Here is a 72,089-nt window from a genome sequence, read left to right as displayed (position 1 = left end):
CGACATCAACTACCTGAAATTGTTTTTAAAGAGTCAAGTAAGGACACTATGAGACTTAGGGTGCGCTAGAGTAGCACTTGTCTTTGACTAAGAATTACTTGCAACTATGTGTAATAAATAATATATACATATAATATGAATAGAATATCAGGTACTCGTGACTTCATCTGAAAGCAGTGGCCTATCTGAAGGAAGTGACTCGATGATGAAACAAACTGTCACACCCCCAATTTCCACGTGTCACCGGTGGGCCCGGTGTGGGGGTATGGTGACGTAGTTGGCATCATCATAGACAAACAACACAATATAATCATGCACAGCGGAAGCAGAAATAGATTCATTTCAACTTTAAATAAAATGTAATATTAAATATCACGAGTAGTTGAAACGGATCCACAGGCGGATCAAATAAAATAAGATAATTGTTCAACAGTTTTATTGTCGTCCGAGCTTGCGAGACTATTGTGGACGCTCTAGGAGACAGCCAGCCTAGTACGTGTAGTACCTGCACTTAACCTTTTGGGAAAATACGTCAGTTTACACTGGTAAATACAAATTAACTGACTCATTTTGAAAATGATTGAAAATTGATTTAAATGCACATGGCATAAAATATTTTTATAACTTGGGATAATTATGCAATATAATCTTGTGAACGAATTACATGTTACTTGTGCGTTCAGTAGCCCGGATCTTGTCCGGGTTAAAGATCAATAGACACACCACATTAAAGAGTTATACACTGACAGGTGTACGCCTACACCTCGTGCTCTGGTCGTGGCCATCTCGTAAGATGATGCCAAGGATATCCGGGACATGGTCATTAACCCCCCAAAGGCTTAAAGTAAAACAAGACTGTTTAAACGAGCCGATCAAATTATTCAATTGAACACCCAAGGGTGCAAGATTTGTACGCTCGATCAAGCGGTATTCTATATACCGTAACCCAAGCCCGTATAGGGAAAATAAGTTAAAAGTATTTACCTTAGTAAGTATGAATCACAATTGGCAAGTGAGGGTAGCTTTTACTGGGCCTCCTATTCTGGAACAAAGGTTTATAATAACCTATTAGATTCCTAACGGGTCTTTATTTAAGCCTAAGCTTAGACCGGTTAGTTTTAAGGACGATACGGTTCAAGCGCACGATTAAGCGAAGACCGGATAGAATGTGTTTTAGACCCGACAAGTTTGAATACTTGTATAATATGGGTATGCTAAATACATTCTGGATTTTGAGACAAAAATGATAACGTTTGACCCGTTTCGGTCAATTTATGCAAACTAGTTACATAAACCGAACCGAACGCTAAAAGAGCGTTACGGGTAACCACAAGAGTCATATGCAAGTTCCCTGAGATAATATGCTTTAAATATGTTATAATATCAGCAAGTTATGTTCTGTTATGCCCCGAATGAATTTAAACTCAATTTACGCCTCATAAGGGCATTTTGGTCATTTAAAAGATTATAAAAGAGTCAAATTGGAAATCTGAGTTACAGGTCTGATTTATACAGTAAATATACTTAATTTGACATATTATAACATTAGAGTATGACCCATATACAAAACTTATCATTTAAAATCAAACTATGCACCTTAGGGGTATTTTGGTAATTTCACAAGGGCTAAAAATGTCAAAACTGGAAATCTGAGTTCAAAAACTTATACTTACTGTTATTTTATAAAAATATGCTAAATACATCAGTAGGTATAATCCTTATATGTTTAATAGCGGTATAACGCATACTATGCGTTAAAAACGCTTAGAAAGGCGATTTAGAGCCGTTTCCGGGTTTTCAAAAGAAAGCTGAGATTTTTATATTTCCAGAATGCTCAAAATAATTTATTTAACAAATAAAATCAGTAGAAAAAGGTTTGGGGTCAAAAGGATGCATAAAACTCATTTTATGGCTTAAAAGGTCAAAACCGGTATTAACCGAATCAACTTAGAGACCTATGATACGATCAGCCAAAAATTAAATAAAAATCTTAAAAATCCCAAAATATTATATAACATCAGTGGGTAAAAAGTTTTATATCAAAACGTGGCCTTAAATAGGTTATACGCTAAATGCGCCGTTTATTTAACATAAAGCTATAGTTTTACGATATTGGACATAACTCGAAATCTGGACCTCCAACTGATATCAAATTTTCGGTGCAAGTTTATAAATAAGTAATAAAGGTTTCTACTCTTTCATTTTTCCAAAAATCATGTTTTATAACAAAAAGGGCAAAATAGTCAACTTTAAGCATAAATCGGAAACATGCATATGAATCGGTTAAGCATGGAATCAAGTTGTAAAATTCCAGAGAGTTACACATAAATATAAATGGTCAAAAATAAGCTCTAATGCAGATCTCAAACATGCATGCACGGATCCGAATCGAGAGTCAAAGAAAAAGTCGTTTTATAAGACTTTCGGTTCCGATCCGAGTTAATACTAAAGATTGTCGAGTTGATCATGATAAAACATATTCTTACATTCATTATAAAGTTATTTTTGATGATCAAACTGATTGCATGTCATCTACATTACCATTTATGCTATATTTTGTAAAAACAAGTTCTGTTGACTTTGTAAGAACAACTTTGACTCGACAAATAGCATACTTAGAGTGGGAATCAGAGAATACCCTTTTGAGGGTTTGTTTCCCACATAAATACCAACTTGTAGGTACTTTCAATTTGAGAAATGACTGAGCCATTTTCGTTTAATCGAAAAGTCAAACTATAACTATGACGGATTGACTTTTGGCTAATAATCTAAGATAGAACGAATTAGAGAAGGTTATGGATGCTTACAAGAGTCCTAATGAAGCTTAGAGATCACTATGAAGGTGCCTTGTCATCCAGGAAGCTCCTGAGTAGCTCTTGTGAATTTTTGAAAGTTGTGTGTGTTCTTGGTTACTACTCAAGATCCTCAAAAGTGAAGCTTTGATCTGATTTAAATGGTGTTTCAGATGTTGGGAGAGAGTCACAAGTGTCCTTACATGCATGGGAGCTGATTGGAGGGTTTGGGAGGTGGAGAAAGCTGTAAAACACTCACAAAACGGACCCAAATACTACTGATTCGCGAATTCTGATGCTGGGCACTGGTTCGCGGCCCGCTTAAGGCAGCCCAGGCGGGCCGCCTGGGGTCTGCAGGCCCAAAAGTTGTTTCAATGTTGCAGTTTTGGTCCCTGTTCTTTAGTTACGAGGTTTTGGCCGTTTATCTTGACTCGTAAACCCTCAAACTTGGTTTTTAGGAACCTTGGGACATTTACCAACATGGTAAAGTCCTCGGTTAACTTTGCGCTCACCCGAAAAGTCATGAAATTCGACGTTGACGCTTTTAACCCCTCAAGTACGGTTTTGGCCATAACTTTCTCATACGATAAGGAAACTTCATGAAATTTTTACCACATATTCTAGTGAGTATATTCTAGCATCACAAAGCTTCGGGGCTGCTAAAAGATCACTCAGAGGTATAAATTCAACATGTTGACACTTTTAGTCCCTGTAGTTTGTAATTCCTCACCTTCGTGCATTTTCCGCTTCGTATGATCCATGATCTATCCGTGTAGGGTTATAAACACCATGTAGGGTTATTATAGAGTCTATTTATCCATTGTTGACACTTTGGACCCTTACGTTCCATAGTTTTCACTGTTTGTCAACTTTAGTCCCTCTAAAGTATGTTTTCGCATATGCAAAGCCTATGACACGTGTCAATACATTATTGGACGTAAATTTTCGAGGTGTTACATCCTCACCCCCTTAAAAGAAATCTCGACCTCGAGATTTACTGAAACAAATGAGGGTATTTTTCCTTCATCGTGGATTCCACTTCCCATGTGTATTCGGGACCTCTACGGGCATCCCATTTGACCTTAACAATAGGTATGTACTTTCTTCGGAGCTTTTTAACCTGTCAATCCTCAATCGACAACGGTTTTTCCACAAACTTCAAACTCTCATCTATATGTATATCCGTATGCGGTATGACCAGTGATTCGTCAGCGAAACACTTCTTCAGATTACAGATGTGGAACACATTATGAATAGCGCTAAGTTCTTCAGGCAAGTTTAACTTATAAGCGACTGACCCGACACGTTCGACAATCTCGAAAGGTCCTATGTATCTCGGGCTTAGCTTGCCTTTCTTACCAAATCGCATCACCCCCTTCCAGGGCGATACCTTAAGTAACACTTTATCACCTACTTCGAAGTGAGAATCTTTGCGCTTAGGATCCGCATAACTCTTCTGCCTATCCCTGGCAGCTTTCAAACGATCGCGAATCTGAACGATCTTGTCCGTCGTCTCAAAAACAATTTCTGGTCCTGATAGTTAGACATCTCCAACTTCTGCCCAACAAATGGGCGATCTACACTTTCTACCGTATAAGGCCTCAAAAGGCGCAACCTTTATGCTGGAGTGGTAGCCATTGTTGTAAGAGAATTTAATTAGTGGTAGGTTCTTATCCCAACTACCACCCAAATCAATTGCACATGCACGAAGCATGTCTTCCAAAGTTTGAATAGTACGCTCACTCTGACCATCAGTCTGAGGATGATAGGCCGTACTAAAATTCAAACGAGTGCCCAACGATTGTTGGAAACTCTTCCAAAAATGTGACGTATATCTAGTATCTCTGTCAGAGATAATAGATACAGGTATACCATGCAACGCTACAATCTTATCAACGTATAATTGAGCTAACATATCAGAGCTATACGTCTCCTTGATGGGTAGAAAATGAGCTGACTTCGTCAGTCTATCTACTATGACCCATATGGTATCATTTCCCTTTCTCGTCTTTGGCAACTTGGTGATGAAATCCATTGTCACCATTTCCCATTTCCATGTGGGAATTTCAGGTTGTTGAAGCAAACTTGACGGCTTCTGATGCTCAGCTTTGACTTGCGCACAAATCAAACATCTAGCTACATGCTCTGCTACGGACTTTTTCAAACCAATCCACCAGTAGTTTGCTTTTAGATCCTGGTACATCTTATCAGCTCCAGGATGAACGGAATATTTAGAGCTGTGGGCTTCCTGGAGGATAACATCCCGAAGTCCTCCATAAACTGGAACCCATATTCGTCCGTTCAGTCTTAGCATTCCATCTTTGTCGTAGGATAACTGCTCCTCAGTTACTCCTAACTTCTCTTCAGGATAGTTAGCTTCCAACACAGCTTCCTTCTGTGTAGCTAACACCCTTTCGTTCAAATTATTCCTTATCTCAATGCGCTTGGCATTGATTCTGATCGGTTTCACTCTTTCTTTTCTGCTTAAGGCGTCGGCAACTACATTTGCCTTGCCTGGATGGTATCTTATCTCACAGTCGTAATCATTTAAAGTTTCCATCCATCGCCTTTGTCGCATGTTCAATTTCTTCTGATTGAACAAGTGCTGAAGGCTCTTGTGATCCGAATAGATTACACACTTGGTTCCGTATAAGTACTGTCTCCACAGTTTCAATGCAAATACAACGGCACCCAATTCCAAGTCGTGGGTGGTGTAGTTCTTCTCGTGCACCTTTAATTGACGCGAAGTGTAGGCAATGACCTTGCCTCTCTGCATGAGTACACAGCCCATGCCAGTGTGTGACGCATCACAATACACCACGAATTCTTCTATACCATCGGGCAATGTTAGCACTGGTGCATTGCTCAACTTCTTCTTCAAAATGTCAAAGGATTCCTGTTGCTTAGGGCCCCAATCAAACTTAATCTTCTTACGAGTCAACGAAGTTAGGGGCGCAGCAATCCTTGAAAAATTCTCGATGAATCATCTATAGTATCCTGCTAATCCTAGGAAACTGCGAATTTCGGTAGGAGCCTTTGGCTCCTGCCAATTCATAACTGCTTCTACCTTAGCGGGATCTACTTGGATACCACGCTCACTCACCACATGTCCAAGGAATTGGACTTCTCGAAGCCAAAATTCGCACTTTGAAAATTTGGCATAGAGTTTCTCATGATGTAGAAGTTTGAGAATACAATGAAGGTGTTTCTCGTGGTCAGCCTGGTTTTTTGAATAGATAAGGATGTCGTCAATAAAGACGATGACGAATTTATCCAGATAAGGCTTGCAAACGCGATTCATGAGATCCATGAATGCGGCTGGTGCGTTAGTGAGCCCAAAAGGCATCACTAGGAACTCGTAATGTCCATAACGAGTCCTAAACGCTGTCTTGTGTACATCTTCCTCCTTTACCTTCAACTGGTGATAGCCCGACCTCAAGTCGATCTTTGAAAAGTTGCTTGCCCCTTGTAACTGATCGAGCAGATCATCGATCCTGGGCAATGGATATCTATTCTTGATAGTGACTTTGTTAAGCTCATGGTAATCGATGCACAGACGCATCGATCCATCCTTCTTTTTGACAAACAAGATTGGCGCTCCCCAAGGAGACGAGCTAGGTCTAATGAAACCTTTAGCTAACAGATCATCTAACTGCGTCCTTAACTCCTTCATCTCCGTTGGTGCCAACCTATATGGTGCTCTTGCTACAGGCGCTGCACCCGGAATGATGTCAATTCGGAACTCTACTTGCCTATCCGGTGGTAAACCAGGTAGTTCTTCAGGGAACACTTCAGGGTATTCTGAGATGACAGGGATATCTTCAATCTTCGGCTTTGGCTCATCAACAGTAACTTGTGCCATGTAAATGACACAACCTTTCTGCAGACATCTGGATGCCTTGAGCATGGACACCTGCTCAGGCAATCCATGCTGGGTATCTCCTTGGATAGTGAGTGACTCACCAGACGGGGTTTTAACCACTACCTGCTTTCTGTTGCACACAATCTGGGCTTGGTTACGCGATAACCAATCCATGCCTATCACTATATCGAATCCAGCTAGCTTAAAGGGAAGTAAGGATAATGGGAAAGAGTGATTCCTAATGGATATAACACATCCATCTAAAACAGTTGAGGCGGTTTCTATGGTTCCATCGGCTAATTCCACCTCATACTTCACACTTAAGGCTTTAACAGGTAGGTTTAACAACTTACAGAACTTATCATCTACAAATGACTTATCTGCTCCTGAATCAAATAGAACTCTAGCAAAAACATCATTTACAAGAAAAGTACCTGTAATGACGTTGTCATCTTGAACTGCTTCCTTAGCGTCCATCTTGAAGACTCTTGCATTTGTCTTCTTTCCATCATCGGCTTTCTTAGCGTTCTTTGGGCAATTAGGTCGGATGTGCCCTTTCTCATTGCAACCATAACAAGTTGCATCCTTTAGCTTCTTGCATTCCAAGGTTTTATGGTCTGTGGATTTGCAGATTCCACATGGTTTTGCGTGAGACTGGGATTTCGACTCAAATCGACATTTCCCAAAGTGGTTCTTCCTGCAAGTTTTGCATCTGGGCTTTTCTCCTGATTGTTGCCCATCTCTCTTAAATCCCGACCCTTTCCTGTGGTCGTTATTCCCTCGGTGTCTTTTCTTCGATCTTCGTGAGGTGTCGTCCTCACGTTTCCTCTTATTCTCCTCCGAGTTCTTAAGAGCTCTCAACCTGACTACATCCTGGGTGAGAGAGAGAGAGAGATAGATCAGCTACTGATCTGAACGTCGTAGGCCTCGATGCCTTAACGCTTGCCTTAATCTCTGGCGCCAAACCCCCAATAAAACGGGCAATCCTTCTTGGCTCTGGAGTTACCAAGTATGGCACTAATCGAGATAGAGTGTTGAAAGTGGTAAGGTATGCCTGGCAGTCTAGGTTCTTCATCACCAGGGATACGAAATCTGATTCGATCCTTTCAACTTCGTGTTGTGGGCAGAAATTTTCTTTGATCAGGGCTACAAACTGATCCCATGACATACTGTAAAGTGTGGCCTTACTGGCAGCTTGCAAGAGGGATTTCCACCACGCCAGGGCGTCCCCCTTGAATGATTGGGACACGTATTTCACCACATCCCGATCAGCACACCCGCTGATATCTACAACCGTATCCATCTCATCTAACCAGGTCATACAGTCGACCGCTCCTTTCTCCCCAGTAAAATCTCTGGGTTTACATGAGACGAAATATTTATACGTACAGGACTTGCTGTGCGTTTCATGCTTCTGCTTGATCTCCTTTTTCGGAACACTGCTGTGATTAGAGGAGTGATTATCTTCATCATCCTTCTTTAGCTCCTCTTTCTTAGACACGTCTTTCTTAGAGGGCGGCTTGCTATGAGCCTCTGAATGATTCTTGGATTTGGAATGAGGTACAGTTCGGGTCCTACTTCGAGTCCCGCTCGATTCCCTGAATTGCCTTTCAATGGCTTTGGCTACAGCATTTTCCACTAGTGCTTGCAGTTCCGCACCAGTTACATGAATCTTAGTATTATCTGGGTTTTCCTCAGAATGACTGTTTGTTTCTTCCGACTTGGCCATGTAGCTTTAGGAGCTACATAAAAGTAAGGACAAGGTCTATTTAGAAACCTAACAGTATTATCGTTCTTGACGATTTATTAACCATGGTAATAAAAGCCATATTAGTTAATTTATTTAATTTCATTCAGCACTTTTATTAGCAACTTTATCATAGAATGAAATATATATATTGGCACAATAGGCCTAGTCACTTGGACAAACTTCTAAATTTTAAATTTAGAATTTTTTTTATAGGATTAGAATTGTATAATTAAAACAAATAATCCTTTGCTTGGCAGGGAGTCTATAAACCACGGCTGCCTTTTTGTTTTATATGACATTAGTCATAACCCGTAGGCATCAAGTCATAATCAGACATGTATACAATATAATTTTGGACAATTTATTAAAAGGGTGACATGTGTGATTTTACAGATCACGCTAGCCAAGAATGTTAACATGTTTACAGATGTTAACAGAGATTTGAATCTTTTTAACCAGGTTTTACCATATTGGCCAGGCCTTTTAATAAGACATTCAAGCTAGGTTTTACCTTCTTAAGATTCTTATTAAAATGGTAATTTAAAATAATAACTGATATTTTTCATTTATTTGTATATTATGTTCATGCATATAGATAAAATGAAAAACTTAAATTAACCATTTTTAAATAAAATAGACTAGTACAACTTTGCCCTAAACGGGACTTTTACTCAAATAACATGCCCACGCAGGGGCTAAACCAAATAAACAACAAACAAACCCACGCAGGGGTTAAACAGAAACAAACATACCCACGCAGGGGTAGAACAGGAAAGGAAATATGCCCACGCAGAGGCAGAGTACAGAATAAATGTCCTCGCAGGGACATGAGTAAATAAGCTAACAAACAAAGGATTTAATAATCCTTCTTGCCTTTCCCCTTGATCAAATCTACCATCTTCTTAAACATTCCGCGGTTATGTCGGCGATCTTCCCGCATTTCATGTCGCAATTCACGTCGCACATCGTTTATCCCTTGAAGGATTTCTTGAACTTGCGGTGGCGACATCATCGGCGCCTGCGGCGGTGGATGATACTGCGGTGGCTGTGGAGGCTGCGGCTGCTGGTATCCATGCGATAAGTATCCAAAAGTTGATTGTCCCGTAGCCCAGGGACCTCCAAAAGCACCCTCCTGATTTAGAGGGTTGTAGCCCGAAGCTATCCAGTAGGGATCCCCTGTATAGTCATAACCTGGGGGAAAAGTCGGCTCGAAGGGATTATATGCGGCCGCGCTAGCATAAGCGGGGATTGGGTTCCCAAAATCCTGTGGTGGTGGTGGCGCGATTGGCGCAGATGTCACTTCTGAGACGGGATGCGAAGATTCTCCCATCTCTGGCTCCTCATGAAGAGGCGAATATCGGCTGCTACCAGAATGCGGAGGGGTGCCGATGTGAATCCCTCCTCGTGTGGACATCCGGGCGTTCCTTCCCCTTCGCCTCTGAGGCGGAGGAGGCAAAACCGGAGGTGGTGGCGGCGGCGGAGTGACTACGTCGCGCCAGAAACCCTCAGAAGGGTCCTGCTGCTGCTGAGGCTGCTGCTGAAGCTGCTGCTGGGAGTGCAAGGGAGAGTTATGGTAGGACTGGTGCATGGGAGAGTTATGGTAACTAGGGGTATAAACCCAGTCGTGCTGCTTGAATCTCTCCTCATAACTGTCGGGACCATTGTAAGGTGATCCCAAAAACGGTGACCCATCAGAAATCTCGATGGGGTGGTTTGGTGTTCCGGACGGTGGCATGGAAGGATCGGTATCCTCATCGACCTCCATCTCGTTGCCACCCGGGAAGTGGTCTTCAGGTCCAAGTGGGTTATGACCCACTGGTTCTCCCAAGTAATCATCCGGGTTGTACAGGCCCTGATAGACAGGTGCTGGGTAATCGTAAGGTGACTGGTGAAGAGGAATGTAGGATTGGTGGGAGTTGTGGGGCTCATTTTCAGAATGAGGCCCAAAAGAGTGTGGTAGGGAAAGTGAGGTACTCAGTGATGCTGAGTGCCTGGCGGGTTCAGCGAATGATCTCCAAAGATCTCGGGCATCAGTGTTTTGGTGTCCTGAAGGGGTTCGCCTATGCGAAGGCCCTGCTTCATGATCATGCGAGGTTGCGAATGCTCCTCGTCCCCTTCCTCTTACACGTGGCGGCATCTTGAACCTGTCAAAAATCAAACAAGTGGCACAACAAAATATGTAAGACAAAGTTAGAAAATAAAATAAATTTTGAATATTTCCTAAGTTCTTTGTCTAGACTCGAGAATCGAGGAATGTGCAATTGTGTAACTGAGATTAAACACAGAAGGCTAGTGTTTAATTCACTCAGCGTTGGCTCTGATACCAACCTGTCATACCCCCAATTTCCACGTGTCACCGGTGGGTCCGGTGTGGGGGTATGGTGACGTAGTTGGCATCATCATAGACAAACAACACAATATAATAATGCACAGCGGAAGCAGAATAGATTCATTTCAACTTTAAATAAAATGTAATATTAAATATCACGAGTAGTTGAAACGGATCCACAGGCGGATCAAATAAAATAAGATAATTGTTCAACAGTTTTATTGTCGTCCGAGCTTGCGAGACTATTGTGGACGCTCTAGGAGACAGCCAGCCTAGTACGTGTAGTACCTGCACTTAACCTTTTGGGAAAATACGTCAGTTTACACTGGTAAATACAAATTAACTGACTCATTTTGAAAATGATTGAAAATTGATTTAAATGCACATGGCATAAAATATTTTTATAACTTGGGATAATTATGCAATATAATCTTGTGAACGAATTACATGTTACTTGTGCGTTCAGTAGCCCGGATCTTGTCCGGGTTAAAGATCAATAGACACACCACATTAAAGAGTTATACACTGACAGGTGTACGCCTACACCTCGTGCTCTGGTCGTGGCCATCTCGTAAGATGATGCCAAGGATATCCGGGACATGGTCATTAACCCCCCAAAGGCTTAAAGTAAAACAAGACTGTTTAAACGAGCCGATCAAATTATTCAATTGAACACCCAAGGGTGCAAGATTTGTACGCTCGATCAAGCGGTATTCTATATACCGTAACCCAAGCCCGTATAGGGAAAATAAGTTAAAAGTATTTACCTTAGTAAGTATGAATCACAATTGGCAAGTGAGGGTAGCTTTTTCTGGGCCTCCTATTCTGGAACAAAGGTTTATAATAACCTATTAGATTCCTAACGGGTCTTTATTTAAGCCTAAGCTTAGACCGGTTAGTTTTAAGGACGATACGGTTCAAGTGCACGATTAAGCGAAGACCGGATAGAATGTGTTTTAGACCCGACAAGTTTGAATACTTGTATAATATGGGTATGCTAAATACATTCTGGATTTTGAGACAAAAATGATAACGTTTGACCCGTTTCGGTCAATTTATGCAAACTAGTTACATAAACCGAACCGAACGCTAAAAGAGCGTTACGGGTAACCACAAGAGTCATATGCAAGTTCCCTGAGATAATATGCTTTAAATATGTTATAATATCAGCAAGTTATGTTCTGTTATGCCCCGAATGAATTTAAACTCAATTTACGCCTCATAAGGGCATTTTGGTCATTTAAAAGATTATAAAAGAGTCAAATTGGAAATCTGAGTTACAGGTCTGATTTATACAGTAAATATACTTAATTTGACATATTATAACAGTAGAGTATGACCCATATACAAAACTTATCATTTAAAATCAAACTATGCACCTTAGGGGTATTTTGGTAATTTCACAAGGGCTAAAAATGTCAAAACTGGAAATCTGAGTTCAAAAACTTATACTTACTGTTATTTTATAAAAATATGCTAAATACATCAGTAGGTATAATCCTTATATGTTTAATAGGGGTATAACGCATACTATGCGTTAAAAACGCTTAGAAAGGCGATTTAGAGCCGTTTCCGGGTTTTCAAAAGAAAGCTGAGATTTTTATATTTCCAGAATGCTCAAAATAATTTATTTAACAAATAAAATCAGTAGAAAAAGGTTTGGGGTCAAAAGGATGCATAAAACTCATTTTATGGCTTAAAAGGTCAAAACCTGTATTAACCGAATCAACTTAGAGACCTATGATACGATCAGCCAAAAATTAAATAAAAATCTTCAAAAATCCCAAAATATTATATAACATCAGTGGGTAAAAAGTTTTATATCAAAACATGGCCTTAAATAGGTTATACGCTAAATGCGCCGTTTATTTAACATAAAGCTATAGTTTTACGATATTGGACATAACTCGAAATCTGGACCTCCAACTGATATCAAATTTTCGGTGCAAGTTTATAAATCAGTAATAAAGGTTTCTACTCTTTCATTTTTCCAAAAATCACGTTTTATAACAAATAGGGCAAAATAGTCAACTTTAAGCATAAATCGGAAACATGCATATGAATCGGTTAAGCATGGAATCAAGTTGTAAAATTCCAGAGAGTTACACGTAAATATAAATGGTCAAAAATAAGCTCTAATGCAGATCTCAAACATGCATGCACGGATCCGAATCGAGAGTCAAAGAAAAAGTCGTTTTATAAGACTTTCGGTTCCGATCCGAGTTAATACTAAAGATTGTCGAGTTGATCATGATAAACATATTCTTACATTCATTATAAAGTTATTTTTGATGATCAAACTGATTGCATGTCATCTACATTACCATTTATGCTATATTTTGTAAAAACAAGTTCTGTTGACTTTTTAAGAACAACTTTGACTCGACAAATAGCATACTTAGAGTGGGAATCAGAGAATACCCTTTTGAGGGTTTGTTTCCCACATAAATACCAACTTGTAGGTACTTTCAATTTGAGAAATGACTGAGCCATTTTCGTTTAATCGAAAAGTCAAACTATAACTATGACGGATTGACTTTTGGCTAATAATCTAAGATAGAACGAATTAGAGAAGGTTATGGATGCTTACAAGAGTCCTAATGAAGCTTAGAGATCACTATGAAGGTGCCTTGTCGTCCAGGAAGCTCCTGAGTAGCTCTTGTGAATTTTTGAAAGTTGTGTGTGTTCTTGGTTACTACTCAAGATCCTCAAAAGTGAAGCTTTGATCTGATTTAAATGGTGTTTCAGATGTTGGGAGAGAGTCACAAGTGTCCTTACATGCATGGGAGCTGATTGGAGGGTTTGGGAGGTGGAGAAAGCTGTAAAACACTCACAAAACGGACCCAAATACTACTGATTCGCGAATTCTGACGCTGGGCACTGGGTCGCGGCCCGCTTAAGGCAGCCCAGGCGGGCCGCCTGGGGTCTGCAGGCCCAAAAGTTGTTTCAATGTTGCAGTTTTGGTCCCTGTTCTTTAGTTACGAGGTTTTGGCCGTTTATCTTGACTCGTAAACCCTCAAACTTGGTTTTTAGGAACCTTGGGACATTTACCAACATGGTAAAGTCATCGGTTAACTTTGCGCTCACCCGAAGTTACCAACATTTACCAACATGGTAAAGTCCTCGGTTAACTTTTAGTCCCTGTAGTTTGTAATTCCTCACTTTCGTGCATTTTCCGCTTCGTATGATCCATGATCTATCCGTTTAGGGTTATAAACACCATGTAGGGTTATTATAGAGTCTATTTATCCATTGTTGACACTTTGGACCCTTACGTTCCATAGTTTTCACTGTTTGTCAACTTTAGTCCCTCTAAAGTATGTTTTCGCATATGCAAAGCCTATGACACGTGTCAATACATTATTGGACGTAAATTTTCGAGGTGTTACAAAAACTGTGCGGACTGTGTAGGGAATTATGTAATTATGGATGCATACATAATTATGGAATTCAGTGCACAGAAACCACAACAAGTCTTGTCATGTGTCAAACGAGATTTCTTCAGCACAAGAGAAGGTCAGATGTGAAGACCCCCACCCCCTCCCCCAGCCTATTAAATACTCTATTGGAGTAATGATTTAAGGTATAAATACAAGAATCGCCAATGTGAAGAAAGATATTTTGTCCTTTACATATATTAAACTTGTACTATGGGTGATGTAGCCCTTATGCATTTTGTTTACTTCGCAAACAATGATGTAACAAGTTGTCCTGATATGTATAAAGACTCGGTGAATATCTTATGACACATCAATATTTATCTATTTATGCATGCTTGTTGCTGTATGAATTGATTTATATGTTTGGCGGATTGTTTGATGTCACTTATGTGGGTATATGCCTGTGTATATATACTACTATTGTCTCGTATGACGATATCAAACAAATGTCTAACCCTGTTGTGTTGTGTTCTATCAGAACATGGCACCCAGGAGAGCTGTGAACGCTCGTGATCAACCTCCTCCTCCTCCTCCTCCTTCGATGCGGAGGACTGCAGAGGAACTGAACTCCCTGCTGGAAGAAAGGATCTCTGAAGCTATCGCCTAGTACGAGGCGAACCGTACTGAACACAGTGGAGGACCAACCAATACTAGACGTAATGGACATGGAGATTTATCTGGAGGAAACACAGCTCAAGGCTGCACTTTCAAGCAGTTTCTCGACTACAAACCACTGAACTACGACGACACTGGAGGTGCAGTGGCTTTCGTGCGCTGGACGGAGAAGACTCATTCCACTATCCACATGAGCAAGTGTACCGCGGACCAGCAAGTCACTTTTGTTACTAGGTTGTTTGTTGATGAGGCTTTGACTTGGTGGAATTTGCAAGTCCAAACCCTGGGAGATGATGCAGCATATGGTATGACTTGGGACGAGTTGAAAGAAAGAATGAGAGAGAAGTATTGCTCTCGTGCTGAACTCCAAAGGTTGGAGACTAAGTTCTAGCACTTGACCATGGAAGGTGCGCACATTACTGGTTATACCCGAAGGTTCCATGATCTATCAAGAGTGATCCCTTATATAGTGACTCCCGAATTTAAGCGCGTTGAACGCTACATATGGGGATTGGCTGTCAGCCTTACTGAAGATGCTGTCCGTATGAAGAAGTTGTCCCTGAACCCAACTGAGAAGACCGAGATGCATGCTGAGTCGTCTGGTGACGAGAAAAGGAAGCATTCGAGCCTGAATCAAGCGACACGTAACAACAAGGGTTCTAACAATAAGAAGCGCGACCCCAACCCGCCTCAGGAGGCGAATGCTTGTGCAACCATGAATGACGCCCCTGCCAGAGGATACCAGGGCACTCTGCCCAAATGCAATCAGTGCAAGCGTCATCATGAACGAGACTCAGGTTGTAACTCTGGCTGTCAGCCTTACTGAAGATGCTGTCCGTATGAAGAAGTTGTCCCTGAACCCAACTGAGAAGACCGAGACGCATGCTGAGTCGTCTGGTGACGAGAAAAGGAAGCATTCGAGCCTGAATCTAGCGACACGTAACAACAAGGGTTCCAACAATAAGAAGCGCGACCCCAACCCGCCTCAGGAGGCGAATGCTTGTGCAGCCATGAATGACGCCCCTGCCAGAGGATACCAGGGCACTCTGCCCAAATGCAATCAGTGCAAGCGTCATCATGAACGAGTTTGTCGCATTCCAAAATGTGACAAGTGTGGAAAACTGGGTCACCATACCGAGAACTGTTGGGGAAAAAGAAATGGAAGTGGAAATAGGGACGCTTTTAACCCCTCAAGTACGGTTTTGGCCATAACTTTCTCATACGATAACGAAACTTCATGAAATTTTTACCACATATTCTAGTGAGTATATTCTAGCATCACTAAGCTTCGGGGCTGCTAAAAGATCACTCAGAGGTATAAATTCAACATGTTGACACTTTTAGTCCCTGTAGTTTGTAATTCCTCATTTTCGTGCATTTTCCGCTTCGTATGATCCATGATCTATCCGTTTAGGGTTATAAACACCATGTAGGGTTATTATAGAGTCTATTTATCCATTGTTGACACTTTGGACCCTTACGTTCCATAGTTTTCACTGTTTGTCAACTTTAGTCCCTCTAAAGTATGTTTTCGCATATGCAAAGCCTATGACACGTGTCAATACATTATTGGACGTAAATTTTCGAGGTGTTACACAAACTGTGCGGACTGTGCAGGGAATTATGTAATTATGGATGCATACATAATTATGGAATTCAGTGCACAGAAACCACAACAAGTCTTATCATGTGTCAAACGAGATTTCTTCAGCACAAGAGAAGGTCAGATGTGAACACCCCCACCCCCTCCCTCAGCCTATTAAATACTCTATTGGAGTAATGATTTAAGGTATAAATACAAGAATCGCCAATGTGAAGAAAGATATTTTGTCCTTTACAAATATTAAACTTGTACTATGGGTGATGTAGCCCTTATGCATTTTGTTTACTTCGCAAACAGTGATGTAACAAGTTGTCCTGATATGTATAAAGACTCGGTGAATATCTTATGACACATCAATATTTATCTATTTATGCATGCTTGTTGCTGTATAAATTGATTTATATGTTTGGCGGATTGTTTGATGTCACTTATGTGGGTATATGCCTGTGTATATATACTACTGTTGTCTCGTATGACGATATCAAACAAATGTCTAACCCTGTTGTGTTGTGTTCTATCAGAACATGGCACCCAGGAGAGCTGTGAACGCTCGTGATCAACCTCCTCCTCCTCCTCCTTCGATGCGGAGGACTGCTGAGGAACTGAACTCCCTGCTGGAAGAAAGGATCTCTGAAGCTATCGCCTAGTACGAGGCGAACCGTACTGAACACAGTGGAGGACCAACCAATACTAGACGTAATGGACATGGAGATTCATCTGGAGGAAACACAGCTCAAGGCTGCACTTTCAAGCAGTTTCTCGACTACAAACCACTGAACTACGACGACACTGGAGGTGCAGTGGCTTTCGTGCGCTGGACGGAGAAGACTCATTCCACTATCCACATGAGCAAGTGTACCGCGGACCAGCAAGTCACTTTTGTTACTGGGTTGTTTGTTGATGAAGCTTTGACTTGGTGGAATTTGCAAGTCCAAACCCTGAGAGATGATGCAGCATATGGTATGACTTGGGACGAGTTGAAAGAAAGAATGAGAGAGAAGTATTGCTCTCGTGCTGAACTCCAAAGGTTGGAGACTAAGTTCTAGCACTTGACCATGGAAGGTGCGGACATTACTGGTTATACCCGAAGGTTCCATGATCTATCAAGAGTGATCCCTTATATGGTGACTCCCGAATTTAAGCGCGTTGAACGCTACATATGGGGATTGGCTCCAGAGTTTCGCAGCATGGTAACTTCGGCTAAACCCGAAACGATCACTCAGGCTGTAACTCTGGCTGTCAGCCTTACTGAAGATGCTGTCCGTATGAAGAAGTTGTCCCTGAACCCAACTGAGAAGACCGAGACGCATGCTGAGTCGTCTGGTGACGAGAAAAGGAAGCATTCGAGCCTGAATCAAGCGACACGTAACAACAAGGGTTCCAACAATAAGAAGCGCGACCCCAACCCGCCTCAGGAGGCGAATGCTTGTGCAGCCATGAATGACGCCCCTGCCAGAGGATACCAGGGCACTCTGCCCAAATGCAATCAGTGCAAGCGTCATCATGAACGAGTTTGTCGCATTCCAAAATGTGACAAGAGTGGAAAACTGGGTCACCATACCGAGAACTGTTGGGGAAAAAGAAATGGAAGTGGAAATAGGAACAGGAATGGGAACCGTAACGGTGGTGGAAATAGAAATGGTACTGGTAACCGGAATGGTAATGGAGCTGGGCAGAACCAAGGATGCTTTGGTTGTGGAAACAAGGATCATTTCAAGAAAGATTTCCCAAAGGAGAACAACGCTCAGGCCTGAGCATTTGTGATTGGAGCAAGGAATGCACGCGAGGACCCTAATGTGGTCACCTGTACGTTTCTCGTTAACAATCACTTTGCATCCATACTATTTGACACTGGTGCCGATTATAGTTTCATGTCTATGGAATTTAAACGTATGCTTGGAATAGAATCTAGTAGATTAGATAGTCCTTATTCCATAGAACTAGCCGATGTTAAGCTTGTTGAATCGGGCGAAGTTGTTAGGGGTTGTACATTAGAACTTGGTGAGCGAAGCTTTAGTATCGACCTCTTACCTGTTCAGTTGGGTAGCTTCGATGTGGTGGTTGGAATGGACTGGCTGTCCAAGAATAAGGCTGAAGTTGTTTGTCACGAGAAAATCATTCGCATCCCTCTTGCGAATGATGAAACTCTCATCGTGCATGGAGAGAAACGAGACACGCCTCTGCGAATCATAAATTGTATGAAGGCGCAGAAATGCTTGAGGAAAGGATGTGTTGCATTCCTAGCGCACGTTGTAGATAAGAAGGCTGAGGAGCTGAAACTCGAAGATATTCCTGTGGTGAAGGAATTCCCTGATGTTTTTCCCGAAGATTTGCCAAGACTACCTCTGCAAAGACAAGTCGAATTCCATATTGACCTGGTTCCAGGAGCCGCACCTGTAGCCAAGGCACCATATCGACTTGCGCCATCCGAGATGCAAGAATTATCTACACAACTCTAGGAGTTGTTGGATAAAAGATTCATAAGGCCAAGCTTCTCGCCTTGGGGAGCTCCAGTTTTGTTCGTGAAGAAGAAAGATGATACACTGCGTATGTGTATCGATTATAGAGAGTTGAATAAGCTCACTGTCAAGAATCGGTACCCACTACCGAGGATTGACGACTTATTCGATTAGTTTCGAGGATCGAGCTACTATTCCAAGATCGACCTTCGGTCGGGATACCATCAGTTAAGGATCCAAGAAGAGAGCGTACCAAATACTGCATTTAGAACGCGTTATGGGCATTACGAGTTCCTTGTGATGCCATTCGGATTGACGAACGCGCCAGCAGTATTTATGGATCTGATGAACCGCGTTTGCAAACCATATCTCGATAAATTCGTGATTGTATTTATCGATGATATCCTGATTTATTCCCGGACGAAAGAAGAGCATGAGCAACACCTTAGGACCATTCTGGAACTACTGAAGAAAGAGAAACTTTATGCAAAGTTCTCAAAGTGCGAATTCTGGATTCGCGAAGTACAGTTCCTTGGTCATGTTGTGAACGAGAAGGGCATTCATGTCGACCCCACAAAGATAGAAGCGATAAAGAATTGGGAAGCTCCCAAGACGCCGACTGAAGTTCGATAATTTTTGGGCTTAGCAGGTTATTACCGCAGATTTATCGAGAATTTCTCCAAGATAGCTCAACCGCTGACTTCCCTTATGCAGAAGGATAAGAAGTACGATTGGGGTGATAAGCAGGAAGAAGCCTTCTAACTTCTCAAAAACAAGCTATGCGATGCACCGATACTATCCTTACCCGAAGGCACTGAAGACTTTGTGGTATACTGTGACGCTTCGTGTCAAGGATTGGGTTGCGTGCTCATGCAACGCCAAAAGGTCATCGCTTACGCGTCAAGACAGTTGAAAGTTCATGAGAAGAACTACACCACTCACGACCTGGAGCTAGGCGCGGTGGTGTTTGCCTTGAAGATCTGGCGACATTATTTATATGGTACTCGATGTACAATCTTCACAGATCACAAAAGCCTACAGCACATATTCGATCAGAAGGAATTGAATATGCATCAGTGACGGTGGGTCGAGCTGCTAAATGATTATGATTGTGAGATTAAGTACAATCCTGGAAAGGTAAACGTAGTAGCAGACGCGTTAAGTCGAAAGGAAAGGGTTAAGACCTTAAGAGTTTGAGCATTGGAAATGACTATTTGGACAAACCTTACTGCACGCACGCATTCATGACGCACAACAAGAAGCCCTTAAGAGGGAGAATCGTAGAGCTGAATATCTCCGAGGTATGCTGTAACACCTCGAAAATTTGTGTCCAATAAATAAACGACACGTGTCACTTACGACAAAAGTATGGTAAACCCGGATTTAATTAAAAATGTACGGTAGGATTTTTGAACATGTCGACATGTTAATTTAAGCCTCTGAACGACTTCATTCTAAATCCCAAGACCCTAACATGATTAATAAACATCTAATATACCTTAATCCGGTGATTACTAAAAAAAAAATGATGGATGCCAAATTGTAAGTATGGATCCTATGGAAATAATGTACATTAAATCTTCATTCATGAATCTTTACCATTATTCAAACAAATGATACATGATGGAGTAGACATAACTGGTACAAGCATGGGTTAAAGGCATTGTGCTGAAAACTAAACCAGAAATCATGCGTTGCAAGTTGTCCATTCAAATCATGAAAGGTTATTTTTTTTGCCTCTGAAAAGGGCTTACGGACCGCAAGGGTCCTGCCTTACAGTCCGTAAGGTGCGAAAGGGTAAAACATTTTTCTGTCAAAGGCTTACGGACCGCAAGGGTCCTGCCTTAAGGTCCGTAAGAGGTGCCCAGCGAAAGCAGCTTGGCTGTTGGCTGTTACAAACGTTAAACCGACTTACCAAGATATTTTCAGCAACATGGGCGACCCCTAACAGTTAGTAGGCACTAGTAAACATTTGTTAATGATCTGGACACAATCATAGACCTAGTTGTCATGATCTAATTCATCCAAGAATGCTATAAAAGGCCATTCATGTTGTAACTCTTGTCCACACCTCATTTCTTCACTCCTGGAGCTCTCTGGATCACAAGAGCTCTCTCTAAGCATCCCTGGTCATTCACTAATACTTCAGTAAGTGTGCTTGATCTTTCTTGGTTAAGTTTTGCTTAGTTTTAGCTTAAAAGTCAATCCGTCATAATTAACGATTGACTTAACGATAAATCACAAGTGGTCCAGTGGTTTGTCAAATCAAAGGTAGTTATATGTTGGTAACTATGTGGGCATTAAACCCCTAAAAGGGCACCTCTAACTCCCACTCTAACTAGTCCGAATGTCGAGTCAAACTTGCTTAGAAAAAGTCAACAGAATGCTATTTTGCGATTTTATGCATAATCAGTAATGTAGATGGCGTGTAACCTGTTTTAACACTCATATAACATGATAATAAGTATATTAACTAGTCTAAGCTTGTTTAATCCGACCTTTTACTGTTTAGACCCGGTTCGGAACCGAAAGTCGCGAAACATTGACTTTTGCTGTGACTTCAGTTCTGACCTGTTATGGCATGTATTAGATATGCCTTAGGACTCTCTTAGGACCAGGTTACATGATGGTATAACCCTCTGTGACCGGTTTGTTGTCTGCCTGAGTCTTTAGCACATTCCGTTAAATGCTTAAAAATTGACCGTAACGCCCTTTTTACTTTAAAACGAGAATTTTGGACATTTGAAAGGACCATAACCTTAGTTACTGATTTCTAAACATGTCCCTAAAATTTCATGTCAATCCGAGGTCTAGAATAGGAGTTATGCTAAATAGCGCAATTACGGAAACTTTAGTAATTAAATGGAACATTTAGCGTAAAGCCTATCTAAACCCAAATTTCGACACCAAATCTTTTACACACTGACGTAAACAATATTTTGAGATTTTTAATTATTTTTAATTATTTTTAACTTGCTCATAACCTGCGGTTATGGCATCGGTTCGGTAAATACCGAATATACCCTTTTTGGACATAACTTGAGTTCTACAAGGTATTTTGACCCGATTCCAGTTGCTATTGATTTTAAATAATAAATAGAGTATTTTGGACTTTATAAACTGTTTGGAAAACTCAGATTTCTTGTAGAACTCAGAAACCTCTTCTATAATCTTTAAAGTGACCAAAATACCCCTACGGGGCATTTATTGGATTTAAACTCGTTACGGCCATTATGGAAGGTATCCTACAGATACCACAACCTCTTTAGAGCATATTAACTTAGGAAACCTATGTAGGACTCTTACGGTTACCCGTTACGCCTTTTGCGCGCACGGTTCGGTTTATGTAACTAGTTTACATAAACTAGCCGAAACGGGTCAACCTTATCGTTTTCACTTCAAAATCCAGAGTGTGGTTGTTATACCCACATAAAACAAGTCTTCAAACTTGTTGGGTCCAAACAACATTCCATTCCTGGTTTTCGCCTATCACGCAACTACACCGTATATATCCTTTGAAACTGACCGGTCTAAGCTAAGGCTAAATTATAGACCAGTTAGGATTCTAATAGGTTGTTTAAACCTTCGTTCCAGAATAGGAGACCAGTAAAAGAAACTTCCATTTATTTGATTGAGGTTATTACTTGCTCAGGTAAATACTTTTAACTTATTTTTCGTTATACGGGCTCTGGTTACGGTATTTAAAATACCGCTTGGTCGGGCAATTGACCCCAACTCATTAGTAGTTGGGTACTATCAATGTGACCCGTTTAAAAAATTGGTTTTGTTGGCTGTACGCCTTTGGGAGCTTAATGACCATGTCCCGTATATCCTTGGCATCATTCTACAAAATGGCCACGACCCCGACACGCGGGTGTAGGCGTACACCCGCGATGTGTCTATATTAATTAAAGGTATAACCGTTGGTTTTCCCGCCACGGCTTTATGCTTTGTGGCGTGTCTATTAACCTTAAACCCGGCACGACCCGGGCGACCCAACGCATAGTGAACATGTAATTCTTTTACAAGATTTTATTATAAATTATCCCAAGTTATAAAGAGTTTGTGCCATGTGCATTCAAATCAATTTTATTAAACATTTTACAAAAGTGTCGGTTGAATGTATTTACCAGTGTAAACTGACGTATTTTCCCCAAAAAGATTAATGCAAGTTCTACACGTAATAGGCTGGCCACTCCTTAGCATCGTTAGAGTCTCGCAAGCTTGGGATGCCAATATCTGTTGAACAATTATTTTTCTATCTTATTTTGATCCCCTGTGGATTATATTTCGACGATTGTGATACTTGGATATTACATTCAATAGTTGAAATATATTTATCTTTATGCTTCCGCTGTGCATTTATATATTGTGTGGTTTGACTATATTGTTGCCAACTACGTCACGGTAATCCCCCACCGGGCCCACCGGTGATACACGTGGAAATCGGGGTGTGACAGGTTGGTATCAGAGCCAATGTTGAGTGAATTAAACACTATCCTTATGTGTTTAATCTCAATGACACAATTGCACATACTTGAGTCTAGACAAGAACATAGGACAAATTCGAATTGTCATTCTAGTTTGTCTTTTATTGTTCATTGTGATTTAAAGATCTGTTAAGCAGGAATTATGCCACCAGCAATTAGAAGAGGAGTAAGAGGCAAAGGGCGGATCACTACTCATAATGATCACGAGGCCGGACCTTCGAACATGCGAGCTCCTTCCAGCACGAGGAGTGAAGAACCTCAGAGACGTAGAAGAAACCTCTTTGAGCCAGCAAGACGGTCTACCTCACACAGTTCGACACCTTCATACCGTCACTCTTTTGGACCAAATTCGGAGAATGAGCCCAGTAACCCTCAACCTTCGTTTATAGCTCTCCAGCGATCTGCTTCGCACCGTTCCTATGGCGATCCTACTCCTTTCTTTCAAGGCCGATTTAACCCGGCTGATTATGTCCAAGAACCAATAGGTTATAACCCTTTAGGACCAGAGGATCACTTTTCCGAAGACAACGTGATGGATATGGACGAGGATACAGATCCCGTCGAGCCTGCAAGGGGTACTCCCAATCACCCTATCGAGATCTCTGATGGGTCATCCTTCCATGGAACGCCCTACCAAGGTCCTGACAGTTTTCAGGCGAGGTTTAACCAGTGCGAGTGGTACTTTACACCCTCTCACCATTCTTCACCTCACCAGCAACAACAGCAACAGGATCCTTCCGAGGATTCGCGTTTCGTGGCAGTTACGCCACCGCCTCCACCGCCACCAGTTCAACCAGCACCTCCTGATCCGCCAAGGCGTAGGAGATCAGGCGCGCGGATGTCTACCCGAGGAGGGGAATTCCACTTTAGCACCCCTCGCCACTCGAGTGCAAGTCACTTTCCGCCAATGCCTGAAGAACCACAATTGGGTGAACCTTCGAACCACCCTGCAGAGGTGAATTCTGCACCAGTTGCACCACCTCCGCCACCATTTGGGTATGATAACCCTATACCTGCGTACGCTGGTTCCACCGCGTACAACCCGTTTGAGCAGCCGACTCACACGCACTACAACTATAATTATGATGCCGACCCATACGTGGTAGCGGCCAGCTACAACGCCCTCCATCCCGACAGACCTTATGGGGATCCTTGGGGATTAGGATACGCAGCTCATGGGTATCCAACACCTCCTAGACCTCCGGTTCAGCAACCGTCGCAGCAGCCACGTTTTTCTCCACCAGAGCAAGAAGAAATCCTCCACCGTCTAAACCGAGTGGAACGAGACTTTGAGCAAGAACGTAAAAGTAATCGCGGATTCCTCAAAGGCCTAGCAAACTTACTAAAAGGGAGGAAGAAACGAGATCATTAGTCTCCTTATGTACTATAGTAATTACTATTACAATCAAGTCCCTGAGAGGACATTTGTTGTGAGTATTTTAGTCCCTGCGTGGACATTTACTATGTTTAGCCCCTGCGTGGACTTATCTTTTGTCCCTGTGCGGACATCTATCTATGTATTTGGTCCCTGCGTGGACTTGTTTTCTGTAAACCTCTGCGTAGGTATTTAATTATTTAAAAGTCCCGGTTAGGGCAGTGTGTAATCGTTATTATGATTAATGGAATGTTAAGTTATAAATTTCATTTTTGTGATTAGATACATTATTATATGAAATAAATAAATAAAAAAATCATTCCTTTTTTTTAAATTAATCTGCATACTAAATAAAGAATCTTAATGGTGAAACCTAGCCTGGTATCATTATTAAGACCCGACCAAGATGGTAAGACCCGATTAAAAGGTTCAGATTCCTGTTAACCTCTGTAAACATGTTAACGTCCTTGGCAGATGTGATTCGTTAAGATCGCACGCGTCATTCTTATATAAATCCTTCAGAGGATTCCAAGACCTGAGTTAATGATTTATAAATCATGGGTTAAATCATCCATTAGTGATGTAGTGCCTACGGGCCATACTTATTGTCATATAAGACAAAAGACAGTTGTAGTCTATGACTCCCTGTCAGAAAAGGTAAAAGAACTATGGTTCAAACCTTCATGCCTTGATTTTATGAAATCCTGGCTACTGATATATATGAAACGTCCTTATGACTAGGCTTTTGTGCCACTAACAACGTTGTTATAATTAGGATAAGTTATGTTCAAATCCTAACTAAAAGTGAGTAACAAATTAACCAGATATGGTCTATGTTTACATTGGTTAATGAATTGCCATAAAAGACAGTTCCATAATAAACTCCTAAATAAAATTCTGTCATGTTCTTTGTAGCAGATCAAGATCTCGATGACTGACCCAAATGAAGTTAATAGTCATTCAAAAGAGGACGACAATGATAACACCCAAATTCATATAACGGGCGCTGAATTGAAAGCTCTAGTAGACGGCGCTGTTAAGGTAGCCTTGGATCGGCAGTATAAAGAGTACACCGAGTCTCGAAGCAGAACCTTATCTACACCACACTCAAAGCCAAGAACCCATTCTGAATCTCACAGCAAACCAGCCTCGACTCCGTCTAAGCCTACGAAGGATGACGATAGGCACTCATCAAATGAGAATAGTGTCCATCCTAAGAAGAAAGTGGTCGATGACGCACCTCGCGCCAGGGGTTGCACGTATAAGTATTTCGTTTCTTGCAAACCCCGAGACTTTACTGGGGAAAAGGGCGCTGTGGATTGCATGACCTGGTTAGACGAAATGGATACAGTTGTGGACATTAGTGGTTGTGCTGAGAGAGACGTGGTGAAGTTTGTATCACAGTCGTTTAAGGGTGAAGCCCTAGCATGGTGGAGATCCCTGGTTCAAGCCTCTGGGAAGGCTGTTTTATATAGCATGACATGGGAGGAATTTATTGCTCTCATAAAAGAAAACTACTGCCCTCAGCATGAGGTTAAGAAGATAGAGTCTGACTTCTTATCGTTGGTTATGAAGAACCTGGATTGCCAGACATATCTCACGACTTTCAACACTCTGTCGGGATTGGTTCCGTATCTTGTAACACCGGAACCCAAACGGATCGCGCGCTTCATTGGGGGTTTGGCCCCAGAAATAAAAGCTAGCGTGAAGGCTTCTAGGCCTGCTACCTTCAGATCCGTGGCAGATATATCTCTGTCTCTCACACTAGATGCAGTGAGACAGAGATCTCTGAGAAATGCCGACAGTGAGAAGAGGAAGCGTGAAGACGATGATTCACGAAGATCCAACAAGAAGCACCGGGGAAATCGTGACCACAAGAGGGGGTCAGAGAACAAAAAGAATGATCGACAGTCGGGCGATAAGCCCATATGCAAGATCTGTCAGAAGCACCATTTTGGAAGGTGCAGGTTTGAAAAGAAATCCCAACCGAAGGCGTGTGGGATATGCAAGTCCTCTGAGCATAGGACTCTTGAGTGCAAGAAACTCAAGGATGCAACTTGCTATAGTTGCAACGAGAAAGGGCACATCAAGACTAACTGCCCGAAGATAGTGAAGAAGGCTGAAGATGGGAAAAAGACCAATGCGAGGGTCTTTCAGATGGATGTTAAAGAGGCTATCCAGAACGACAACGTCATAACCGGTACGTTTCTTATCAATGATGTATTCGCAAGAGTATTGTTTGATTCTGGAGCAGATAAATCCTTTGTGGATGATAAGTTCTGCGAGTTGTTAAAATTGCTTGTTAAAACCTTGAATGTGAAATATGAAGTAGAACTAGCTGATGGGACTATGGGGACAGTCTCAACTGTTTTAGATGGATGTGTTATATCCATTAGGAATCACTCATTTCCTTTATCCCTATTACCCTTTAAACTAGCTGGTTTCGACGTAGTATTGGGTATGGATTGGTTATCGCATAACCAAGCCCAAATCGTGTGCAACCAGAAACAAGTAGTAATCAAGACTCCGTCTGGAGAACCACTTACCATCCAGGGAGATACTCGTCATGGATTGCCTGCACATGTATCTATGCTAAAGGCGTCCAGATGTTTGAAGAAAGGATGTGTCATTTATATGGCACAGGTGACTATCGGTGAGGAGAAACCTAGAATTGAAGACATCCCAGTCATCTCTGACTATCCTGAAGTTTTCCCGGAAGAACTGCCTGGTTTGCCACCAGACAGGCAAGTGGAATTTAGTATCGACATCATTCCAGGAGCCGCGCCTATTGCGAGAGCACCTTATAGATTGGCACCCACGGAAATGAAAGAATTGAGGACACAGCTAGATGATCTGCTAGCCAAGGGTTTTGTTAGACCAAGTTCATCTCCTTGGGGAGCACCAATCCTGTTCGTCAAGAAGAAAGATGGTTCGATGCGTCTATGCATCGATTACCGTGAGCTGAATAAAGTTACAATCAAGAATAGGTATCCTTTTCCTAGGATCAACGATCTGTTCGATCAGTTGCAAGGAGCGAGCTACTTTTCCAAGATTGACCTGAGGTCAGGGTACCATCAGTTGAAGGTCAAGGATGAAGATGTGCACAAAACTGCGTTTAGGACTCGTTATGGTCATTTCGAGTTCCTAGTGATGCCTTTTGGGCTCACTAATGCACCTGCCGCATTCATGGATCTCATGAATCGCGTTTGCAAGCCTTATTTGGATAAATTTGTCATTGTCTTCATCGATGACAACCTCATCTATTCAAAAATTCAAGCTGACCAGCAGAAACATCTTCGATGTATTCTCAAACTGCTTCATCAAGAAAAGCTTTATGCCAAATTCTCTAAATGTGAATTTTGGCTACGAGAAGTTCAGTTCCTTGGACATGTAGTCAGCGAGCGTGGTATCCAGGTGGATCCCGCCAAAGTTGAAGCCATCATGAACTGGCAAGAGCCGAAGACACCTACGGAGATTCGCAGTTTCCTAGGTCTAGCAGGATACTACAGACGCTTCATCGAAAATTTCTCAAGAATTGCTGCACCCCTAACTTCTTTAACTAGGAAGAGTATAAAGTTTAATTGGGGTCCTAAACAGCAAGAAGCTTTTGATATCCTCAAACAGAAGCTGAGCGATGCTCCAGTGTTGACATTGCCGGAAGGAATGGAAGAATTTATCGTATATTGTGATGCATCGCACACCGGTATGAGTTGTATGCTTATGCAGAGGGGCAAGGTGATTGCCTATGCTTCGCGACAATTGAAAGTGCATGAAAAGAACTACACCACCCATGACTTGGAGTTGGGTGTCGTTGTATTTTCACTAAAGCTATGGAGGCATTACCTTTATGGCATTAAATTTGTGATCTATTCTGATCACAAAAGCCTTCAGCATCTGTTCAATCAGAAAGATCTGAATATGAGGCAGCGACGTTGGATGGAAACTCTGAACGACTATGACTGTGAAATAAGATACCATCCAGGCAAGGCCAATGTAGTCGCAGATGCCTTAAGCAGAAAAGAAAGAGTGAAACCAATAAGGATGAATGCCAAGAGCATTGAAATCAAGAACAGTCTGAATGAACAATTGTTAGCTGCACAGAAAGAAGCTGTGTTAGACGCTAACTATTCAAACAAAAAGCTAGGGGTAACTGAAGAGCAGTTATCTTATGGCAAAGACGGAATTCTGAGATTGAATGGAAGGATATGGGTTCCTGTTTATGGAGGTCTTCGTGACGTTATCCTTCAGGAAGCCCATAGTTCCCGATATTCCGTTCATCCTGGTGTTGACAAAATGTACCAGGATTTGAAGGCAAACTTTTGGTGGATAGTCTTGAAAAAGTCTATAGCCACCTACGTAGCAAAGTGCTTGACTTGTGCGCAAGTGAAAGCTGAGCATCAAAAGCCGTCAGGCTTGCTACAACAGCCTGAACTTCCCGAGTGGAAATGGGAGATGGTGACGATGGATTTCATCACCAAGTTACCAAAGACAAAAGAAGGGAAACGATACAATATGGGTAATAGTTGATAGACTGACTATGTCAGCACATTTCCTACCCATAAAGGAGACGCATAGCTCCGATGTACTAGCCCAGTTGTTTGTAGACAAGATTGTAGCCCTTCATGGCGTGCCTGTGTCTATCATCTCCGATAGAGATACCAGATACACGTCACACTTTTGGAAAAGCTTCCAACAATCTTTGGGTACACGTTTGAATTTTAGTACGGCTTACCACCCTCAGACGTGTGACATCTGTGCTTGTGATATCATTTTACAAACTCTGAACAATACAATATTAATAAAACAGTGTGTTTTGATCCCAATGTTTGTCGTTTATGTTTGGTTTTGTGCCCATGTTGATTTTGATCGATTTTGAACTCTATATCGTTTTCTAGAAAGTTATACGCAAACTGATGCGTAAACACGATCAGTTTAACGCGACAAACACTCCGGAACATCATCATAAACTTAACATACCTTAAATAACCTTTACATAACTTAGAAATAAGTTTTAAAGGCTTTGGTATGGCAAAAACAAGTTTATTCGCTCTCAGGGACTATTTGCGTCAACTTGCGAAAGTCTGCCGTTTCGTAAGGCAACGTACAGTCCGGAACTTGATCATAAGTTAAACATACCATATATAACCTAAACATGGCTTAGAAATAAGCTTTGATAGGTTTGGTGTGCGAAAACATGCTTATATAATCTTACAGGGACTAAAAGTGTCAAAAACGACGTAAGTTTGCATTTTCGCGCATATCTTACGTTCTGGACACATCTGGACATCCAAAATTTTTGTACACACTAAAATATTTTTATTTTAGTGATCGGCATGCAAAAATTCCATTCGTCGCTTAATTTGGTTCGTTTTCGTATCCATTTGAGTTTCGTCGTAAATAACCGAACAACGCGATCGTACGACCAAACGAACCGACATCCGAGATGTTTTCGAGCATATTTCAGGTCCCCTATGCTTTAACTTCATTTTAGAGCCTTGAAATGAGGTTAACGGGGTTTAAACGCATCGAAAAAGGCTTTAAACACGTGCAGGGACCATTTCTGTCAATTTTGAAACTTTGCTGAACCTGATACATGCTAGCGTAGCGCGAGCCCTAAGGCCTATGCCCTAGCGCTACGCGAGTGCCTCATCTGGGCAGAAACATCATTTTCAGCAACAGTTTGCAAATTCAGGGGCTGTTTGTGCAATTTCTTTGAGTGTTGGGCAAGTTTGTGTGTTCACCAAGGCTTCTAATCAGCTTGTAACACATGTATGGCTAGGATTAATGCTTAATGACCAAGCAAAACACTTGTGATGATCCTATTAACTCACCACAAGTATAAATAGCCATCCAAACTCCTTCATTCTTTGCTCATTTCTTCTCATTCTCTCTTCACATCTGCTTTGGAGCTCTCTCTCAAGCATTTGGGACTTTGTCTTCTTGTAGAAAAGATAGCAAGGACCTTAAGTGAGCATTCTTTCATTCTTTTTATTTCCTTTTTCCTTTTGTAGTGCAGAAAGTCAAACAGTTTGGCCAACAGTTTGACTTTCGGTTTTGACCATCAATTGGTCAAGTCAAAGTTCAATTGAACTTTGAAACGTGATTGTAATCACGATAGTTATAATCCTTCGCGGTTATAGCTGCTGATTACCACGTTAGCTAGTTGTAGTGTCGAGTCAAAGTTTCGGTCAAAATGCGTTTTAGCACGCATTTTGCAACGGAACTACTTTAGGGTATCAAAACACTTTGTTTTGATACCAAATCAGTAGGTTAGACATGTTTTGACATGTCTAACTCGACACTATTAGTTTGTGCTTGTTTAGGGTCGTAAGGTAAGCGGTCTAAACAACCGCTTATACTTTCGAACCCGACCCGTTTGGTCGATCTTTAGGATCCGACCAAGCTTAGTTAGTGATCATAGTTTCATAGGGAATAACCACTGAGGTTATAACCTTATGATCACCTAGGATCGGTTAGTCATATGCTTGTTAGCTTGTATGCCCGTAGGAAATGACCAAAATGCCCTTTTGAAGCATAAATCCGTATTTTGACTATGTGAACATAATTTTGACATATAATCTGATTTAGTAACATGTTTAGGGATAATTGGGCATGTAAGACTTGACATAGCACATAGTTAACCATCCGATCATAGTTTTACGCTAACGACGCCTTATAGTAGCTTATGTTACCATAATGTGTCGAAACGGGTCAAAAGCACTTAGGTAGGCCTTCCAATCCGAATGTTGGGACTAATAAATCATACCATATGAGTTCAATTACTCATTTGATTTATAGAACCTCATTCTATCCTATCTCCCGATTTAGGAGCCGATTATTAACATAGTTACCTATACTAGGTGCCGGTTGATTTCCGTGATACTTGGAGCTTAAATTGGTCTTATTCTCAAGACTAATTAGCAATCCCAAGTGAGTACATAGTTCCCCTCTTTTACCGTTTTCAAATATTTTGGGGTGATACACATGTACATACATGTTACTTTTGTGCATTTCATGCTTTTATGACATAAACATGCTAGTTTCACCTAGTACATATATAGTACATGCTTTCCATTGTGTTTTGCTATGTATGTCAAGCATGCTAGCACATTGATTTGTTACACATTTGTTGCATATGTTTACTTAGCATATGTAGCACATTGTTTTACATGACGTTTCTGCTATGTATGTTTACTGAGCATGCTAGCACATTGTTTTACATGAACATTTCTACTAGGCATGTTTACTTAGCATTCCTAGTACATGGTTTTCACATGCTACATTGGTTATGACATTTGGTATGTTCAATCGGGACAATAATACATTCATTAACATTAGCTACGCCGCTCGTACTTATGTAATGGTACCATAGGAATTGACAACTCCCGTTTCCGACTTCCTGGGTTTGTTTGGAAGTTGGGGATGACAGAATCCGACTACATAACTTTAGATGAACCTTTAATTCGTTTAAGGGTTTGTCGCCACAGTCTCAAGGCTTGAATGTATGCGATTAACATTACTGCATAAATGTTTGTAATCATAAAGCATTGTTTTTCTGCAAAGCATAACATTTGATTTAAACTTAGGTTTATTCAAAAACATGTTTTGTACATTTTCTATGGGGTTGAGTAACTTCTAGTTATTCACCATACATGACATTTGTTTTCACATTAGACATCATTACATAGTTAAGTAGATGATTTCCTACTTGCTATGCATTTCATTGGTTTTACATGATATACATGACATTGTACATAGTTTACACATACACATATTGACATGGAACAAGACATTTTGGTTGGTTATTGATAAGTGACTTATGTAATGGGGCTATGTGTTATATGATAAAAGCATGGTGGATACGCCGCTGGTACTTCCTATATATAAGTGCTTTTATCGTATTATACATCGTTGCGTTATATAAAGCACTTGGGCAACACATGAAACATTTCATACATAAACATGACATTGTTTTTACAAATTACATATTTTATACAAATTCACTTTTACTTGGTTATTCATTTAACCATGCATTATCATTTCATCATCATTTGATTTTCATTGATTTTCACATAGTTTTACAAAGGAAAACATTTTACAAGGTTCATGACTACATTTTATTAAACTCTCCTTTCAAATACAAGTCATGAATCTGCATAAACAAAACCTATGTATCTCACAGGCATTTTTATGCTGACGTACCTATTTTTACATATGTTTCAGGTGCTAATGCATGATGATGCTTGTGCTTCACTTAGGCGGACTCGGGCCTTAGTGACTTAAAAGACAGTTATTATGTTAGTTTAGTTTGAACTCAAAGACAATGTAACTTTAAATTTTAATAATACATAACTTTAATTGCCATGGTTGTTGAAACAATAATTCTGTCGCCACTCACCTCCCCGGCGTTTCCGCCGCGGTTTGTTGTTTTACGCGGCCGGGGTGTGACAGAAGAGTTGGTATCAGAGCCAATGGTTATAGGGAATTAGGTTATTAGCAATGCTTTGACCTAGACTATAACTTTCTAGGACCCTAACACAAGTTTACTTGTGTTTAGATTTTAAAACAATACCCGTCACCTATCCTTAGGTGATTAACAAAAACCGAACATAATGGAAGGCCTGAAGCCAAAATGAATCATCAATCTCCTAAACCTTCCAATTTTTCAAAATCTCGTCAAAGTTTTGGGTCTAAATAATGTGAACACGTGCAAACTGGAAGAGTGAATGCCTGTACCCTGAGTTTTCTGTCAAAGGCTAGAGTGTTCGTACAAATCCGCATTATCGGACCAGTCACTCTTACCTGGGAACTCTTGGGGTGAGTGTTCACTTATAGGCGAGCATGTCTTCAGTAATACATTATTATGACTCATTTACTTTGATTTGTCACTGTGTGTTGTTTGTTTGCTTTGTGGTAACAAACAAATGACCACATTCCTTGCTTTTTGTCGATTTTATTGTTATCTCATTTTCATCACATCATCTCACTCGTTTTCTCTCATGTTTCCTCTTTTAGAATGCCTCCTCGACGTAACGTTCAGCAACCTGATGCCGAACTGGCAGCTATTATAGCACAGCAGATGGCTGCTATGCTACCCGGTCTCATAACTCAAATAAACCAAGCCACCAATAACAATGTTAATGCACCTGCTCCGTGCAACTTTAAACAGTTTAACTCGGCTAAACCGCTCAAGTTTAGTGGTACTGAAGGAGCAACTGGGCTTCTCCAGTGGTTTGAGAGTCTTGAGAGCACGTTTCGCCATGTTCAGTGTCCGAACAATCGTAAAGTCGAGTTTGCCTCGAGTGTATTTCAAAAGAGGGCCCTTACCTGGTGGAATGGGGTAATGAGAGATAGAGGTGCTGATGTTGCTTTGGGTCAGACTTGGGAGGAACTCAGGACTCTCATGATGAGAGAATTTTGTCCTCGACATGAGCTGAGGGCACTCGAAGATGAGTTCAATGATCTGAAGCAAGTCAGTGGTGAACACCGGGCTTACACTGACAGATATGAGGAGTTAAGCTTGCTCTGTCCGACTATGGTCACGCCTTTGGATAAGGCTATTGAGAGGTACATAGACGGTTTGCCAGATCCTGTTCAGGATATTGTAACTGGCAGTCACCCTACTACCGTCCGACAGGCCATTGAGCTAGCTGCTACCCTTACTGAATCCCAAATCAAGAAGGGTAAACTCCACAGGAATGGTGACAAGAAGCAGAAACAGTCTGATAGCGCCAAGGAGAGTAAGGGCAAGAAGGCTGCTGAGTCTTCAAAGAAATCTAGGAAGCGTAAGGCTTCCAAGAATTTCGCGGTCACTGCTCAGACTAACCAGGTTGCTACCAATCAGGCAGCACAGAATCAGGCTGCACAACCTGCTGCCAAGAGGCAGTATGCGGGAAATGCACCTCTGTGCAACAGATGTAACAGCCACCACCAGCCACAGATGCAATGCCGTATCTGCACGAATTGTGGCAAGTCTGGTCATCTTGCAAACACCTGCCGCTTTGCTCCTAATCAGAATCAGGCAGCTCAAAATCCAGCAGTACAAAACCCAGCCCAGAATCCTGCACGACCTCACTTTCCGCCTGGTTCATGTTTCAACTGTGGGGATCTGACCCACTATAGGAACAATTGCCCGAGGTTGGTAAATGCAAATCAGGCACCAGCTCGTGGTAGAGCTTTTAATCTGAATGCAAATGAGGCGCGTGCGGATAACGAAGTGGTGAACGGTACGTTCCTTGTTAACAACCATCCTGCTTCTGTTCTATTTGATTCGGGTGCCGATAAGAGTTTTGTGTCCTTAGCATTTGAGCCTTTACTTGCGATGACTAGAACGAAACTAGGAAAGCCCTTGACAGTAGAAGTAGCTAGTGGTGAACCTGTTGTCCTCGACTCTGTTCTTCGAAATTGCCAGTTGAATCTCAATGACCATCTTTTCCCTATCGACCTCACACCGATGCAACTCGGGAGCTTCGACATTATAGTTGGAATGGATTGGTAATCCAAGTACCATGCTGAGGTAGTATGTTTTGAGAAGTTGGTTCGTATACCGCTTTCGACTGGTGAGATCTTAGAAGTTCATGGGGAGAAACCCGTTAAACTCATGTCATGTACCCAAGCCCGCAAATATCTACGCAAGAAGTATGTTGCTTTCTTGGCACATGTCGTAGAGGATAAAGGCAAGGGTAAGACAACCCAAGATATCCCTGTTGTTCGGGATTATCCAGAGGTATTTCCTGAAGAATTACCTGGTTTACCCCCTGTGCGCCAAGTTGAGTTCCGCATTGATCTTGTGCCTGGCGCTAATCCCATTGCTAAATCACCTTATCGTCTTGCACCGTCTGAGATGCAAGAGTTGTCTAAGCAGCTTCAGGAGCTTTCTGACAAAGGATTCATCCGTCCAAGCTTTTCCCCTTGGGGCGCTCCTGTCCTATTTGTGAAAAAGAAAGATGGATCTTTTAGGATGTGTATCGATTACCGTGAGCTTAACAAGCTTACCATCAAGAATCGATATCCCCTACCTCGCATTGATGATCTCTTTGATCAGCTTCAGGGTGCTACTTGCTTTTCAGAGATTGATCTACGTTCTGGGTATCATCAACTTCGAGTTCTCGAAGAAGATATTCCCAAGACAGCTTTTCGTACCAGATATGGTCATTATGAGTTTACTGTTATGCCTTTCGGTTTAACAAATGCTCCTGCTATTTTCATGGACTTGATGAATAGGGTTTGTAAACCGTATTTGGATAAGTTCATCATCGTCTTTATTGATGATATTTTGATCTATTCTAAGACTCATGCGGATCACGAGCAACATCTTCGTCTTACTATGGAGCTCCTAAAGAAAGAACAACTTTTCGCCAAGTTCTCCAAGTGTGAATTCTGGCTCAAGGAAGTTCAATTTTTAGGGCACATCGTCAACGAACAAGGTATACATGTAGATCCCGCCAAAATCAGTGCGATTAAGGACTGGGATACTCCTACTACTCCTACCGAGGTTCGTTCATTTCTTGGTCTAGCGGGTTACTACCGCCGTTTCATAGAAAACTTCTCCAAGATTGCGGTTCCTCTCACTGCTTTAACTCAGAAAGGCAAACCTTTTGAGTGGGGATCCAAACAGGAAGAAGCTTTCCAGACCTTGAAACAGAAGCTTTGTGATGCACCTATTCTATCTTTGCCCGAGGGTAACGACGACTTTGTCGTGTACTGTGATGCATCCAACTTAGGCCTAGGCTGTGTTCTTATGCAAAGAAACAAAGTTATAGCCTATGCATCAAGACAGCTGAAAGTGCACGAGAAAAACTACACAACTCATGATCTTGAGTTAGGTGCAGTAGTCTTTGCTCTCAAAATCTGGAGACACTACCTTTACGGTACAAAGTGTGTAGTGTTTACTGACCACAAGAGTCTCCAACATATCTTCAATCAGAAAGAACTAAACATGAGGCAACGACGTTGGGTTGAACTCCTAAACGACTACGATTGCGAAATTCGCTACCATCCTGGTAAAGCGAATGTCGTGGCTGACGCATTAAGTCGTAAGGAACGTGTCAAGCTTCACTGTGTTCAGGTTCGATCTGACATTCAATCTCGCATAATTCAGGCTCAACATACTTGTGTGGCACAAGACTTGATGGGTAAAGAGTTACCATGTCATACTAATCCTGAGCTTGAACTGAGAGATTTTGGGATTTTCTATTACATGGGCCGTTTGTGGGTCCCAAGTATAGACGATCTTCGCACCTTGCTTATGGATGAAGCTCACAAGTCTCGTTATTCTATTCATCCTGGTGCAGACAAAATGTATAAGGATCTTCGAACCCAGTACTGGTGGCCGGGTATGAAGAAAGACATTGCCTTATATGTTTCAAAATGCCTTACTTGTCTTAAGGTTAAGGCAGAACATCAACATCCCTCTGGATTATTAGAGCAACCAGAGATTCCGGTTTGGAAATGGGAAAACATTTCTATGGATCTCATTACCAAGTTACCGCGCACTAAGAAGGGTCATGACGCCATTTGGGTTGTTGTTGATCGTCTTACAAAGACAGCACACTTCTTGCCAATCCGTGAGAGTCTATCTGCTGACGATCTTGCCAAAATATATGTTGATGAGATTGTATCTCGACATGGTGTTCCTTTGAACATTATATCAGACAGAGATGCTCGATTCTCGTCTCGCTTTTGGAGAACCATGCAATCTGCCATGGGTACTCAACTTCATTTAAGCTCAGCATACCATCCGCAGACAGATGGTCAATCTGAGAGAACAATCCAGACACTGGAGGATATGCTTAGAGCGTGTGTGATTGACTTTGGTGGTAGTTGGGATTCGCATCTACCTTTGATCGAATTCTCTTACAACAACAGTTATCACTCTAGCATCAATATGGCTCCTTTCGAAGCTTTATACGGTCGAAAATGTCGTTCACCGGTCTGCTGGAATGAGATAGGTGAAGCTCAGCTTACTGGACCTGAACTCATTCTAGAGACTACAGATAAGGTCAAGAAGATTCGTGAAAACCTTCAGACAGCTAGAAACCGTCAGAAGTGTTACGCGGATCGACGACGCAAGCCCTTGGAATTCCAAGTTGGTGATCACGTCCTACTCAAGGTATCCCCTTGGAAAGGTGTGGTTAGATTTGGGAAGAAAGGAAAACTTGCACCTCGTTATGTTGGACCATTTAAGATCGTTGAAAGAGTCGGAAAAGTAGCCTACAGGCTTGAGCTACCTCCTGAACTTGGAAATGTTCATCCAACATTCCACGTGTCCAATCTCAGAAAGTGTTTAGCTGATGAGAACCTCCACATACCACTTGATGAAATTCGTGTTGATAACACGATGCATTTTGTTGAGAAACCTGTGGAGATAGTGGAACGTTTATTTAAGCAGTTGAAGGGCAAGCGGATTAAATTGGTCAAAGTTCGCTGGGAATCTAAACGTGGCCCAGAGTTTACTTGGGAACGTGAAGATCAGATGAAAGCGAAATATCCGCATCTATTCTCACAAGTTTCCTCTAAATAAATTTCGGGACGAAATTTCCTGAAGTAGGGGAGACTGTGACATCTGTGCTTGTGATATCATTTTACAAACTCTGAACAATACAATATTAATAAAACAGTGTGTTTTGATCCCAATGTTTGTCGTTTATGTTTGGTTTTGTGCCCATGTTGATTTTGATCGATTTTGAACTCTATATCGTTTTCTAGAAAGTTATACGCAAACTGATGCGTAAACACGATCAGTTTAACGCGACAAACACTCCGGAACATCATCATAAACTTAACATACCTTAAATAACCTTTACATAACTTAGAAATAAGTTTTAAAGGCTTTGGTATGGCAAAAACAAGTTTATTCGCTCTCAGGGACTATTTGCGTCAACTTGCGAAAGTCTGCCGTTTCGTAAGGCAACGTACAGTCCGGAACTTGATCATAAGTTAAACATACCATATATAACCTAAACATGGCTTAGAAATAAGCTTTGATAGGTTTGGTGTGCGAAAACATGCTTATATAATCTTACAGGGACTAAAAGTGTCAAAAACGATGTAAGTTTGCATTTTCGCGCATATCTTACGTTCTGGACACATCTGGACATCCAAAATTTTTGTACACACTAAAATATTTTTATTTTAGTGATCGGCATGCAAAAATTCCATTCGTCGCTTAATTTGGTTCGTTTTCGTATCCATTTGAGTTTCGTCGTAAATAACCGAACAACGCGATCGTACGACCAAACGAACCGACATCCGAGATGTTTTCGAGCATATTTCAGGTCCCCTATGCTTTAACTTCATTTTAGAGCCTTGAAATGAGGTTAACGGGGTTTAAACGCATCGAAAAAGGCTTTAAACACGTGCAGGGACCATTTCTGTCAATTTTGAAACTTTGCTGAACCTGATACATGCTAGCGTAGCGCGAGCCCTAAGGCCTATGCCCTAGCGCTACGCGAGTGCCTCATCTGGGCAGAAACATCATTTTCAGCAACAGTTTGCAAATTCAGGGGCTGTTTGTGCAATTTCTTTGAGTGTTGGGCAAGTTTGTGTGTTCACCAAGGCTTCTAATCAGCTTGTAACACATGTATGGCTAGGATTAATGCTTAATGACCAAGCAAAACACTTGTGATGATCCTATTAACTCACCACAAATATAAATAGCCATCCAAACTCCTTCATTCTTTGCTCATTTCTTCTCATTCTCTCTTCACATCTGCTTTGGAGCTCTCTCTCAAGCATTTGGGACTTTGTCTTCTTGTAGAAAAGATAGCAAGGACCTTAAGTGAGCATTCTTTCATTCTTTTTATTTTCTTTTTCCTTTTGTAGTGCAGAAAGTCAAACAGTTTGGCCAACAGTTTGACTTTCGGTTTTGACCATCAATTGGTCAAGTCAAAGTTCAATTGAACTTTGAAACGTGATTGTAATCACGATAGTTATAATCCTTCGCGGTTATAGCTGCTGATTACCACGTTAGCTAGTTGTAGTGTCGAGTCAAAGTTTCGGTCAAAATGCGTTTTAGCACGCATTTTGCAACGGAACTACTTTAGGGTATCAAAACACTTTGTTTTGATACCAAATCAGTAGGTTAGACATGTTTTGACATGTCTAACTCGACACTATTAGTTTGTGCTTGTTTAGGGTCGTAAGGTAAGCGGTCTAAACAACCGCTTATACTTTCGAACCCGACCCGTTTGGTCGATCTTTAGGATCCGACCAAGCTTAGTTAGTGATCATAGTTTCATAGGGAATAACCACTGAGGTTATAACCTTATGATCACCTAGGATCGGTTAGTCATATGCTTGTTAGCTTGTATGCCCATAGGAAATGACCAAAATGCCCTTTTGAAGCATAAATCCGTATTTTGACTATGTGAACATAATTTTGACATATAATCTGATTTAGTAACATGTTTAGGGATAATTGGGCATGTAAGACTTGACATAGCACATAGTTAACCATCCGATCATAGTTTTACGCTAACGACGCCTTATAGTAGCTTATGTTACCATAATGTGTCGAAACGGGTCAAAAGCACTTAGGTAGGCCTTCCAATCCGAATGTTGGGACTAATAAATCATACCATATGAGTTCAATTACTCATTTGATTTATAGAACCTCATTCTATCCTATCTCCCGATTTAGGAGCCGATTATTAACATAGTTACCTATACTAGGTGCCGGTTGATTTCCGTGATACTTGGAGCTTAAATTGGTCTTATTCTCAAGACTAATTAGCAATCCCAAGTGAGTACATAGTTCCCCTCTTTTACCGTTTTCAAATATTTTGGGGTGATACACATGTACATACATGTTACTTTTGTGCATTTCATGCTTTTATGACATAAACATGCTAGTTTCACCTAGTACATATATAGTACATGCTTTCCATTGTGTTTTGCTATGTATGTCAAGCATGCTAGCACATTGATTTGTTACACATTTGTTGCATATGTTTACTTAGCATATGTAGCACATTGTTTTACATGACGTTTCTGCTATGTATGTTTACTGAGCATGCTAGCACATTGTTTTACATGAACATTTCTACTAGGCATGTTTACTTAGCATTCCTAGTACATGGTTTTCACATGCTACATTGGTTATGACATTTGGTATGTTCAATCGGGACAATAATACATTCATTAACATTAGCTACGCCGCTCGGACTTATGTAATGGTACCATAGGAATTGACAACTCCCGTTTCCGACTTCCTGGGTTTGTTTGGAAGTTGGGGATGACAGAATCCGACTACATAACTTTAGATGAACCTTTAATTCGTTTAAGGGTTTGTCGCCACAGTCTCAAGGCTTGAATGTATGCGATTAACATTACTGCATAAATGTTTGTAATCATAAAGCATTGTTTTTCTGCAAAGCATAACATTTGATTTAAACTTAGGTTTATTCAAAAACATGTTTTGTACATTTTCTATGGGGTTGAGTAACTTCTAGTTATTCACCATACATGACATTTGTTTTCACATTAGACATCATTACATAGTTAAGTAGATGATTTCCTACTTGCTATGCATTTCATTGGTTTTACATGATATACATGACATTGTACATAGTTTACACATACACATATTGACATGGAACAAGACATTTTGGTTGGTTATTGATAAGTGACTTATGTAATGGGGCTATGTGTTATATGATAAAAGCATGGTGGATACGCCGCTGGTACTTCCTATATATAAGTGCTTTTATCGTATTATACATCGTTGCGTTATATAAAGCACTTGGGCAACACATGAAACATTTCATACATAAACATGACATTGTTTTTACAAATTACATATTTTATACAAATTCACTTTTACTTGGTTATTCATTTAACCATGCATTATCATTTCATCATCATTTGATTTTCATTGATTTTCACATAGTTTTACAAAGGAAAACATTTTACAAGGTTCATGACTACATTTTATTAAACTCTCCTTTCAAATACAAGTCATGAATCTGCATAAACAAAACCTATGTATCTCACAGGCATTTTTATGCTGACGTACCTATTTTTACATGTGTTTCAGGTGCTAATGCATGATGATGCTTGTGCTTCACTTAGGCGGACTCGGGCCTTAGTGACTTAAAAGACAGTTATTATGTTAGTTTAGTTTGAACTCAAAGACAATGTAACTTTAAATTTTAATAATACATAACTTTAATTGCCATGGTTGTTGAAACAATAATTCTGTCGCCACTCACCTCCCCGGCGTTTCCGCCGCGGTTTGTTGTTTTACGCGGCCGGGGTGTGACAAGACGGATGGACAGAGTGAGCGTACAATCCAAACATTAGAAGACATGCTCCGTGCATGTGCGATCGACTTAGGTGGTAGCTGGGATAACCACCTACCATTGGTCGAATTCTCCTATAACAACAGTTACCATACAAGCATTAAGGCTGCACCTTTTGAAGCCTTATACGGTAGAAAATGTAGAACGCCCGTTTGTTGGGCAGAAGTTGGAGATGTCCAAATGACAGGACCTGATATAATATTTGAAACAACGGACAAGATTTTCCAAATTCGCGATCGATTGAAAGCTGCCCGAGACATGCAGAAAAGCTACGTAGATCTGAAGCGTAAGCCTTTCAATTTCGAAGTAGGCGACAAGGTTTTGCTTAAGGTATCACCCTGGAAGGGGGTGATGCGATTCGGTAAGAAAGGCAAGTTAAGCCCGAGATATATTGGACCTGTAAGTCCCGTAACGCGTGCGGATCGTAACAGATCGTCGATCTAACCTAGAGTGCGGAATCCCCTAGATTAGATTTCACAGAAAACAAGTAGAACACGAATCACTTCAAACCCGATCTTTATTGATTATCTTCGTAACGATTACAATCAATCAAGATCCTAATTCGTCCAAGCCGTTTTCTTTCACGAATTCTCTCCAAGTGATTAAGATGATTAGATGATTAACCTAAACCCTAATGCTAAGCTTTGTTTATACAGGACAAAGCTTTGCATATGGGCTAGGTCTTGGGCAAGGCCCAATTCGTAAACCCTCCCCCATATGTGGGTTTGGTTTGGCCCAATCACTCTTAATTCACTATTGCAAACTATTACAAAGCAAAACCCGCTAACTGTTTATCGTTTTACTAATTACAAGATATCCAAAGACCAAATCTAAGCTGTTGTCACAAAACATGCACAACAAACTCCCCCTTGACAATAGCTCGCAAAGGTAACTTCAGTCTTCAGAATCTTCAAGTCTTTTGGTCTTTGGATAGCTTCAGCTTTAACAGCTTCTGTCAGCAACAGACTCCCCCTAAGCTGATGCATCCAATCACCAAATCTTCAAAACTTTAGCACTTGAGTAAACTCCGGTTCAGCATTTGAATAGCACTCTTCAAACTCTTCAACTTTGTCTGCAATGTAGAAAGGAGGTCTACCATGCATCCAAACAAACTCTCATCTTCACAGCAACTCTTCAGCAACATACAGCTTCAATTTGTATACTATAAAACAAACATCTCGAGAAACCATAAGAATTTTTCAACATAAGTTAAACAAATTATTATTATTCAAGAGATTAGTTAGACTGTATAACAGATTAAGCAATTTCCAAATCAACACCAACACGCACAAACTTTAAACAAAACAGATCATAACTTGCTTGATTTGAAAATTTTGAACTCACTTATTAACACCATCTCCCCCTATCAGTAACAATTCCTCCAAGAATAACAGTTTTCCGTACGTTAAGAATTTTAAACAAAAAAAGACACTATTTTTGGATTTTTTATATTTTTCTGAAAGCAAATGAATACAAAACAATAAACACTCTATTTTTGTGATAATCACTAGTAAGAAGATCATATCAGCACAATCAAACTGTTTCACACAATTAGTTAATTCTTTATGTAAAGTTTTAGTGAAAAGCAGTTCAAGACGATTACCAGTATGTTTGTCCACTTAAACAAAATGCATGAACATTTCAAGTACCATTACCGTATGATACGTTAAGGTAATTTTATGATACCGAAATACAAGTGTGTCCCACTTCAGGATGTACCCCCGCGATCAAGGTATGCACAAAGATTCATCGTAGTAGGTGAGTATACTGAATTCATCCGTTTTGTTTTTCAACGATAGATAATTGGTGAACAGGTCAGTACTTCCGTACAGTAGAGAGACCAAAATATCTTATCGAGGGCTAAGACAGATACCATTATTTGGTACGAATTGTGCATTTTGCACTTATTGAATGACTCTCTTTGAGAGCTTTTTCATTTTCAGGGTTTTGGCATTTTTAGCTCTTTTAAGATATCCTGGGTGTGTCTAGGTCAGCATGTATCTGGATGCAGCAGAAGGACACCCCTAATATCCCCGGATGAAATAACAGTATAAAGACCCAAAACTTCAGATTTTGGCAATCTATCAACGCAAGATTTAAGGTCATTAAACCATACACCACTGATGTGTTCCCCACTCATACTCAGTACATTTAGGTTTATATCACTTTGGTAAGTTGATTATTTCATGCTTTTGCCTACTGGTACATCATATAATGAAGCTGCTATCACACTTAAGCAATTGTGGTTCAATTTCAGTGTGACAGTCTAACTTGCTGATGTACTATCATTTCTTCTTTTTCACACAGTGATAACTCATTTTTTTGATTTTCTATTTTTTTTATGTTTTTGTATTTTTGATTTTTGAAAAAGCAGTAAACTATTTACAAAATTCTTATGAAAAACCAGTTATTCAGGATTCCTCATCCCGTTGAGTTCGACTAAGTGTTCAAAGAGAGCTCGATCAAAAGCTTTTGTGTAAAGATCAGCAAGGTTATCTTCTGTGTCAACTCGATGTAATTCAATTAGTCGTTTTTCAGCACAATCCCGTATAAAGTGATGACGTATGTCAATGTGTTTAGTTCTACTGTGCTTTACGGGATTGTTTGTGATTGATATAGTGGCATTATTATCTATCATAATAGGAGTACGAGTGAAATCCAAACCGTAATCGCGCATCTGCTGTTGAATCCAGAGAACCTGAGAGCAACAGCTACCCGCAGCAATATATTCAGCTTCACACGTAGAGGTAGACACACAGGATTGCTTCTTGCATTGCCAAGACACGATCCTGCCTCCTAAGAACTGACAACCACCAGTTGTAGACTTTCTGTTCGATTTGCATCCTCCAAAGTCTGAATCAGTGTAAGCAACGAACCTCAAATCACTGTCAGCTGGATACCACAACCCAAGTTTAGGTTTCCCCTTCAAGTAATGAAGAATACGCTTCACTGCTTTCATATGTGACTCTTTCGGATTCACTTGATATCTGGAACACAAGCATAAGGCAAACATGATGTCAGGTCTTGAAGCAGTCAAGTACATTAGAGAACCAATCATCGCCCTGTAATGAGTTGGATCAACATCTTCAGTACTTTCATGATCTGGGCCAAGATTGTGATTTTCGCATATAGGTGTGTTGGAAGTAGAGCAATCATTCATTTTGAACCGATCCAAAATGTCATACACATACTTCGTTTGATGAATAAACATCCCATCCTCCTTCTGTTCAACTTGTAATCCCAGAAAGTAAGACAACTCACCCATAGCACTCATTTCAAACTTGCTCTTCATCACCTGTTCAAATTCCTTACACATGTTCTCATCAGATGACCCGAAGATGATGTCATCTACGTATACCTGTACCAGCAGAAAATCTTCCTTCTTCCTCTTAATGAACAATGTACTGTCAATCTGACCTCTTTCAAAACCATTCTTGAGCAGATGTGTAGACAGTGTCTCGTACCATGCCCTGGGAGCTTGATGTAACCCATACAAAGCCTTATCAAGTTTGTACACTCGATCTGGATAGTCTGGATCAACGAACCCTTCTGGTTGTGAGACATACACCAGTTCTTGGACTTTTCCGTAAAGAAATGCACTCTTCACGTCTAGTTGGTAAACTTTGAAGCCCTTGAATGAAGCGAAAGCCAGAAACAAACGAATTGCCTCCAACCTTGCCACTGGTGCAAACACTTCATTGTAATCAATCCCTTCTTGCTGATTAAACCCTTTAACAACTAACCGAGCCTTGTTGCGCGTGACTATACCTCTTTCATCTTTCTTGCACCTAAATACCCATTTAGTGCCAATCTCTCTTTCACCTTTAGGAAGGTCCACTAACTCCCAGACCTTCAACTTCGCAAACTGAGCCAATTCCTCTTGCATAGCTTCAACCCATGAATTGTCTTTAAGAGTCATATGAATGTTCTTCGGCTCCTCTTGGGAAATAAAGCAACTATACAAGCATTCATTCACTATCCCAGTCTTCTCAATCGAAACAAATAACCCAGAATTTGCTGCAATGCTTCTTCTTGTCTGAACACCTGCAGTAGGATCTCCAAGAATCATGTCAACTGGATGATCTCTATTTGCTCGTGTAGTAGCAACAGCATCAACTTCCAGATTGTCACCCATGTTTGATCCAACCTCCCCCTGAACATTTTGATTTGCAAATGGATTAATGAAATCCTCCCCCTGATTAGGTTCAGGTTCACTATCACTTGAATCAGGATCAGCAGCACCATGGGAAGTTTCTGGAGCATCTGACATATCAACATTTGATCTAGGCATGAACTCGCCTTCATCGTCTTCACCAATCACTGTTTGAATCAGCTGAGAATCATCTGCATCAGAAACCTCAGGAATATTAAATGATTTAAAAATACTTTCATAATCATATAATATAGCAGGACCACTCGTTGATTGTTGAGGCTTGTAGGAAGTAATTTCCACATTAAAAACAACCTCAATTTTACCAGTTTTTAGATTAAAAACCCTTTTATTTGGTCTGCCAGGCACATAGCCTAGAAAGTAGTCTTCGTCTGCCACCTCACCGAATTTTTGTTTATCTTTGTTTTGCACAATGGTGCAGGGTAATCCAAATGGTTCAAAGCCTGTTAAGTTTGGTTTTTCGTTAAACATCAACTCATGACAAGTTTTGTTAAAACGTTTAACGGTCAAAACTTTATTTAAGACGTAGCAAGCTGTATTCACAGCTTCTCCCCAGAAAAGAACTGGTAGCTTTGAATCTGAAAGCATCGTCCTAGCGGCTTCAATCAACGTCCTGTTTTTCCTCTCACCGACTCCATTTTGTTGAGGAGTGTAAGGAGCAGAGTATTGATGTTCTATTCCCTTTCGAAGACAGTAGAGATCCAGAATCCGATTCTTGAACTCCGTGCCATTATCACTCCTTATCCTCTTGATCCTTGCATCATGAACATTTTCCAATTTTGTAAAAAGATCAATAAGCATCTCTGCTGTCTCATCTTTTGTACCTAAAACGAAACCCATGAATAACGTGAGTAGTCATCAGTGACAACAAGACAGTAGTACTTTCCACCAATGCTCCTTACGTTCACTGGACCGAATAGATCCATGTGAAGTAATTCATAAGGGGCATTAATGGAATTTACTGTTTTAGACTTATGAGGTTTCTTGTGTTGGTTTCCCTTTTGACATGGAAGACATTTATCTTCCACTTGAAACCTCAGCAATGGAACTCCTTTCACTAGCTCATTTTTAATAATGTAATTTATCTTGCGGTAGTGAATGTGAGCCATGCGTCTGTGCCACAGCATAGATTCAGCTTCAGATGCTTTTGACAGTAAACACGCCACCGCAGCAGTAGGATCTTTGGCACCCATGTCCATGACATAAGTATCATTTTTCCTTGGTGCACGCATTACTATCCAATTGTCCGGAATGACCAAACCCGGTTTCAACACCAATGCCTCAGTATTTGTAAAATGGACCGAGTGACCCTTGTCGCAGACTTGTGACACGCTCATCAGATTGTGTTTAAGCTGCTCAACATAGTTCACTTTGTCCAATGTGATCTTCCCATTCGTCACTTTTCCTCTTCCAGTAATCCTACCACCTTTAGCACCAGCAAAATTAACATGTCCACCATCATATTCTTCAAATTCAGAAAACAACCTCGCATCCCCCGTCATGTGCTTGGAGCAGCCACTATCAACATACCATAAGTTGATAATCCTCCTTAGCAGCTCCTACACATACCAACCAAAAGATTAGTTAGAGTGGGGGACCCAAGCCTTGATGGTCTTGGGTCGTCCAGATTCATCAACTACAGGAACATCCATCCAATGTCCATCACTCCTAACTGGAGTCTTGGATCTTGGACCTGTTGATGGAAATGGGGCATGATTTCCATAAGGTTTCTGGTCCTGTGGGTTCCTATATGTGTTTGGACTATGTGACCTTTGAAATCTTGAGTTTTGATTCCAAGAAGCTTGATTGTTATAATTTCGAAAGCCATTGTTATAAAAAGTTCGACCACCATTATTTTGGTATCGATTTTGATATTGACCTTGACTTCTGAAACTATTTGAATTTTGGTTGTTCATTCTTGGTGAACTACTTCTAGGTCTCTCATATCTGCCTGATGTAGATTCAGGCTGAAATCTTGGTTGATTTCTTTGAAAACGAGGAACTTGAGGAGTTCCTTTTTCAGCCTTATCTACACCACTAGCAACACCCTGTTGTTTCTTTGGAGCAAATTTCTTTGGAGAGTTAGACTCTCTTTCCTTTTTATCACCGTTCTTTTCTGGTGACTTCCCTCTCTGTTTCTCACTAACTTGTGCTTCAACCTTTTTATTAGGACAGCAGCTAGCTACATGTCCCTTTGTGTGACATTTGAAGCACGATCTCTTTTTCGAAGACTTCTCACCTGAAGCCTTTGAACTGGATTCTGGTTTTGATGATGATGCCTTGGAAGGATTTTGTTCAGTTTGCTTAATTTCAGATTTTCTATGTTTTTGTTTTTAGCAAACTCTACATTTGATTCCTTTTCGATAACAGCTGTTTCGGTTTTCATATCACTTCCTTGAACAAAATTAACCTTTTTAACAAAAGTTTGATTATTGTTTTTAGAAGATGTATTTTTCTTTTTCAAAACAGGTTTGCTGTTATTTTCCTTCTTAGCATCATTATCTTCAAATACATCATCTTGACTGGATGTGAAACTACTTGGTGATGTTGACAGAAAGTCTGTGAACTCATCTTCATCAGGTAAGAAAGAATAGTCATGACTAAGAGGAGGTGGGACTTCATTAAAGCCCTGGAATCCCACAGTCTTCTTGTCATTACTCTTTTTTAACCTGCCCATCATATGTTTCATAACAAAAGTAGAATCCCTGAATTGACCTAATTTCTTTTCAAGTTCAAAAATTTTAAGTTGTGCATCTGACAACTCTTTGTTTTTATCAGAAATCTCTTTTGTTTTCTCAGCCATCATGTCATGAGCTAAGTCAATGACTTGAAGTTTTTCATTCAGTTTGCAGGTTAAAGCTTCAATTTCAGCTTCATAGCCTTTTATCTTTTTCAAATATGATGACTCATTTCTTTTAGCAAAGAAATTTGATTCTTTTACGTTAGACATTTCGCTCACAAGACTTTTGTTTTGAGTTGACAATTTGTCAACTTCACCCTGTAGTTCACGACACTTTAAACAAACAGAAGTGACAGAGTTACTTACCTCTCCTGTCGATTTGTCTGAGTTTGCCATGAGAGCAGCAAGTTGAGCTTCCATTCTTTTGATAATTTCATCTTTCTCTTCAGCTTCGATTTCATGCTCAGACTCTGGCTTTTCCTCTTCAGCATCTGTTGTCTGATCAACCTTCTTTACCTCAGCATCACTTTCTTTCTCAGCATTTGCTTTAGTTTCAGCTTCTTCAACTGGCATGATCTCTGCCATAAATGCTTGTGTAACATTCTCATCATTTTCCAAGTGAATGCTCCAGTCATACGAACCCTCTCTTGCAGTAGAGATCAACGCCCTTGAGTTAGAGTTGTTTGATGAATTTCTATTGTTTGAACTCTGGCTCGAAGTCTCATGCTTTTGTTTCTGACACTCCCTAGCGAAGTGACCATAACTCTGACAGTTAAAGCACCTGACTTTTGCCTTGTCAAAACCAACATTCTTCCCCACAAACTTCCTTCCAGTTCTGTTCATGAACCTCTTCACACGTCTCGAAATCATGGCCATCTGCCATTGTAAATCCATCTCTTCTAGATCATCAGGGTCAATCTGATCATAGTCTTCATCTAAAGTAGCAGGATCAGATATCTTCCCGTGAATGTAGTTCTCATAAGAGGCAACAAACGAAGCAAGTAGTGCAAGGTGTTCTTCAGCAGACTTCACACTCATAGGCATTGACTTTACACTGCTTGTTTGCTTAGAAGCTGATGGTCTCTTAACTCCTGTTGATCCTCCTGAAGCAGCTACAAAGCACACATCACCATCTTCATTAACTGTAACCTGCTCATTATCACACGAAAGAAATGCAGTAGCAGAGTCGCTAGAAGCATCATGTGATGAAGAAGATGTAAGCCCATTGTAGATCCCTGGATCTTGAACCTGATCATATCCAGTGTCCTTCTTCTTCATACTGAGCTCACAAGCTCTTAGCTTTCCAACAACTTCTTCTAGTTTCTTTGTGTCATAATCTGCTTCTCCTTTGATCATTAGGGTGTAGATATCCCACTTAGCAGGAAGAGCATCAAGCAGCTTATCATTTTTCTCTATGTCAGTATAGCAGTCTATATCATAATTATCCAGTTCTGACATCAGATGGTAGTATCGAGTGATGATGTCCTCAAGTGTCTCATTCTTCATGTACTTAAACACAGTAAACTGCATCTTTAGAAGATCAACTTTGTTCTTCTTGACATTAGGATTTCCTTCATATCTCTTCTCTAGAGCATCCCACATTTCCTTTGAAGTAGTGTACTTCTTAAAGGTATGTTTGATACTATCAGGTAGGGACATCTTGATGGCAGCCAAGGCTCTCTTTTCAGCCTCATACATCTTTTTATCATTCTCCTGCATGTTCACATAGGCTGTGACATGAGGTCTGCCTTCAAAGTCATATGTAGGGTTTGTGTACCCATCAGCAATACAGATCCACATGCGAGTGTCCTGATATTCAATGAAGGATTGAAACCTATCCTTCCATGTCAAGTAGTTTTCCACCCTCATCATCTTAGGTGGTTTGTTGGTTGTGCCAACCTCATGCTCCATCCTTAAGAGTTCGTTCAATTTAGTCATGCTCGACATTTTAACGTAAGCAGACTGGTAAAACCGTACAAATTGTGTCCGAAATCTGTTTTTTACCAAATTATACCGTTAGATTCGTCTCGAGAATACGATTCCAATGATATATAATGTCGAAGACCTTTTTCCGGATTTTCCAGAGCTTTTTTTTTTGTCCTAAAAATCCAAGGATTCCAACGGTGCAAACGGTTTGTCCAAATGAGTTACGGATAGTTTTCTAAACGCGAAACAGTGAAATTTTTCTTACGCAAGCCAACAAAAATTCCACCCCTTCCGAAATGATCAGAAAAGGTCCGAAATGGTCCGAAATGAGTTTGGTTATCCGAAATGAACAAGTGTGATCCGAAATGATGCTAACTGATCCGAAATCAGCACCTTCTGATCCGTAATGGAACAGTCTGATCCGTAATGCAACTCTAAGGATCCGAAATCAAGTCACCCTGGTCCGAAATACAACTGATTAATCCGAAATGGAACAGTTCAATCTGAAATGAAAGCCTGATGATCCGAAATGCAGGTTTGAAACTCCGAAATGCAATCAGAAGATCCGTAATGGTCCGTAATTGCTTGTTTTCTGTCCGTAATAGCCTGTTTCTGGTCCGAAATGCTTGTTTTTGGTCCGAAATACAAGCTGACAATCCGAAATGAATGATTTTTGGTCCGAAATCCAAGTATTTTGATCAGTAATGATCCGAAATGCTTGAATCCTATCCGAAATCACCAGCAGATCACGAACTCAGCCTTCAAAAACCTCTAAAAACGCCGATTTTTCTGCAGAAACGATTCTGAACCAAGCCAATCAAGAGCTGAATGCTCTGATACCAATTGTAAGTCCCGTAACGCGTGCGGATCGTAACAGAATCGTCGATCTAACCTAGAGTGCGGAATCCCCTAGATTAGATTTCACAGAAAACAAGTAGAACACGAATCACTTCAAACCCGATCTTTATTGATTATCTTCGTAACGATTACAATCAATCAAGATCCTAATTCGTCCAAGCCGTTTTCTTTCACGAATTCTCTCCAAGTGATTAAGATGATTAGATGATTAACCTAAACCCTAATGCTAAGCTTTGTTTATATAGGACAAAGCTTTGCATATGGGCTAGGTCTTGGGCAAGGCCCAATTCGCAAACCCTCCCCCATATGTGGGTTTGGTTTGGCCCAATCACTCTTAATTCACTACTACAAACTATTAAAAAGCTAAACCCGCTAACTGTTTATCGTTTTAATAATTACAAGATATCCAAAGACCAAATCTAAGCTGTTGTCACAAAACATGCACCAACAGGACCTTTCGAGGTAAGCGAACGTGTCGGATCGGTTGGCTACAAATTAAACTTACCGGAGGAGCTCAGTGGTATCCACAATGTGTTTCACATCTGTAACTTGAAGAAGTGTTTCGCCGATGAATCACTGGTTATACCGCATACAGATGTACACATCGACGAGAGCTTAAAGTTCATTGAAAAACCTGTGTCGATCGAGGATCGACAGGTTAAGAAACTTCGCAGGAAGTATATACCTATAGTGAAGGTAAAATGGGATGCCCGTAGAGGTCCCGCGTACACGTAGGAGGTAGAGTCCATGATGAAAGAAAAGTACCCTTATTTATTTCAATGAATCTCGAGGTCGAGATTTCTTTTAAGGGGGTGAGGATGTAACACCTCGAAAATTTGTGTCCAATAAATAAACGACACGTGTCACTTACGACAAAAGTATGGTAAACCCGGATTTAATTAAAAATGTACGGTAGGATTTTTGAACATGTCGACATGTTAATTTAAGCCTCTGAACGACTTCATTATAAATCCCAAGACCCTAACATGATTAATAAACATCTAATATACCTTAATCCGGTGATTACTAAAAAAATGATGGATGCCAAATTGTAAGTATGGATCCTATGGAAATAATGTACATTAAATCTTCATTCATGAATCTTTACCATTATTCAAACAAATGATACATGATGGAGTAGAGATAACTGGTACAAGCATGGGTTAAAGGCATTGTGCTGAAAATTAAACCAGAAATCATGCGTTGCAAGTTGTCCATTCAAATCATGAAAGGTTATTTTTTTTTGCCTCTGACAAGGGCTTACGGACCGCAAGGGTCCTGCCTTACGGTCCGTAAGGTGCGAAAGGGTAAAACATTTTTCTGTCAAAGGCTTATGGACTGCAAGGGTTCTGCCTTACGGTCCGTAAGGGGTGCCCAGCGACAACAGCTTGGCTGTTGGCTGTTACAAACGTTAAACCGACTTACCAAGATATTTTCAGCAACATGGGCGACCCCTAATAGTTAGTAGGCACTTGTAAACACTTGTAAATGATCTGGACACAATCATAGACCTAGTTGTCATGATCTAATTCATCCAAGAATGCTATAAAAGGCCATTCATGTTGTAAGAATTGTCCACACCTCATTTCTTCACTCCTGGAGCTCTCTGGATCACAAGAGCCCTCTCTAAGCATCCCTGGTCATTCACTAATACTTCAGTAAGTGTGCTTGATCTTTCTTGGTTAAGTTTTGCTTAGTTTTAGCTTAAAAGTCAATCCGTCGTAATTAACGATTGACTTAACGATAAATCACAAGTGGTCAAGTGGTTTGTCAAATCAAAGGTAGTTATATGTTGGTAATTATGTGGGCATTAAACCCCTAAAAGGGAACCCTCTGATTCCCACTCTAACTAGCCCGAATGTCGAGTCAAACTTGCTTAGAAAAAGTCAACAGAATGCTATTTTGCGATTTTATGCATAGTCAGTAATGTAGATGGCGTGTAACCTGTTTTAACACTCATATAACATGATAATAAGTATATTAACTAGTCTAAGCTTGTTTAATCCGACCTTTTACTGTTTAGACCCGGTTCGGAACCGAAAGTCGCGAAACTTTGCCTTTTGCTTTGACTTCAGTTCTGACCCGTTATGGTATGTATTAGATATGCCTTAGGACTCTCTTAGGACCAGGTTACATGATGGTATAACCTTCTGTGACCGGTTCGTTGTCTGCCTGAGTCTTTAGCACATTCCGTTAAATGCTTAAAAGTTGACTGTAACGCCCTTTTTAATTTAAAACGAGAATTTTGGACATGTGAAAGGACCATAACCTTAGTTACTGATTTCTAAACATGTCCCTAAAATTTCATGTCAATCCGAGGTCTAGAATAGGAGTTATGCTAAATAGCGCAATTACGGAAACTTTAGTAATTAAACGGCGCATTTAGCGTAAAGCCTATCTAAACCCAAATTTCGACACCAAACCTTTTACACACTGATGTAAAATAATATTTTGAGATTTTTAAAGATTTTTAATTATTTTTAACCTGCTCATAACCTGCGGTTATGGCATCGGTTCGGTAAATACCGAATATACCCTTTTTGGACATAACTTGAGTTCTACAAGGTATTTTGACCCGATTCCAGTTGCTACTGATTTTAAATAATAAATAGAGTATTTTGGACTTTATAAACTGTTTGGAAAACTCAGATTTCCTGTAGAACTCAGAAACCTCAACTATAATCTTTAAAGTGGCCAAAATACCCCTACGGGGCATTTATTGGATTTAAACTCGTTACGGGCATTATGGAAGGTATCCTACAGATACCACAACCTCTTTAGAGCATATTAACTTAGGAAACCTGTGTAGGACTCTTACGGTTACCCGTTACGCCTTTTGCGCGCACGGTTCGGTTTATGTAACTAGTTTACATAAACTAGCCGAAACGGGTCAAACCTTATCGTTTTCACTTCAAAATCCAGAGTGTGGTTGTTATACCCACATAAAACAAGTCTTCAAACTTGTTGGGTCCAAACCACATTCCATTCCTGGTTTTCGCCTATCACGCAACTAAACCGTATATATCCTTTGAAACTGACCGGTCTAAGCTAAGGCTAAATTAAAGACCCGTTAGGATTCTAATAGGTTGTTTAAACCTTCGTTCTAGAATAGGAGACCAGTAAAAGAAACTTGCATTTATTTGATTGAGGTTATTACTTGCTCAGGTAAATACTTTTAACTTATTTTCCGTTATACGGGCTTGGGTTACGGTATTTAAAATAACGCTTGGTCGGGCAATTGACCCCAACTCATTAGTAGTTGGGTACTATCAATGTGACCCGTTAAAAAAATTGGTTTTGTTGGCTTTACGCCTTTGGGAGCTTAATGACCATGTCCCGGATATCCTTGGCATCATTCTACGAAATGGCCACGACCCCGACACGCTGGTGTAGGCGTACACCCGCGATGTGTCTATATTAATTAAAGGTATAACCGTTGGTTTTCCCGCCACGGCTTTATGCTTTGTGGCGTGTCTATTAACCTTAAACCCGGCACGACCCGGGCGACCGAACGCATAGTGAACATGTAATTCTTTTACAAGATTTTATTATAAATTATCCCAAGTTATAAAGAGTTTGTGCCATGTGCATTCAAATCAATTTTATTAAACGTTTTACAAAAGTGTCGGTTGAATGTATTTACCAGTGTAAAATGACGTATTTTCACCAAAAAGATTAATGCAGGTTCTACATGTAATAGGCTGGCCACTCCTTATCATCGTTAGAGTCTCGCAAGCTTGGGATGCCAATATCTGTTGAACAATTATTTTTCTATCTTATTTTGATCCCCTGTGGATTATATTTCGACGATTGTGATACTTGGATATTACATTCGATAGTTGAAATATATTTATCTTTATGCTTCCGCTGTGCATTTATATATTGTGTGGTTTGACTATATTGTTGCCAACTACGTCACGGTAATCCCCACCGGGCCCACCGGTGATACACGTGGAAATCGGGGTGTGACATATGCAGAAGAATTTGGTGCCAAACGAAGAGGGAACCTTAAACTTTAAGGGGTGTATTTGGGTTCCGCTCTATGGCGGTATTCGAGAAGTCATCTTTGATGAAGCTCACAAGTCGAGATATTCGATCCACCCAGGGTTGGACAAGATGTATCAAGACTTGAAAGAATACTACTGGTGGCCAAGGCTTAAAAGCGATGTTGTTGTCTACGTTGGAAAATGCCTATCCTGTGCCAAGGTTAAGGCCGAATATCAGAAACCGTCTGGTCTACTGCAGCAGCCCGAGATACCCATGTGGAAGTGGGAGCAAATCTCAATGGACTTCATAACAAAATTACCCAGGGCCCCTAGAGGGCATGATATGATATGGGTGAAAGTCGATCGGTTAACGAAGTCTGCACATTTCCTACCGATCCGGGAGAAGGATAGCACTGGAAAGCTGGTTGAGCTGTACTTGAAAGAAATCGTGGCACGTCATGGAGTGCCTATCTCAATTATTTCAGACAGAGATCGACGTTTTGTCTCAAGGATCTGGCAATCCTTCCAGGAGGCCTTTGGATCTTAGCTAGATCTAAGCACGACCTTCCATCCGCAAACAGACGGCCAGAGCGAACGGACCATACAAACACTGGAAGATATGCTTCGTGCATGTGTTATGGATCTAGGCGGCAGCTGGGATACTCACCTACCTTTAGTTGAGTTTTCCTATAATAACAGCTACCATACGAGTATAAAAGCCGCACCGTTCGAAGCTCTGTATGGCCGCAAGTGCCGCTCATCGTTATGTTGGGCAGACGCTGGAGATAAACGCATGGTTGGTCCTGAACTTGTCCAAGAGACAACAGACAAGATCATTCAGATCTGAGAGCGCATTAAGGCGGCTCGTGATCGCCAAAAGAGCTATGCAGATCGAAGAGGGAAACCCTTAGAATTCGAGCTGGGAGACAGAGTTTTGTTGAAGGTCTCACCTTGGACGGGTGTAGTAAGATTAGGAAAACGTGGAAAGCTGAATCCATGATACGTCGGACCGTTCAAGATCTTGGATAAGATTGGTACCGTGGCATACAAATTGGAATTACGGGATGAACTTAACGGAGTACATGATACGTTTCATGTGTCCAACCTCAAGAAGAGTCCAACCCAAGAAGCAGTGATCATCCCGGAGGATGAGGTGCATATCGACGACACACTCCACTTTACTGAAGAACCCGTTGAGATTACAGACTGGAAGGTCAACAAGACTCGAAGGAGTAGTTTTAAGCTTGTCAAAGTACGTTGGAACTCTAAGCACGGACCCGAGTACACGTGGGAATGTGAAGACCAGTTTAAAGCCAAGTATCCCCATCTGTTCGAGAAAGCTCCTGAGGGAGATAACTCATCCTGAATTTCGGGACGAAATTCTTTTAACGGGGGGAGATTGTGACCACTGGCACAAAACCGGTAATTTTCGTACAGTTTAATTATTATTTAATATCTGTAATTATGTGCTTAAATGTCAACATTGTCTGATTTCATGCTATATTTGTGAATTCATGCACATTTTATACTTCAAATATTGCTTTATGCATTACTTTTATTGTTGCGTCAGAAAGAATACTAAACTCACCGGTAAGACAGACTGTGTCAGCAGCTCTGCAGGAAGCAGTCAGATAATAAGATGAGGGCCTAGCAGTAGGTCCAACGTCTAAAATACATTAAAACCCAAGTATGGATACAAGGGTTAACATATAAACTTTTCGGAACCTAAACTATGCACTAAAAAGCACCCGAAACTTATCTAAAATGCTGAAATCAGCATAATTCAGCAACAATTCAGCTATAATCAGCTTTTAAGCACATTAATATCATGTAGAATTTATGTTTTATTGTCCAAAATAACTTACAAAGTATCAGGAATTAAAACTGCCATAAAAGTGCTTTATACCTAGTGAAGTTGCGCATTTCAGCACTTTAACGAACCGTAACGAACCGAACAACCGGACAATAACTGGGACATCAAAATTTGACTAGAAGTAATGTTTTTATGATATTAAACTAGTATTGATGCTAGAACACCTTAAAAATCATAAAAACACCTAAACACACTTAAACTTACTTGAGCCTTATCGTTTGCACTTTAAACCTTCAACTTCCAATTTACATTTTACCCCCCCCCCCCCCCCTTCACCAAATCCGGCCCCTATGGGTCCCACACGGAGATTTTATTTGATTTTATTAGATTTCACTTGATTTTATTAGATTATATTAGATTTTGTGTAAGGAATATTCTAGTTATATGCCATAAGAAAGATATGGAAAATCTTTATAAATCCTAAACCAATCACCCATTCTTAAACAACTTCATCTTCTTCCTCCCTTCATCTCTAACTCACGGCTCAACACACACACCCATACACATTCATTTTCACTTCGTTTCCTCACAATCCAAGCTTGCTAGAAGGTGTATGGAGGCCATTTAGGAAGGTGTATGGTGTGACAACTGGTATTTCGAACCGTTTTTGTAATGAATGTAACGTATGTGAACATGTGAACTTGATTAACTTATTGGATGTTATGACATGGTGATATGTTATTATGTGTATTATGTGTGTATGTTATGTTATATGTTTGTATAACCCGGATCGCACAACACACACATAAACCGAACCGCACAAGCCCTTTGGGCCACACCTTGTAATCGAACAATAGGGCAGCCCATGTAAGGGCCGGCCCACCCCTCTAAACCGTGTAAACACCCATAGTTGGGGATTAGTAATCTCATTTGTTACAAAAACACTATCACACACAAAACCCTAGTTCTTCCTTCTCGTTGCTTGGAACCCGACGGCACACACACACCCTTCGAAGCTTGTGGACCGGATCGATCCTCTACTTTCATCCGGTTAGTGTTTTGGTGCTTGTTTGGTACTTGATTGTATGATGTACACTGTGATTTATATGTTCCATGTTTAGATCAACCGATTAGGATTGAATATGTGTTGTTCTTGTATATATTATTGCATGATGTTAAGCTAGAACCGATTTGATGTTGCTACGCCTTGCTTGTGAATTTAGGAGGTTTGATTGTTGTTGATGTTCATGCAAATCGGATCTTATCTTGCTGTTTCGAGAACTAATGTTCATAAATCGGTTTTATGCTTGTTAAATTGTTCATATGTTAGGCTAGGGTTCATATGAATTTGTGATAGATTATACTTGTTTGATCGATTAAGGGATGGGATAGAATCTTTGATTTTTGTTGATTGATTAATGTAAAATTGGAAACAGTTAATTGATTGTAACCGATGGCATGATATTTGGAAGTTTGTTACACAAGGTCCCCTAGTCGCATAAGGGGTCCACTCGCACAAACCGGACACACAAGGTCAATCGCACAAGGTGTTTTAAGTCGCACAAGGCGTATTGGGTCACACGAGTTGTTACGCTGTTGGGCCAGACAGCCCAAATCATATCGCACAACCCAACCGAATCGTACAAGCCCTCATGGATCGCACATGTTGTTGGGCCGTAACTATGTTAGGTAATTACTGATTGATTTCTGACCGAGCAAGCCCAAGGCCCACTCGCACAAGGCCGGTTTATGTTGTCTGGGCCGGATAGTTATTGGGCTGGACTTGATCGCACAATTCGGTTCAGTCGCACAAGACTAACCGGGTCGCACAAGTTATGTTGGATCGCACAATGTCATTTATATGTTATTTATTGGGCCGAGTACGTGTAGTTGATCTGTTATGACTAATTGGGCTTCTTGATTTCATTACTTGATTGATACGTGTTGCCATGACCTATACGTGTTTGCTATGATGTATACGTGCTTTACATGAAGTCAAAACCTGACTTGTGTGGTAACCCTGTTAGGACGTGATTGATCACTGTTAGTTCAAGAACCCTCTCTTTATTGTGTATCTGCCGAGCAAACCAAGGTGAGTTCACACAGCCAAGGCATGGGATTCCCGGGTTGGGAATTGGGTTGGAATGTTTGTTATGGAATGATTACTCGTACTTACGCAATCACTAGACTATAGACCATCGTCCTTAGGATAGTCAGGACACTTACGTAAAACCTACGTAAACTAGTATCTACCATTGTCTCCCGGGTCGGGAGGACACTTACGTAAATCCTGCGTAACCTAATACCCACTACTGTCTTCCGGGTCGGAAGGACACTTACGTAAATCCTGCGTAAACCCCACATGTACCACTGTCCTCGGGGAAGGGCACTCACGTAAATCCTGCGTGACCTTGTACGTATTCCTGTTCTCGGATTAAGAAGAACACATGGTTGCAAATAGTCTAGTAAGTATCATAATGGGAAGTCCCCATTGTAAAGGAATAAATGTGAGAATCCCTCACCAGTAGTATATACTCGTATGGGAAGCCCACACTAGATGAACTTACGCATTACTGTTATGAACTTACTTTCTGTGAACTCGCTCAACTAGTTGTTGATTATTTGCTGCATGCCTTGCAGGACCTTAGGTACATTATGGAGCTTGCACAAGGAGGAGCAGGTCGTTGTGGGCAAAGGATCGTGAATGCTATTTGAACACTTATGATATTTCACACATTAATACTTATGTTTGGGTTTTTACATTAACGCTTCCGCTATACTTAACTATGTTGGTTTTGATAAACACCTTTCGTATTGATGGATAACTATTGCTATATATATTTACATGTTCAATATGATTGGTGGCTTGATCCTGGTCAGTCACGCTCCCAAGCGGTGATACTCCGCAGGTGGATTTTGGGGGTGTGACAGATTGGTATCAGAGCCATTGGTTATAGAGAACTTGGTTTTAATATGGGAAAACGTTTTTATTAAAACCAGACTATAACCAGAACAGTGCTCTCAACGATCCACAACGACGCTTCGCTCCACGTGCAAGACTCGACATCCTAGGTAATAAGTTTATGTTTATTGCCTGTTTGCTAGAACTGCTTAGAACTTTGCTCGCATTACTCTTAGATACACATGACTTTGTTACATGAGAACACCTACGTGCTTACACTTTTCTGTCATCGCCCTACTCGCGAACCACTCTCACTTACGTTACTTTTACTATGAAGATCATGTCTGGACGAATTAACATGACTCTAGCCCAGCTAGAGGCTCTCGTTTAAGCTCAAGTTGCTGCGGCACTTGCAGCTGCTCAAGCAGGTAGTATATCCTGTAGTCATAACTTACGCTAGGATCTTTAGACCCTACACTCCTAAACTAGCCCTTGTATTTAAACTTTGCCCTATTCGTACACAATAGGTCAACCAGCGCAGCAGCAAGTTTGCACCTTTAAGAACTTCATGGACTGTCGTCCAAGTACTTTCAGCGGCACAGAGGGGGCAGTGGGACTCCTCCACTGGTTTGAGAAGCTGGAGTCAGTGTTCGAGATGTGTGAATGCCCTGAGGCTCGCAGGGTGAAATACGCCACTGGCACGCTAGAAGGAATAGCACTAACTTGGTGGAACGCCCAAGTTCAGATCTTAGGGTTGGCAGCTGCTAACGCCACACCCTGGAACGATTTCAAGGAACTCATCAAGCGTGAGTACTACACGCGTGACGACATTCACAAGCTGGAAAATGAGTTTTATCACTTGAAGATGACGGGGTCAGAGATAGAAGCTTACACGAAGCGATCGAACGAACTGGCTATTTTGTGTCCTACCATGGTAGACCCTCCCATCAAACGCATCGAGTTGTACCTCAAGGGTCTAGCCTCAGAAATTCAGAGCCATGTTACATCGGCTAACCTCGACAACATTCAGGATATTCAGCGTCTTGCTCATCGTCTCACGGATCAGGCGGTGGAACAGAACAAGTTGCCCAAACGCATCAGTGCTACCACTTCAGCCGCTACTCCCACTACACTCAGTGACAACAAAAGAAAGTGGGATGGGGATTCTAGCAAAGGTTCAGCCACAGTTCAATCTCAAGCTCAGCAGCAAAAGACTGACCACTACCAGAGTCCTAGTCAGCAAACCTCTGGTGGTCATAGACAGAGAAGATATCAAGGGTTTCACCCCAAGTGTCACAACTGCAACAGGCATCACAGCGGCCAGTGCAACAAGGGTCGTTGTCAAAGATGTCTCAAGATGGGTCACGAGGCCAAAGACTGTAGGAGCCCACGGCCTGCAAATCAGAACCAGCAACCACAACAAGCAGCTCCACAGAACCCACAACAGCAGCAACAGCCATAGCGTGGAAACCGGGGATGTTTCCAGTGTGGGGCTGAAGGTCATTTCAAACGCGACTGCCCTCAACTGAACCAGAACCAGATTCGCAACAACAATAACCAGGGCAACGGGAACAACAACAACGGGGGAAACAACAACAACAATGGCAACGAGGCAAGGGGTCGAGCTTTCGTGCTGGGGCGAGGAGACGCAATGAACGATCCCAATGTGGTTATGGGTAAGTTTCTCCTCGACGGTATTTATGTTACTGCTTTATTTGATTCGGGTGCGGATACAAGTTATATTTCTGTGAAAGCTAGTAAATTGTTAAAACGTACATCAACACCCCTAAGCACCAAACATGTCGTAGAACTAGCTAATGGTAAGAGTCTAGAAGCCACGCAGATAGTCAGGGGTTGTAGTATTGTCTTAGCCGGCCAGACTTTCTCCATCGACCTTATTCCCATAGTCTTGGGAAGTTTTGATATCGTTATTGGGATGGATTGGTTATCCCAGCATCAGGCAGAGATCTTATGCAGCGAGAAGATTATTCGCATTCCACGTTCTGGTCAAGAACCTCTCGAAGTTCAAGGCGACAAGAGTGGTGCTGTGGTTGGCATCATCTCTTTCTTGAAGGCTCAGAAGTGTCTGCGGAAGGGTCATACCGCGATCTTGGCACTCGTTTCAGACGCATCAGTGAAGGAAAAGAAATTGGAAGATATTCCAATTGTACGCGACTACCCTCAGGTGTTTCCTGAAGACTTACCTGGCTTACCGCCTCATCGTCAGGTCGAATTTCAAATCGAGCTCGCTCCAGGAGCAGCACCCATAGCTCGCGCACCATACCGTCTAGCTCCATCAGAATTGGAAGAACTGTCAAAGCAGCAACAAGAGCTCTTGGAAAAGGGCTTCATACGTCCAAGCTCTTCGCCTTGGGGAGCTCCAGTACTATTTGTGAAAAAGAAGGACGGTATCTTCAGGATGTGTATAGACTACAGGGAACTCAACAAGGTGACGGTGAAGAACCGTTATCCTCTTCCACGCATAGACGACTTATTCGACCAGTTGCAAGGGTCGTGTTACTATTCGAAGATAGACCTGAGGTCAGGTTATCATCAGCTGAGAGTCCGGGAGGAGGACGTCTCCAAGACAGCATTCAGAACTCGATACGGTCACTACGAGTTTCTTGTCATGCCGTTCGGGTTAACGAACGCGCCTGCCGTATTTATGGACCTTATGAACAGGGTGTGCAAACCCTATCTTGACAAGTTCTTCATTGTCTTCATCGACGACATCCTAATCTACTCCAAGAGTCAGGAGGAGCACGAACAGCATCTACGCCTTATTTTGGAACTTCTTCGAAAGGAACAGCTGTACGCTAAGTTTTCGAAATGTGACTTCTGGCTTCATGAAGTCCACTTTCTAGGCCACGTAGTGAACAAGGATGGGATCCATGTTGATCCATCTAAGGTGGACTCGATCAGGAACTGGCCTGCACCACGTACGCCAACGGAAATACGCAAATTCTTAGGTTTGGCGGGTTACTACAGACGATTTATCAAGGATTTCTCAAAGATTGCTCAGCCGCTTACGCTACTGACACAGAAGGGTGTCACCTATCGCTGGGGAGAACCCCAGGAGACTGCTTTTCAGCACTTGAAGGATAGACTTTGCAGTGCACCTATCCTCTCATTGCTAGAGGGCACGGACGATTTCGTAGTATATTGTGATGCATCCATCCAGGGTCTTGGGTGTGTATTGATGCAACGGGATAAGGTTATTGCTTACGCCTCGCGCCAACTTAAGATTCACGAACGGAACTACACGACGCACGATTTAGAGCTGGGAGCTGTTGTTTTCGCGCTCAAGATATAGCGACACTACCTGTACGGTACCAGGTGCACGATTTACACCGATCACAGGAGTCTCGAGCATATTCTTAAGCAGAAGGATTTGAACATGCGTCAACGGCGATGGGTCGAGTTACTGAACGATTACGAATGCGCCATCAAGTACCATCCAGGCAAAGCCAACGTTGTGGCTGATGCCCTCAGTCGGAAGGACACCTTACCACGGCGCGTGCGAGCACTACAGCTTACGATTCAGTCTAGCCTTCCAGCACAGATACGAAATGCTCAGGTAGAAGCATTGAAACCTGAAAATGTCAAAGCTGAAGCCCTACGGGGCTCAAGGCAACGAATGGAACAGAAGGCAGACGGCGCCTACTATGTAACGGGGCGTATTTGGGTCCCACTTTATGGCGGTCTACGCGAACTTGTGATGGATGAAGCTCACAAGTCTCGCTATTCGGTACATCCAGGGTCGGACAAAATGTACCACGACATCAGAACCACTTATTGGTGGCCTAGCATGAAGGCCCACATCGCTACTTATGTTGGCAAGTGTTTGACCTGTGCGAGAGTCAAGGTTGAATACCAGAAACCAGCGGGCCTACTTCAGCAGCCTAAGATACCTCAGTGGAAATGGGAAGAAATCTCCATGGATTTCGTTACAGGCCTACCTAGATCCCAGCGTGGGAATGATACCATATGGGTGATCGTGGATCGACTCACCAAGTCTGCACACTTCCTAGCTATAAAGGAAACGGATAAGTTCTCCACTCTCGCAGACGTTTATCTTAAAGAAGTTGTTTCGAGGCACGGGGTGCGCACATCCATCATTTCGGATCGCGATGCATGATTCACGTCAGAACTATGGCAAGCGATGCACAAATCTTTCGGCTCACGATTAGACATGAGCACAGCGTATCATCCTCAGACGGATGGGCAGTCTGAGCGAACGATTCAAACACTTGAAGACATGCTTAGGGCATGCGTTATCGATTTCGGCAACGACTGGGAAAAGCACCCCCCTTTGGTGGAGTTCTCATATAATAATAGTTATCACACCAGCATTCAAGCCGCTCCATTCGAGGCATTGTACGGGCGTAAATGCCGGTCACCTCTCTGTTGGGCAGAGGTGGGGGATAGTCAGATCACGGGTCCAGAGATTGTTGTGGACGCCACGGAAAAGATAGCACAAATACGACAACGCATGGCGGCAGCACGCGACCGTCAGAAAGCCTACGCGGATAAGCGTAGAAAGCCTTTGGAATTTCAGGTCGGGGACCGGGTTTTACTTAAAGTTTCACCCTGGAAGGGTGTGGTACGTTTTGGCAAACGGGGCAAACTAAATCCACGATATGTCGGACCATTCGAGATCGTAGAGAAAATCGGCAAGGTAGCCTACAGATTGAATCTACCAGCTGAACTCGGGGCAGTTCACAATGTCTTTCACGTGTCGAATCTGAAGAAATGCCTATCAGATGAGACCCTTATCATTCCTTTCAAAGAACTCACTATCGACGAGCGGTTGCAGTTCGTCGAGGAACCAGTTGAAATCACGGACCGGGATGTGAAGGTCCTCAAAAACAAGAGAATCCCTCTTGTTCGAGTTCGTTGGAACTCCAAACGTGGTCCAGAGTACACCTGGGAACGCGAAGACAGGATGACAGAAAAGTACCCCCAGTTATTCGGAACCAATGCAACCACTACTGAGGCTGAAGCTACTATTTTGGAATTTCGGGACGAAATTCCAGATCAACGGGGGGAGGATGTGACACCCCAGGAAAACCAGTGAACAATACAATTTACCTAGCTCCCTCAGTGAGTGCATACCAAATTTCGGGACGAAATTTCTTTTTAGTTGGGGATAATGTGACAACTCGTATTTCGAACCGTTTTTGTAATGAATGTAACGTATGTGAACATGTGAACTTGATTAACTTATTGGATGTTATGACATGGTGATATGTTATTATGTGTATTATGTGTGTATGTTATGTTATATGTTTGTATAACCCGGATCGCACAACACACACATAAACCGAACCGCACAAGCCCTTTGCGCCACACCTTGTAATCGAACAATAGGGCAGCCCATGTAAGGGCCGGCCCACCCCTCTAAACCGTGTAAACACCCATAGTTGGGGATTAGTAATCTCATTTGTTACAAAAACACTATCACACACAAAACCCTAGTTCTTCCTTCTCGTTGCTTGGAACCCGACGGCACACACACACCCTTCGAAGCTTGTGAACCGGATCGATCCTCTACTTTCATCCGGTTAGTGTTTTGGTGCTTGTTTGGTACTTGATTGTATGATGTACACTGTGATTTATATGTTCCATGTTTAGATCAACCGATTAGGATTGAATATGTGTTGTTCTTGTATATATTATTGCATGATGTTAAGCTAGAACCGATTTGATGTTGCTACGCCTTGCTTGTGAATTTAGGAGGTTTGATTGTTGTTGATGTTCATGCAAATCGGATCTTATCTTGCTGTTTCGAGAACTAATGTTCATAAATCGGTTTTATGCTTGTTAAATTGTTCATATGTTAGGCTAGGGTTCATATGAATTTGTGATAGATTATACTTGTTTGATCGATTAAGGGATGGGATAGAATCTTTGATTTTTGTTGATTGATTAATGTAAAATTGGAAACTGTTAATTGATTGTAACCGATGGCATGATATTTGGAAGTTTGTTACACAAGGTCCCCTAGTCGCATAAGGGGTCCACTCGCACAAACCGGACACACAAGGTCAATCGCACAAGGTGTTTTAAGTCGCACAAGGCGTATTGGGTCACACGAGTTGTTACGCTGTTGGGCCAGACAGCCCAAATCATATCGCACAACCCAACCGAATCGTACAAGCCCTCATGGATCGCACATGTTGTTGGGCCGTAACTATGTTAGGTAATTACTGATTGATTTCTGACCGAGCAAGCCCAAGGCCCACTCGCACAAGGCCGGTTTATGTTGTCTGGGCCGGATAGTTATTGGGCTGGACTTGATCGCACAATTCGGTTCAGTCGCACAAGACTAACCGGGTCGCACAAGTTATGTTGGATCGCACAATGTCATTTATATGTTATTTATTGGGCCGAGTAGGTGTAGTTGATCTGTTATGACTAATTGGGCTTCTTGATTTCATTACTTGATTGATACGTGTTGCCATGACCTATACGTGTTTGCTATGATGTATGCGTGCTTTACATGAAGTCAAAACCTGACTTGTGTGGTAACCCTGTTAGGACGTGATTGATCACTGTTAGTTCAAGAACCCTCTCTTTATTGTGTATCTGCCGAGCAAACTAAGGTGAGTTCACACAGCCAAGGCATGGGATTCCCGGGTTGGGAATTGGGTTGGAATGTTTGTTATGGAATGATTACTCGTACTTACGCAATCACTAGACTATAGACCATCGTCCTCAGGATAGTCAGGACACTTGCGTAAAACCTACGTAAACTAGTATCTACCATTGTCTCCCGGGTCGGGAGGACACTTACGTAAATCCTGCGTAACCTAATACCCACTACTGTCTTCCGGGTCGGAAGGACACTTACGTAAATCCTACGTAAACCCCACACGTACCACTGTCCTCGGGGAAGGGCACTCACGTAAATCCTGCGTGACCTAGTACGTATTCCTGTTCTCGGATTAAGAAGAACACATGGTTGCAAATAGTCTAGTAAGTATCATAATGGGAAGCCCCCATTGTAAAGGAATAAATGTGAGAATCCCTCACCAGTAGTATATACTCGTATGGGAAGCCCCCACTAGATGAACTTACGCATTACTGTTATGAACTTACTTTCTGTGAACTCGCTCAACTAGTTGTTGATTATTTGCTGCATGCCTTGCAGGACCTTAGGTACATTATGGAGCTTGCACAAGGAGGAGCAGGTCGTTGTGGGCAAAGGATCGTGAATGCTATTTGAACACTTATGATATTTCACACATTAATACTTATGTTTGGGTTTTTACATTAATGATTCCGCTATACTTAACTATGTTGGTTTTGATAAACACCTTTCGTATTGATGGATAACTATTGCTATATATATTTACATGTTCAATATGATTGGTGGCTTGATCCTGGTCAGTCACGCTCCCAAGCGGTGATACTCCGCAGGTGGATTTTGGGGGTGTGACATATGGTGCTAGAACTTGAAGGACCACCTTGTGAAGCTTTTAACCACTCACTTTCTTTCTTGATCATCTTCATCATTTTTGTGCCACTTCCCTAGCCATTAGAGATAGTAGTAAGCCTCTTGATCACTAATTTAAGTCATGTTTATAATATGTACAAGTTTCACCATCTAAACAACTTAACTTCTAATGTTAAAAATAAGAAGATCTAACATAATCATGAAGAAAATAAGTGATTACATGAAATTTTAGTGTATGTAATGAAGTTGTTGATGTGGTATCTTGTGTATATGATTAGATCAAGTATGTTAAAGCTTGGATCTACCAAGTTTAAGTAGGGATCTTGAAAGATCCATGGTTAAACTTGAAGGTGAACATATGAAACATAATGTGAACTTGAAATATGAATTTTTGTGCATAACTTGTAATTTTGAAGTGATAAAGTATGTGTAGAACTATTTTTTTGAAACTACAACTCATGGAAAGTTTGTAAAAATATAACATAAAGCTTGTTTTTGAAATATCCAGGGGTAAACATGAGATTAAAAACAATGATCTTTCTAATAAACGTAAAGGTGGTTTTAGAAACATGATTTACAAACTTTGAAACCGTTAAACTCATGGATGAGTTGGTTAGTAAAATAAAGTCTTAGAAAAAGTTGGTTAAAAATTTACAAGAACACTTATTTTGGAAAGGTCTCCTTATGTAAAGTGTAGATCTAAAAGACTACACATGTTTAACAAGAATCAAGTTCACCATGATGTTTCATATGAAGAAATTAGTATATGTTGTTGATGATTGTTGTTGAAAATTTGTTTTGATGATTGAAAAGAAAATAAACACATGTTTTGAAAACATGGGAAACCTCCATTTTTAGGGGAAACTATGTCAAAATTTTTATAAAATTTTGACACTTAGAAAAATATAAGATTTGGTGAAACTTATTTCCTAAAAATTCACCTAAAAATATTTACCAAGGTTTCCCTAATTTTTGTGTAAAATTACAAGTTAAGAAAATGATGATTTCTTCAAGTTAAAAATTGATATTAAGTTTGTATATTTTGGGGAAAATATATATATTTATTGCTCACCGAATTTTGTGCTAAATGTATATTATGTGTATTATATGTAGTAGTGTATTAGGACTTGAAAATACACTAAATACTCCTAAGGAGTAAAAATACAAAAAAATACACATACAAAATACATGAGGACACATAAGAAGCACATGGACAAATACAAGAAAATATATTTATGAAAATATATTTCTTAACATATTATTTAACTTGGACAAGTTATGAACTTAAAATATATTTTTGGACGAAAATATATAACTCGGGTGGATAACAAGAATAAACACTGAAGGTCCCTCGGAGGTTGAGGATAAACCTATTCCTTGTTATGTTTAACACTCTAGCAAGTGCGGAATCCAAGCTAGAGTGCAAACCGTAGTTTAGATGAAAAGCAAAGTAACAAGAGAAAGAGTAGACAAGCAAAGTATCAAAGTTTTCTCTTGTATTTCAGTGGACCCGGTTACAGACCTTGACCAAACTGAAAATGCTCTCTTACAAGACCTTGGGTTCACTCACAAAAGCTCTCCAAACTATCCGAATGACTAACTGTGAAGATGAAACCCACATGGGATATATATACCCATATCAGACAACCATGCACGAAGGATCAGGTATTCTGGTCGAAGGATCATCTATCAACCAGAATTACCATCGAAAGATATCGAAGGATCCAAACATACCTCGAAGGATGGTATATCCTTCGAGGTCCATAAGTATCCATCGAAAGATCATCTTTCGAGGTCATCGAAGGATACAATCCATCCTTCGATGACATCCTTCGAAGCATACAAGTTTTACATACTAAGTGTTGACTGTTTGGCCAAGTCAAACCAGGAGGATGGTTGACTTGGTCAAACACACATTCCAACACATAAACAACATAACAAAAGACGTAAACACAACAAACAAAAGACATCATTTTATACATTACAAAATACAGACAAAGTACAGACACAAGTGCACCAACAAACTCCCCCTTGGCTGTAGCTTTGTCTCGGTCTTCATGTCTTAAGTCTCGAGCGTCCTTTCCACTGTCAGATGATGTGATGACCATGCACTTCCTGCGTTGACCAGCAGATTGAAGCAGTATCGGGCCATCCTTTGAAACTTCATAGCTTGATCTCGATCCTGAACTAAGTAGTTTATCTCATGATCTTTCAAAACAATAATATCCGATCTGGACATATTTGTAATCCACATCGGATCTATTATCCTGAAGTTCTCTTGATTATCCCTGAAGAGGATCACCGCTTCTCCAGTATCAGCATCGTAAACCCAGCAACGGAAGTTTTCAAGAAAGTCGGTCTTCATCTTCAGTAACGGAATCTTCTTCATCACCTTGGGAGGATCGTATACCAAACGATAACGAGCTGTGTTTGTCTCTGGATCAAGTGTGAACCTGATCTGCTCGTATCTTGGAAACTGAGGCTTGTACAGAGGATCCTTCCAACCCAATCTCCTTTCTAACCTGATTTTCTTAGCGAATAGATCCACCATCTGTTCTTTAGCTCGATTGATTACATCTAGCTGGGCTAACACTGCAACATCATAATATGGAAGTGTGAGAATACTGAGGAGAGTTCTAAAATACTGAAGACCCGTTTCTCTTTTCACGACCATGCAGTGAAGATCTTTGACAAACATCCAGCTAATGATGCGACCCCGAGCCTGATTTTTCTCCAGCATCATATAGTTAGCCTGTTCCAACGGAGCGAGCGGAGGAGGATTCCTAGCAAGGAAATCCGCTCGCCATTCATTAACTGTTTTCTCACGGCTTTCCTGAGCTGATGGCAAATCAGAAGAAAGATTGGCGAACTCTGCAGTCTTTTTAGCAACAAAGTCATCATCAAGGGCATTCACCTCCGCATTGTCCTTTCCAACATATACAGGACGTTCAGGATCAGAACTGATGAAGATTTCTTCAATTGTGGAGAAATCAGTTTGATCCTGTACCAGCGGAGTAGCATCTATCATACACACAGCAACTTCATCCAAATCAGTCAAAATCGAAATCTGTTCATCAGTCATCTCAGAAATAAACTCTCCCTCTTCCAGCAGTTCACCCGTCACAGGATGATGTTTCTGAGCACTTGAAGATTCAGGGAGATCTGTAGTAAATGTTTCCGGTTCCAGGCTGATCTGTTCAGGGTTTACAGACATTTCCAGTGTTTCAGTCTGCTCAGTTGGGCCTGTAGAAGCTGTAGGAGGAGCAGACGGAGTATCTTGAGGAGTACCAGATCCGCCTGCAGCACCGGATGCAGTTGCACCGCAGCCTGAGGCAGTTGTTTGATCTGGATTAGCAGCATCATCATCCTGATCATCCTCACGTCTTGAGGGAACTATCCCTAAGGTTTTGCACCTTTCATTCCACAATGTACCAACCCTCGAATAAACCCTATTGAAGTTTGTATACATGGGCTTGAAGGCTTCCATCAGTCTATCATAACGACTACTAACATTTTCCCTTAACGCCTTCGCCTGAGTCTCCAAGTTAGTACTATGCCTCTTCATAATTTCCACCTCCCTATCTCGTGCCCTGTTTGCCTCTTTTAACCTTTCGATTTCATCAGCCTGTTCCTTGATCTTAATATTCTGAGCTTCAACAATTTTACACAGATGATTGTGTGCCATTGCATCCTGTTTACGCTGGACACGATATTCTTCAATAGTTCTTGTGTGTCGACCAACTATAGATCCCAATTCACTGACTTGTTCAATCAGGAATTGTATCTTGTCAGCTTCAGAAAATCCAGACAAGGTTTCTGCCAGAGTTGGCCTTGAAGGCTCAGGTCTTGAAGAACCAGACTGACCAGCCTGACCCGAAGCACCTGTAGGACCAGTAATAGTGAGAGGGGGTCGAGCATGTGTACCTGAGGTGGGAGTTTCAGGTGGCTGTTGATCAACAGTCACCTGTCGTGTCCCAGAAGACCTCTGAGGAGAAGACATTAACTCCAGCGTCTCTTTTTCAGTAAATTGATCACCAGAGGAAGGAACCTGCTGCTCAGGAGCAGATGAAGGCTGGACAGAGACAGGAACAGAGGAATCACCAGCAGCTTTCTTTGACGCACGAGTACCTTGTCGTTTAGCTTTCCTCTTTCTGATAAAACCCGGAGAAGTAAGGACATAATCCTCATCCCTGTCAGAGTCTCCAGAGTCACCCGTCTTCTTGATACGCACAAATCGGGGGTTCCCGCGTTTATCAAAGACTTTCATCATCCCTGGAGG

The sequence above is a fragment of the Helianthus annuus genome, chromosome 12 (genome assembly GCF_002127325.2).
Source record: "Helianthus annuus cultivar XRQ/B chromosome 12, HanXRQr2.0-SUNRISE, whole genome shotgun sequence".
In the NCBI taxonomy this organism is placed as follows: Eukaryota; Viridiplantae; Streptophyta; class Magnoliopsida; order Asterales; family Asteraceae; genus Helianthus; species Helianthus annuus.
Note: the sequence above shows the minus strand (reverse complement) of the source record.